General features: G+C 38.2%; 2 protein-coding genes across 5 annotated transcripts in view; one reads left to right on the top strand and one right to left on the bottom strand.

Moving 5' to 3' along the window:
* The first annotated feature begins 12523 nt into the window (after positions 1-12523).
* LOC114651818 (uncharacterized) lies at positions 12524-55055 on the top strand. 2 transcript variants are annotated; one of them, XM_028801809.2, is made up of 9 exons: positions 12524-12558; positions 34204-34445; positions 35663-35757; positions 41597-41716; positions 42809-42922; positions 47499-47543; positions 48272-48544; positions 49816-49867; positions 53807-55055. In XM_028801809.2, the coding sequence occupies exons 3-8, from the start codon at positions 35706-35708 to the stop codon at positions 49854-49856; spliced, it is 645 nt and encodes a 214-aa protein (XP_028657642.1). In that variant the 5' UTR covers positions 12524-12558; positions 34204-34445; positions 35663-35705; the 3' UTR covers positions 49857-49867; positions 53807-55055. The 2 variants fall into 2 exon arrangements, with proteins under 2 accessions (XP_028657642.1, XP_028657643.1); XM_028801810.2 differs by lacking the exon at positions 47499-47543.
* A 9472-nt stretch (positions 55056-64527) lies between these two features.
* The window catches only part of bod1l1 (biorientation of chromosomes in cell division 1-like 1), a 170440-nt gene continuing 162878 nt past the window's right edge, over positions 64528-72089 (bottom strand). For 2 of the 3 annotated variants that reach the window (XM_051928655.1, XM_051928654.1), the window contains exon 45: positions 64528-65072. In XM_051928655.1, coding sequence (XP_051784615.1) covers positions 64949-65072 — 124 coding nt within the window. In that variant the 3' untranslated portion in view covers positions 64528-64948. The remainder of the gene's footprint in view (positions 65073-72089) is intronic. The other variant, XM_051928653.1, reaches the window with a different exon arrangement.

The following is a 72089-nucleotide window of genomic DNA, read 5'->3' as shown; positions in this document are numbered from 1 at the left end:
CATAACTACGGATAATATGGCCAAGGGGAAGCATATAAATACAGAAAAGCAGAGGACCGAGGACAGAGCCCTGAGGGACTCCTTGTCTGACTGGCGCTGAGCTGGATCTGCTGTTGCTAAGACTAACAAACTCTTGCCTATCAGTCAGATAGGACTTGAACCACTGGAGGGCAGTGCCAGAGATACCCAGCATGTTTTCCATTCTGGACAGTAGGATGTCATGTCTAACAGTGTCAAATGCTGCACTGAGGTCTAACAGAATTAATATGCTAGTTTGTCCAGAGTCTGCTGCCATAAGCAAATCATTGGTTACCCGTAGCAGAGCAGTTTCACAGCTGTGCCGCGCCCTGAAACCAGACTGAAAGGGTTCCATCAAATTATTAGAGGTTAGGTAATTGGTGAGTTGGGAAGCTACAACACGCTCAAGAACTTTTGACAGGAAAGGTAAGTGGGAAATAGGCCGGAAATTGTTAAGATTGTCAGCATCAAGGCCAGACTTTTTTAACATTGGGGTTACAGAAGCAATTTTAAAAGTGAGCGGCACGGAGCCAGTGTCAAGGGATGAGTTTATTATTGTTGTAACAGTCGGGATTATGGCATGAAGGCAGGATTTAAGTAGTGTGGTGGGGATGGGGTCCAGTACACAAGTAGTCGGCCTCATCTTACAAAGCAGGTTATTAACAAACGCAGATGTGACTGGTGAGAACTTAGAGAAGGAGCTGGATGGAGTGGGAAAACAGAGAGAGATATAAACAGATGATGTATTTATGTTAGTTGAATTATTTAGATCTTTAATTTTGTTACGGAAAAAGTGGAGGAATTCCTCACAGACTTCAGTAGAAGAGGTAGTTGGACCAGATGCGGGTTCGAGTAGTTTATTAACTACAGAGAACAAAATCCTTGGGTTATCATGGCCACTTTCTATTATTCTGCCATAATGGGTGTTCTTGGCAGAAGTTAGTGCTTCTCTGTAAGCTCTTTGGTGGTCAGAGAAAGCCTGGATGTGCACGGTGAGGCCAGTCTTACGTGACATTCTCTCAAGACGTCGGCCAGCTGCTTTCATAGATCGCAATTCTGAGTTATACCAAGGAGCTGAGCGTTTAAAGGAAACCTCCTTATGTTTTAAAGGAGCTGTTTTATCTAATGCTGAGTGAAGGGCTGTGTTATAGTGGTGAACAAAACTATCTAGTGTTGGTGGAATAGGTGCAGACAGTAAAAGATCAGAAATGGATCCAGAAAGGATAGAGGGACAGATATTTTTAAGGTTTCTGTAAGAAATTTGTTGTTTACAGGTAAGAGGTGGGAGAGGTAATGAGACAGTGAAAAATATTGCTTTATGGTCAGAGAGTCCCAAATCAGTGCTGTAAATGTTGGCAACAGATAGTCCAGAAGTTCAGATCAGGTCCAATATATGACCGCCAGAATGGGTTGGAAAATCAACATGTTGTGTCAAGTCAAAACAGTCCAGTAAGGACAGGAATTCATTTCTCAGTTTAGATGTGGGGGTGTCAATATGGATGTTGAAATCACCAAGAAGGATAATTCTCTGAGAGTAAGAGCTTAGGTGGGTCAAAAGTTCAATCAGATCGGATAAGAAGGATGCATTGTATTTTGGGGGACGATAAAGAACAATGAGTGAGACAGGACCTGATTCCGTTATTAGTTTAAGAGCCAGGCACTCAAAAGACAATGGGCAGTCAATTGGGATTCTTTTAACGTTTAAGTCTTCTCTGATAATTACTGCAAGCCCGCCGCCTTGTCTTGAGCTGCGAGGCTCTGAGTGGGAAGTGAAACCAACTGGAGTCGCCTCTGTGAGACACGCAAATTCGTTTGGTTTTTGCCAAGTCTCCGTTAGACACAGACTATCAAGTTTGGTGTCAGTGATGAGTTCTGACAACACCAATGCTTTGCCATTAAGAGACCTCGAGTTAAACAGTGCAATATTACATAATGAGGCTTCTTTCTGCACAGAGCCGCAATCAGGGTTTATTTCCACATAATGCAAATTTGGCACACTGACAATTCTATTTCCAGGGTCATGAGAAGGACGGCGTATTCCTGAGCAAATGCTGCCGGTGGTCTTTTCATTCGCAGCCCAGCAGTGGCGGCAACCTGACCCGCGATGTATATATTTCAGGCGCTGCAAAATACCGGCGTCCTTTAGGATGTTGCAGTCAGACCAATTGCTCTGGACAAACTGTTTAATAAGAAGGAGTTTGTCATGAGAGTATTTTAGCATGATGCTGAGTAATACTTATCTGAATAGCAGTGGAGAAGCAGCACAGCACAGTGGAACCGGTAGGACAGGCGGGTGTGGTAGCGTAGGTGAGCAGCCATAGCAATCAGCAGAAAGCATAGCAGGAGGAGGTAGCAGGAGTTGGAGGTTCCAATACACAGCCACAAACAGTAACTCTTGGTAATTTCAGGCGTGATCGCCCCGGAGCCAAAAGCCAGGTTAATATGAACATCAGATCAGTTCCCAGTCGTAGAGTACTGTAAGATGAAACGGGAGCAGATCAGCAAAGCGAATTTAATATAATCATGGAGACAGATCATCCCGAGGTCCTAGATTGCCAGGCACAAAGAAATGCTTGAAGGTTCTCGTCCCGTGATCCGCAGACTCAGCTGTTCCCAGTCAAAGTAGAGTCCATAAAATTTGTAAATATAAGCCAAATCCATACAATTCGAGTCAGCTGTATCCATGAACTATACGTACAATAAAAGAAATAAAACAAATGTAAGAAAGTGTAGAATTAGGCGAATTTTGCGAAAAGTGTTGTTTACAGGGAGGAGCGGCAACAACATGCGTGCGCCAGCGTCCCCTCACCTGAGTGTGGTCCACTTTCTTGGCATGAAACCATACTGCTGCTCACTAATCATCACCTCACTTCTTAACCTAGCTTCCACTACTCATTCCCATAACTTCATGCTGTGGCTCATCAAATTTATTCCCCTATGGTTATTGCAGTCCTGCACATTCCCCTTATTCTTAAATATCAGCATCAGTACACTTCTTCTGCACTCCTCAGGCATACTCTCACTTTCCAAGATTCCATTAAACAATCTGGTTAAAAACTCAACTGCCATCTCTCCTAAACACCTCCATGCTTCCACAGATATGTCATTTGGATCAACAGCCTTCCCATTTTTCATCCTCTTCACAGCTGTCCTTACTTCCTCCTTGCTAATCCGTTGCACTTCCTGATTCACTATCTCCATATCATCCAACCTCTTCTCTCTCTCGTTCTCTTCATTCATCAGCCTCTCAAAGTACTCTTTCCATCTGCTCAACACACTCTCCTCACTTGTGAGTACATTTCCATCTTTATCCTTTATCACCCTAACCTGCTGCACATCTTTCCCAGCTCGGTCCCTCTGTCTAGCCACTCAGTACAGGTCCTTTTCTCCCTCCTTAGTGTCCAGCCTTTCATACAACTCGTCATACACCTTTTCCTTAGCCTTCGCCACCTCTCTCTTCACCTTGTGCCTTATCTCCTTGTACTCTTGTCTACTTTCTGCATCTCTCTGACTATCCCACTTCTTCTTTGCCATCCTCTTCCTCTGTATACTCTCCTGTATTTCATCATTCCACCACCAGGTTTCCATTTCCTCCTTCCTCTTTCCAGATGTCACGCCAAGCACTCTTCTTGCAATCACCCTTACTACATCTGCTGTAGTTTCCCAGCTGTCTGGCAACTCTTCACTGCCACCCAGTGCCTGTCTCACCTCCTCCCTAAACTCAACCTTGCAGTCTTCTTTTTTCATCTTCCACTATTTGATCCTTGGCTCTGTCCTCACTCTCTTCCTCTCCTTGATCTCCAACGTTATCCTACAGACCACCATCCTATGCTTAACTACACTTTCCCCTGCCACCACTTTGCAGTCTTCAATCTCCTTCAGATCAACTCTTCTGCATAGAATGTAATCTACTTGTGTGTATCTTCCTCCACTCTTGTATGTAACCCTATGTTCCTCCCTCATACGTATTCACCATAGCTATGTCCATCCTTTTGGAAAAATCCACTATCGTCTAACCTTCTTCATTCCTCTCCTTGACACCATACCTACCCATCACCTCCTCGTCTCCACTGTTCCCTTCACCAACATGCCCAATGAAATCCACTCCAATCAACACTTTCGGTCCCTTGGGTACACTGTTCATCACTTCATCCAATTCTTTCTCACCCATTGCACACCCAACTTGCGGTGCATATGCACTAACAATATTCATCATCTCACCTCCAATTTCCAGCTTCATAATCATTACTCTGCCTGACACTCTTTTCACCTCCAAAACACTCTTGACATACTGTTCCTTTAGAATAACTCCTACCCCATTTCTCCTCCCATCCACACCATGATAGAACAAAGGCCTTACTCCCCTTCCATTTAGTCTCTTGCACGCACAATATATCAACCTTCCTTCTCTCCATCATATCTGCTAAAACTCTCCCTTTACCAGTCATACTGCCAACATTCAAAGTTCCTACCCTCAGTTCCACTCTCTTTACTTTCCTCCTCTCCTCCTGCGTCCGGACACGTCTCCCCCCTCTTCTTTTCCTTCTTCTGCCAACAGTAGCCCAATTTCCGCCAGCACCCTGTTGGCTAACAGTACTGGTGGCAGTCATTGTTAACCCGGGGCTTGACTGATCCAGTATGGAAATTTGTATTGTTGTCCGCATATTGATTTGGCAAAGTTTTACACCAGATGCCCTTCCTGACGTAACCCTCCCCATTTATACGGGCTTGGGACTGGCACGAAGAAACACACTGGTTTGTGCATCCCCTGTGGCTGGGTTGTTGTGAGAGATGACATAGTACCATGTGAAAATAATTGTATTGCTGTAAATTAGACAGTTGCATCATCTTGCTTCATCCAGCCCCTTATACCTCATCCCAAAGATACTGGATAGGGTTAAAATCAGGGAAATGTGCAGGCCACTACAGCAAAGAAAACTTGATGTCACGTTCCTTTGTGATGATAAGTGTTTTATGACATGAGACCTTAATGCTGGAATGTTCACCTGAATCTTTAGCCAGAAATGGAAAAACGTGGTCAGCAATGATCTTCGGATATGCCACGCCACTCACATTTTCTTCAATGGGTATCAGGGTCCTAATGAATGCCAGAAAAACATTCCTCACACCATCACACGGCCATCACTGGCGTGTGCTGTTGACCAAACAGAATGGCTCATGCCCCTTACACCAAACTCTGATCCTTTCATCTGTATGATGTAAAAGGAACCTGGATTCCTCTAATCAAGCAAACTTATTTTCCATTTCACGGTGGTTCTTTTTTGATGCTCCTGTGTCCACTGGAGACATGCTTTCATGTGTTTCAGTGGCAACATTGACACTGGACATAGTCTTATGCTGCTGCAGTCCATTCAAGATAATGTCAGATAAGTGGTGTGTTCTAAGATGACATTCTATACACTAAAGCTGAACTGCATTTGATTTACCTGATTGTAGTCAGTCAGTCTGCCTTTATAATTTTCACCATTCCCTTTTGAACCCTCTGAAACACAGGCTGTTTTCATCTACAGAATCACTATTGTTGGTACACTCTTAAAAATGAAGGTGCCAAAATGTTTTTTTTTCAGAGAGATGCCACTGGGGAACAATTTTTAGTTTTCAAAAGAACTATCCACATTAAAGAGCCAGAAAGAAACTATTTATTTAGATCTATATATAACCATTGCGGTGGATGACCGGTGCCCTTACCTGGCTGGGTTGCCTCCATAGTGAAAGGACTGAAGGAGAGGATATATACAGAGCAATATCTCCCCTGGAGCACTAGATGGCGGCTCCCTTGGGTTGCAGCGGTGCCTCAGATTCCCACAGGCAGAGTTTGGCATAACCTTGTTGGGTGGATGCTGCAGGGACTGTGAAGCCCTACTTTATGGGGTTTCTGACTCACCCAGAAGTTCTTCTGGACCACGCTAACGGTCACCGGAAGTACTTCCAAGTGTTGGATAAAAGAAGCCCACTGTCACTTCTATGGGAAACAAAGTTGGGAGGAAGATGACAAGACTTGCTGGAGGAGGAGTGGAGGTAGAAGGACACAGAAATGGAGACAAAGGCAAAGAAGAAGAAAGAAGAAACGGGTTGCTTTATTATTGTGTATGGTTGTAACTGCACTGTGCAGGTGGCAAATGATTTAAGAAGCGTTTCCCACAGAAAAATAAAAACTTATGTTGCTGAACTTGTGGCTGTCTATACGTGTCAGGTTTCGGGAGATGGTGCATCCCCTGCAGGCCACATGATGAACAGATGATAACAGTTTTGTGAAATAGTAATAGTTTCATGATTTTAAAAGGACTCGATGCACACAATCACCGAGGCTAAGATCAGGTTTTCTTCATATGTTAGTATCCTGCCTACTATAAATTAAATATTTCTGTTTTAGCCACATATTAGGGACATTTTAATGTCTATAGTCGTATCCTGCCTAGTATAAATTAAATATTCTCTTTTGTCCATATATTTAAGAACATTTTTAAAGCCCGAACCAATTTTATATTCAAAGAACCCTTCCCGGAATGAAACAATTCTTTGCCAAGCGATAGGTCCATGATGAATCACACAGCCCAGTAAAGTGCCATTATAGAACCATTAAGTGTAGTTTTCTTTTTACACTATTCTCGGTAAACCCTTGACATGGGTAAATGTGAAAAGCCCACGAAGAAAGCCATTGCCAGATGCTAGGACTGGCATGCCTAGCGCCAACTACCATGTTGAAAGTCACAAAGGCCACTCATTTGCACATCCTAATGACAGCTGAACACTAACTGATCCTAGAAATGCTAGCCTGCCCGGTTTATACCACACACTGTTATCATGTGATGTATGACTTGTTCGAATGTTGAATTTGTGTGAAGTTGGGGAGTGAACCTAATAAGTTAGCAACTTGGTGTATAATTGCTGCCTCTATTATTATCTATCACTCATTTCAGCCCACGAAATGTATGTTTTTATGAACAAGAAATATGTCAGTTTAGCAAAATGAGGAATAACAGCATATTTCTAAAACAACACACTTTTGCTTCTTTACTTTTGATTGCATTGTTTCATAGAGTTCAAAACTTGATTTTTTTAAAATAACTCTATAGATATTCAGAAAGGTGAATATAAGACTAATGTTAATAGGATGTTTGTAAATAATAGACAAATTTTAAGGAAGTGTATTGGTTTCTTTTGCCACCTCCAAAAGTATTCAGAGTGTACAGTGCATTTGATTATTAACTTTAATGCAACATCCAGATTCGCCAGCAAAGTCTTTACAGTCTAATGAGAAATACAATGATTTGACTGTAATTAAAAAGAAAAGTAGATTTTATTTATGTTATTTAAAGGTGACTCAACAGAAAAATAAGCTAGGGTGAAAATCAAGAGGAACTTTATATCACTATCTGTGGTGGGGTTCCTAAAGTGTGACGTGCCTACCTGAGCACATAAATTATAGTCCTTTGATTTTTATCCCGCATGCTTGCTCCCATCATGGCCCCATAGTGGTGTCCAGCCTACAATCCACTAAGGATGTCTATAGTAAACTTGCTAACCTCCAACACACCTCTGAGTCAGAAAGATCATTTGTCCAGTCACCAGAAAGGGTACATATAAAAACAAAGAAATCACTGTACGCTGAGTTCAGCGCTAGTGTGTGCAGTTGACTTCTGAGTGTTGGGTTTTCATACTTTACAGTAGACATTTTAACTTGAGATCAAGTGTCATTTTAAGGTTTTAATTAAATGTACAACTTTCAAAAACTAGTCCCATATTTTGGTTGTTTATTAAAATGGCAGCTAATCTCCTGTGATAGCTGAGGTTTTGTGTTTTTCATGCATTGATTTCTGTTGGGATACTTGAGTTATTATTACCATACTTATTTAACTTCACCTGTTTGTTGTCTGGTACATACAGTGCATCCAGAAAGTATTCACAGCACATCACTTTTTCCACCTTTTGTTATGTTACAGCCTTATTCCAAAATGGATTAAATTCATTTTTTTTTCCTCAGAATTCTGCACACAACACTCCATAATGACAACGTGAAAAAAGTTTACTTGAGGTTTTTGCAAATTTATTAAAAATAAAAAAACTGAGAAATCACATGTACATAAGTATTCACAGCCTTTGCTCAATACTTTGTCGATGCACCTTTGGCAGCAATTACAGCCTCAAGTCTTTTTGAATATGATGCCACAAGCTTGGCACACCTATCCTTGGCCAGTTTCGCCCATTCCTCTTTGCAGCACCTCTCAAGCTCCATCAGGTTGGATGGGAAGCGTCGGTGCACAGCCCTTTTAAGATCTTACCAGAGATGTTCAATCGGATTCAAGTCTGGGCTCTGGCTGAGCCACTCAAGGACATTCACAGAGTTGTCCTGAAGCCACTCCTTTGATATCTTGGCTGTGTGCTTAGGGTCGTTGTCCTGCTGAAAGATGAACTGTCGCCCCAGTCTGAGGTCAAGAGCGCTCTGGAGCAGGTTTTCATCCAGGATGTCTCTGTACATTGCTGCAGTCATCTTTCCCTTTATCCTGACTAGTCTCCCAGTTCCTGCCACTGAAAAACATCCCCACAGCATGATGCTGCCACCACCATGCTTGACTGTAGGGATGGTGCCAGGTTTCCTCCAAACGTGACGCCTGGCATTCACACCAAAGAGTTCAATCTTTGTCTCATCAGACCAGAGAATTTTCTTTCTCATGGTCTGAGAGTCCTTCAGGTGCCTTTTGGCAAACTCCAGGCGGGCTGCCATGTGCCTTTTACTAAGGAGTGGCTTCCGTCTGGCCACTCTACCATACAGGCCTGATTGGTGGGTTGCTGCAGAGATGGTTGTCCTTCAGGAAGGTTCTCCTCTCTCCACAGAGGACCTCTGGAGCTCTGACAGAGTGACCAACGGGTTCTTGGTCACCTCCCTGACTAAGGCCCTTCTCCCCCTATCACTCAGTTTAGATGGCCGGCCAGCTCTAGGAAGAGTCCTGGTGGTTTCGAACTTCTTCCACTTACGGATGATGGAGGCCACTGTGCTCACTGGGACCTTCAAAGCAGCAGAAATTTTTCTGTAACCTTCCCCAGATATGTGCCTCGAGACAATCCTGTCTTGGAGGTCTACAGACAATTCCTTTGACTTCATGCTTGGTTTGTGCTCTGACATGAACTGTCAACTGTGGGACCTTATATAGACAGGTGTGTGCCTTTCCAAATCATGTCCAGTCAACTGAATTTACCACAGGTGGACTCCAATTAAGCTACAGAAACATCTCAAGGATGATCAGGGGAAACAGGATGCACCTGACCTCAATTTCGAGCTTCATAGCAAAGGCTGTGAATACTTATGTACATGTGCTTTCTCAATTTTTTTATTTTTAATAAATTTGCAAAAACCTCAAGTAAACTTTTTTCACATTGTCATTATGGGGTGTTGTGTGTAGAATTCTGAGGAAAAAAATGAATTTAATCCATTTTGGAATAAGGCTGTAACATAACAAAATGTGGAAAAAGTGATGCGCTGTGAATACTTTCCGGATGCACTGTATCTTGTAATCAATATTTAACCCACTTCCTATTATCCAAATTACTTGAAATTTTGCACACTTACTCACTTCCGATGACAATACATGAATCAATAATCAGTTTCAGTAATTGATCAATTAATCCATGTTAAGAAATGAAATTTTCATATGAAAAATAGTTAAAGATTTCACCAATAGATCGCGCTAGTAACAGATAGAAATATTAAAGGAAGTGTTAAAATATTGATTACAAAATTATACTAAAACAAACCCAAGACTAAAAAGTAATGAAATTCTTACTTGTATGTCATTTCTGTTATTAGAAAACACGATGAGCTCTCCTGATGTACTCTGTTCTCCTGTTTCCATACCACATGCTCAGTTATGCTTTCAGTTCCTGAAACCTGTGGGGAAAAAAAAACGCTGACACCAGCACAGTATTATATGCCTCCTCTGAAAGTGCAACGCAATATCATTTGTTTAATTTTAGGACCACTGTCAAATACAAAAATAATTCGAACTTGTACATCTCCAAAGGACAGTTGACATAAATAAAATAAAGTCAATATCTAAAAAGTATACATAAGATGCAACATATACTGTTTATGTGCAGTACATACATTTTATAGTGTAGTATACAGTATACAAGTATTATATAAACACTGTTTGTTATATTACAATATTTGTTCTTATGATTGACAATTCAGCAGCCTTACATCTTGTGGGAAGAAACTGTCCCTGAATCTACTGGTGCGAGTGTCAGTGGTCCTGTATCATCTGCCGGGAGGGAGGAATAAGAAAAGACAATGGTACAGGATGGCTAAGGTGTTTAATTATACTATTAGCAGTCAACTTAAAAGAAATTTAAAGGGACATTAGGGAACGGATTTGCAAAATTATTTATTGTATCAAAAACATATATATTTATATTTAATCAATCACATTTTAATTTATTGAACTCCTTTCCCAGTGCACCTCAAAAATGACTGAAGAACACAGTTCAGAGCAACACTGAGATTATGTTGCACAATATTTGAAAGTCATATTAAAAAGTCATTGTTCCCAGAAAGTAAACTGCATTAAGGTTATGTGTAACATGATCCATTATCGTCTTGGCATATCAACTTTTGGAATACACATAACCCTTATCAACAGTAGATTAGATTTGTGATGCAAATTAGTTTCGTTCAAAAGCAGACTCATCCACACAGATACACAGAAGCAGAACTAAAGATTAAACCACGAAAAAATCTACAGTGAGCCGGGGAAAAAACGCAGTCTTAGAAAGTGGAAATTTCTGAAACTGAAAGTATTATAGAAGCTTACTATTGATTAGTAGAACTCCGTTCTTCAGATAAAAGTATATAGGTTATAATCTGCTCCTAATGGTTTTATACATACATATACTGTATATACTGTATATGTGTGTGCCAATGGCAGTTGTCAATGCATATACAGTACTATATATATGCAGTATATGTACTGTATATACAGTATACAGAAATATTTAAAAACGAAAATGGGAGGCAAAGAGTCCATCTGAAAAATTGAAGGCAGTCAGAAAAGTGTGGGGCGACTCTTTACAGAAGCGCACGTGACGTTTATCATCTTAGAAAGTACATACTTTTTTAAATGTATTACAGTCATGGATTTTCCGATAAGCTTTTTTTTTTTTTTAAACAATATCACGTTGAAACTTCCACTTACGGTTTTGGACATAACGAGTTAATAGCCTCGCATTCATTTTTGTGGGTTCACTTGCCGTCAATAACATGGGTGAAAACAGCAATATGATTTAGGCTGATTGGCAGCAGCAGATTGGCGCGACATAACTAAGTGTATCCAGTACCTGTCGGTTATTTAGCGATGTGCGGCTTAAATTGACTCCGCTGTCGGACTGTAATGGAAACAGGTGTTCGGAATGCGGTTCAGTTAGTAAGGCAATGGCCTCCAATCATGAAGTAACGGGACTCGATTCTTTTCAGACGGACGGCTCTCAGTTCATTGCAGGGCTTCCAGATCACGAAGTCTTGCCACATTATGCAGCTTTTTGCCAGTGGAGCGAAATGAGAATTCCGTCGGCTGAACAGACTCCTTGGCCTTCTGACTGCTCTGATGGCTCTTGTTTATTGCGGGCTTCTCTCCTTCGAGCCTACATGGTTACTGTAGCTGCTCACTGATTATGAGGATTTTCTGCGCGTTCCTCTCGTGTTTAAATGAGGTTCTTTCCAATTCTCAAATATTCCTTCTCAAGTGCTTGAAAAAGTCAAGTTCCACCGCACGTCGCAAGTGGACCGGTGTGAACGACACCGCTATGCTCAGTATTGGTTCCTGCTTTGAATGGCATGTTTCTTGGATACAATCCGGGCATGATTGCGACATTGAATTCGGTTAAGTGGAATACATATGAAGCAGATTGGGATTCCAGCTTACATTCACAGTACTGTCCATCCCTTAAACTCAGACCCGATCTATCTAAGTCGGCTGTTCCTGTACCCTTCGGACTGCAGCTTCGATCAGGGTACACGCGGTGAGCTCGTAATGTGCTAGTCCGCTTCAACAAATGGAGGTGCGGGATCAGAAAATGTTTGAATGGATGTGCTGCTGTTGAATTCATGTTTTAACTTTATGCTCTTCTGACCATCAACACTTTACATTCACAAACAGAATATCGTTATGTGCAAGTCACCTCTTTACTGTAGCTAGCAATTCATTTATAATGAATACAGGTTTCAGAGTGCTTTGCAGCACCTTCTCCATTTTTGTTTCATCTAGTATTTATTTGCAATTACCTTTTCTTTTATTATCATATTTTACTTTGCTGTCGTGTTTGGCTGCGTTATTTCATGGTGGATTTAGGTGAATTTTTCCAGCAAAACGTCTTATGAAAAATGACTCATTAATCTCAAAAACATCCTGCCTACCGATTGTGTCAACTTCCCTCTTCTGCTGTAGGTCGCTAAAATGGGAAGCTGGGATCGCCGATTGCTCTTCATTCAAGTTCAGCACTGATTCATTCGAGCACGAGCTACGCGAGGTAAGAGAACTGTTTAAACCTTCTTTTGTTAAAAACTGTCATTAAAAATACGGGGTTAAATCGAACTGCCAGAAGAGGAGATGATCAACTATGCAAGGTTGTTTTGTGTTGACGCAGAGATGTTTGATAGTTCAGCGCTCGTATTTGAAGTTTTATCCATCCATCCATCCATTTTCCAGCCTGCTGAATCCGAACACAGGGTCACGGGGGTCACAGCAGACGGCTGATTTTAGAAGTCCCTGGTTCAGGCTGAATGTTCGCTCATGTTTCAAATATTTTATGTTAATGCGCAGTTTGTACAAGACACAGATGTTGTGAGTGAATTAGCCTTACTAAAACGAGCCATTTAACTCGACCAACAAAAACGGCAGGTAAGATATAAAAGATATACGAAAAGACTTACCAAAATAAAAATGCGAGGAACGGAGAACCTTATTCTGGTTATACTTTACAAGAGGTCGATATTCTGCCATAGATTTGTCATCTGCCCAGGGTGCTACCCTGTATTTGTAAGCTTTCACTTTTTGAGCAGCCTGTGGCTCCTTCCACCACCTACATGAGACATGAAAGAATTGAGAAAACACCTAGCAATATATACATTTGTCCATTCATTAAGAAACAACAATAGAAATTCATCTGCCTATTTAAGAGCCAGCGTAATTCGAGTCATTGCCTGGGTTCTGGAGCCTACTGAATACAATTTAAGGCAGAAGACTTGCCCAGGATATTGTCACGCTTGCTTGCACACTCACACTTGTTTTCACTCCTACAAGTCCAATTTAAAGCTGGATCTTGGCTTACAGTGTATGTCAGCACACAGATGGTCAGTTGGTTAGGATTTTAAAATGCAATCTCCTGGAGTTGTGAGTTAGCACTACTAACCACTACACCACCAAGCTGCCTATAATAATAATAATAGTAGTAGTAGTAGAAGGGTGGCACAGTGGTAAGCACTGCTGCCTTGCAATAAGAAGAGCAGGCTTCATGTACTGTGGGCGCCCTGCGTGGAGTTTGCATGTTCTCTGTGTGTCAGCAGGTGTACTGGTTTCTTCCAAAGAATCCTAAGAAATACTGACTTGGTGAATTGGCATTGTTAAGTTGGTCAACAGTGTGTGTGTGTGTGTGTCTGTGTGCTCACCCTACAATGGGATGATGCCCAGAACCCTGTTCTGGCTGGATGGATAGGCTGCAGCTGCCCTGTGACCCGGCTCTGGGTAAGTAAGTTAGGAAAATGGATGGATAATAATATTATAACTAGTAGTAGTATGTTAAGGCCTATGAATTAGCAGTGCTCGTTCCAATTCCTATTGCAATGCCCATTTTGCAATATTTATTCATCTGCCTTCTTTTAATCATCCATACAACTTATCAATCCATTCATTTATTTTATACTTTTCTGAACCTGCTTACTGCGGTGGGTTGGCACCCTGCCCGGGATTGGTTCCTGCCTTGTGCCCTGTGTTGGCTGGGATTGGCTCCAGCAGACCCCCGTGACCCTGTGTTCGGATTCAGCGGGTTGGAAAATGGATGGATGGTTAAACCTGCTTAATAAAAAAATCTGTCAAAACAAAATGACTGTGAAGTACAAAATAAGGTAGAAAAATTAAACATGTGTTATTATATTGATTGTGGAGAAAAGCCAAGCAAAATGACACCTTTTATTGGCTAACTAAAAAGATTACAATATGTATTTTTAGTTAGCCAATAAACGGTGTCATTTTGCTTGGCTTTTCTCTACATTCATAATGGCTAACACGGTACAACACCCTAGTATATTGATTGTGTTAACAGTTCTGTGCTTTTTGGAAGTCCATAGAGGCTTATATGCCACTGGTTACCAATCCCAGTCCTGGGGGACCTCTGTGGCTACTGGTTTGTTTTCCAACCAGTTTCACAAGGGTCAGTCTACCTCTGGTTGAACTTGTTGTTTAATTAGCTGGTAGTTTTTTTTTTTTTGTGTTATGAGATCATTTAACACAAAAGTTACCAACAAACCACGTTGGTTCTTTTATTAATGGGAGGTATGAAGAAATGTCCAAACCAACCATATACCTGTTACCATTAACCTCTTATCTATCACACTGTTTGTATTGTACTCTGCATATTCAATCCTAAGGACCTCTAATGGCAGGATCTTTTCTGACTAGGACTGTGTTTATTTCCAAACCTTTACTTCAAACCAGTTCTACCAGTGATAGAAGACTTCTCAAAAACAGTCCTCTTGAGTCCTTAAGGGACAACAGTTCGACAACAAATAGACCATCCTGCTCTTGGCTTGCTAGCCGTAATTTGACAAAGGCATTGACTTCTACAGTATTATTGAAACATATTTATTTGCATCACAACCATTAACAGCAACTATATTGAGATATAAAGCATCATATACCCTGGGTGCTTTAACTCTTCATTCAGAACTAGCAGAAGTAGTAAGATACTCATGCTCATTCCATTCCCAGGAGTCTTGCTTCTTGGAGGTTGTGTTTTTTTAAGCAAAACAAAACTATAGTGAGTGAGAGAGATAGAGGACTGTTTGTCAGTTTTTAAAAGCAGAAGGAGGGTGCTCCTGAAGCATCAGCTCCACACTTTGTACCTAAAAATGAGCAAACATCAGTACCAGAAAATGGTCAGACATAGTTATCAGAAAGCTCATGGTTAATTTTCTGAGATTCCCAGTTAAGTAAGGAAAAGTACAAAAAAAAAACCCTAAAGTCCTGCTTTGTTATCCGATATCCCCAGCATGCACAGCACTTCTGCTCAGCCTGACAAGACTTCAGATTGGAAGACAAAGGTCTCTTACTTGAACAGATTGAAACTTCTCCTCTGCTTTTGTTTCTTTTCATATTCTGCATTCTGAAAAGTATAGAAATGTGAAATATACTTTATAAGACTTTAGAAATATTTTGCTTCTTCCATAGTTCCTAACGCTCTTCAATAACCTGGCTATTAATTCATCTTTTCTGCTCACTTATATGAATCCTAATAATGACAATTAATGGTAGGCAGAGTAGATTCCATTGAATGGCGAAAGGCTGGAGCTATTAAAGTGTCAGATCCACTAGTGTAGCCATTAATAAATACCAGCTTAAGTAAGTGGAACACCAGGAAAATAATAAAGAAAAACTCCTGACAGTGATGACGATGCCAAAAATCTTAAAAACCAAGATAAAACATGTTATTCCCATGTAATATACATAAATGCTTCTAACCTGCCAGTATCCATTTAGCAAATGCAGTTGTGTAATTTGTGGATTGACCCCACAACATAGAAACTGGCAAATAACAGCTTGCTCAGAGTACAATTAAAAGCAGAAGTTGATTGGAAAAGAAAAGATGTAGCCAAGGGTTTCCTTAGGACTAAATTTCAGAACCACTGTTATATGTCATTTCTTACTAGACACTAGTTCACTATTCCTCATTATATGCTGCTTTGTTTAACTTTGCTCTTACTTTGTTTATGTTGTCATGATGGTATATATATATTTTTTTACCTAAATAGAAGATTGCTGAATGTTGTGAAACCTTGAGAGCTTCTAGCATAGTAACAATACTGAGCGAGTCATTATACAGTTTGCAAAAGAAGTCTGTAAGACCATGAGGCATTTAAAGACCAGATTCCTCTTCTCAATATCATTTCTTGTACTTATTCTCTAGACATCCAACATTAGAGCACTTACATATTCAAATTCTCATATAATATATTGCATTTTCTTTGATTTTTTCATTCGTCTTCCAACATTTTGTTTTAACAGTTACTGGATTAAGCAGTTATAGAAAATGGATGGATGGATGGGTGGATTTAAAGATGGTAGAAGAAGAAAAATAGCTGCCAGAGCATAACATATGAATTTAGTTTAGCTCCTCTGGTACAGTGTACATAACCCTTGTAATTATAGTAATAGTAGCTGTTATCATCAGTGTTGGCAGCACGGTGATGCAGTGGGTTGCACTGCTGCCTCGCAGTTAGGAGACCCGGGTTCACTTCCCGGGTCCTCCCTGCATGGAGTTTGCATGTTCTCCCTGTGTCTGCGTGGGTTTCCTTCGGGTGCTCCGGTTTCCTCTCACAGTCCAAAGACATTTAGGTTAGGTGCATTGGCGATTCTAAATTGTCCCTAGTGTGTGCTTGGTGTGTGTGTGTGCGCCCTGTGGTGGGCTGGCCCGGGGTTTGTTTCCTGCCTTGCTCCCTGTGTTGGCTGGTATTGGCTCCAGCAGACCCCCCGTGACCCAGTAGTTACTCAAATCCTTGCCCTGAGCGTTGTCAGTATTGCATTCTCTATGACTACTTTGATTTTTGTCATATTTGCCATCTCTAAATTAGCAAGAGGTGAGTCAGTGTAGGCAAGTGCATTGGTGTGTCTGGGTGGTTTCCTGGCCTGCACCCATTGCTGATGGAGTAAGCTATCGCCCTATTACTCCAAACCACAGTAAGCAGGTTTGATAATGGATAGACGTTATTATTATTATTATTATTATTACTAGGGGGCTCCGCCCCCTGCTTGTTTCGCTCACCCACCCCCGGGTTTGGTTTACCGGATATACAATTTAAAGAGATTGTTATTTTCATGGGAATTGTTACATATGCATTATTTTCACTTTTACTTTAAAACATTTGTAAAAACAATACTTGTCCTTTATTTCCAGACCTGGGCGTGGTGAAATCTCTTTCTCGCAGGACGTATAACACTGCTTGTGTTGTGAAGGGGGGTGGCTAAATGCACACTAAGGAGATGCTGTCGGATCAGCTGCTGTCTTGCTGCTGGAGCGCTACGTGTTGTTTGTTGCGCGTCGATCATTTAAAAGCCAGTACAGCAGCTGTTCTTTTGCAACTTGGCGTCTCTGCCGCTCGCACACTAAGGAGAAGCGGTCGGATCATCTGCTGGATTGCAGCTGCTGCTGCTGGCGAGCTGCATGTTCTGCTTGTCGCTTGTCATTGTTTTAAAAGCTAGGAACACATGAATTGTGTCTGCCAAAAGCATTCCAACAACTGCTAGGTTAGATGTCTGTGAACTTGTTTTAAATGTTGTCTCACTGCCTTGTCTCGTGGGACATCAAATTGTCTTCCAAGAAGATCACGTCTCATCTCCCTAGTCTCCCTCTCAAGACTTTTTTTTATAACAGAGAGATTATTTTGGCAGTATGGTGGTGCAGCTGTGTGAAGGTTGACAGGTCTCTGAGTTTGGGTGCAGATTTTCTCTGAGAACGCCATTGTTTCTCCCACAGGCCAAAAACTTGTATGTTATGTCAACTGGTATCCTAATATTGGCAAATAATATGGTAAACAGGGAAATTTTGGTGAGTAAAGATGAATTAATTATATTTAGTTTGGGCTGTCAATGTTATTAACAGGTCTAAGTGACGGATGGATGATTTAATTTTAGTAATCAACTATAGTTTTCTTTTCCTGTCATTAACTTAAATTGACTAAAGTGGTGTATGCAAATTTTTAAGTGATACTTGTTTGGGTTTGTACATTTGGGAATTGTACATAGCTAATATTTTGTTTAGAACTTATTACTTGAGGAAATCGATTATGTACCTTTGTTCTATAACTCTTGTTCCCAAACCATCCCAAGACTGATGTTACTTGATTATGTTGACCTCTCTTGTAAGTCACTTCAGATAAAAGCATCTGCTAAGGAAAATAAATAAATGTAAACGTATCTGATCTTGTGATTAAGTAGTATTTTCATAGGTTCATTCAGTGTAGTTAGTAGGCAAGGGAATACCTTTAAGAACAATCTCTTACATTATTTAATATTATCAGTGCTTGTTCTATATACTGTCCACGTGTTTTTTTTCTGTATTTACATTCTAATTTTGCCATTCTGAATCAGAATAGAGGAGGTGTTTTCATGATTTGCATGTTCAGTTTTAGGTTAGACCAGCAGTCTTACATTGTTATCTTCAAGAAGAAGAATGATATTTTTTTAAATCTGCACAAAAGCAAAAAGGCTAATTAATTTGGTCTCTAAAACTCAATATATACGGTGTGGTGATTCACTAACTGAAGCATCTTTTCTTGTCAGTCAGGAGAAGAAGAATGCCAGCTCTGAAGCCTATGAAAATTCATACACCTAATCTACTCCAGTATTATAAAAAGTACAGATTGACACATGCCAGGGTACAGCCTTGTTCTCTAGCTCTGATCAGACCTATCCTTGATGTTCTGCCACTTTGTTCATGTCACAAGCGAAATTCCCTGGTAGTCAGTTTTGTTTGAAAGATTAAATCCTTTTGTTAAAAGAATGATGGGACACAAAATTATTTTTAGATATACAGTACATGATGATGTAATGCTTTGAAACAGGAGAGGCAAAGAACTCTGAAAGATGTTCCTGTCTGCTTGCTCCGTTCTAGTTTTTATCTTCTTGGCTTTATGTTAAAGAAGTGATGTGTGGTACTTTAATTTGACATACAGTATGTTATAGTTCTTATATGTAAATTGTTTTCATGGTGCTACAGATATTATAAGAACATTAAATAATCTGACAAAAGAGAGGAGACCATTCAGTCCATTAGGCTTGCTTGTTTAGCTAATAGCTAAGCTGTCGCAATATCTCATCAGATTCATCTTAAAGGACGTTGAGGTTTCTACTTCAACTTCATGTTTGGGTAGTTTGATCCAAATACCCGCAAGTGCCATTTTGAGTAAAGTGCTTCCTGGCTTCAGTTTAAATGCACTTCCCCTTAATTTCCACTGGTTCTGCTCGATCTACTTTATCATTGACACTGAGGATTAGGTCCCCTCGCAGTCTCCTGTTTGCAAAACTAAACAGGCTTGATTCCCTTAGCCTGTCAGAGTAGGACATGTCCTTAAGTCCTGAGATGCACTTGGTTACTCTGCACAGCTTCAACAGGTTCTTCAGCTTTTTGTAGTGTCCTGATCAGAATTGCACACAATACTCCAGATATGGTCTTGCTAATGTATCTTAAACTCTGAGCATAACGTTCCTCGATTTATATTCAACAGTTTTTACAATATAACACTTAATTTGCTCTGTTAAATGCTTTTGTGCATTGCTTAGAAGATGAAAACACTGTGCCAATATAAACCCTTAAATCCTTTTTCAGAGGTTACTTCCTGTAGACAGTGTCTTCTGCCTTGTATTTGTAATTGATATTCACTTTGCCCACATGTAGCATTTTGCACTTTTCTGCATCAAACTGCATTTTCCAAGTGCTCACCCAGTTACAAGGCTTGTCCAAGTCTTTTTAAATTGTTTTTGTCCAGTGTCTGTCATTCTTTCAAATTTAGTATCATTTGTGAAGTTCACAAGTCTACTAAAGAATCAATTCCCTTCCCAGCATACTTTACAGATATATAGAAATGCCTAAACTATGAGTTTAGACATATACATTTTTAGGAGCTTAAAGGTTATGGAAGAGAACAATCCAAAGCAATGCAAGATAACATAGCAGTTAAAGAAAACATCTTAGTGATGAGTAACAGGCTAGACTGTTGTGTGGTTTAGGCAAATATGCGTAAGTATTTGGCTGACTGGGCTTCTTTTGTATTTCAGTACTTTACAAAGTGGGAAGTTGAAGTCAGTAAACATATTTCTTAATATTTTTTGCAATACATACGATTTGCTGAGTGTGTTGTTCTGTATTAATACATTGTTTCACTTGCTGTGGTTGATAAAGTAAGAATAGTGTTAGTATTTTGAATTCTTGACTGCCACATTAGAGTACTTTTTGCATTTGAGCCCAAAACCTTGAAGATGGGTGACTACATTTGTATTTGTTACTGCATTAGAGATTTCAGAATTGATTAAGCTTTCTTGGGGTACAACAAAATTAAATAGTAAAATAGTAATAATTATTGACAATGGAGCAGATACAGTCACTGCCCTGTAGTGATTCACAAGAAATGCAACAACAATGGCCACATAATAAACGTGATCCTCTACTGCCTTCTCTTCGGCAGTAATGGAAAGGGAACCCACGGACGTCCACCTATGGACTGACATGTAAAAAGTGGTCACTTATTTCAAAGACTACTGGAAAGAATGTTGAAAAAAATGCCTTAAGCAATCTAGTGAAACGTATTACTCTTATGAATATGTGGGACAAAAACTTATACACCCCTGTAAATGTTTTACTGTCAGAGAGAGTCATATTGACTTTTTAGATCTAAATAACTTTCTTATTGTGTTTGTATATTAATACGTATATGCGTTAAGTGTTTCAATGTAGATGCAGAAGATTTTAAAAGGAGGTCATGGAAATATGTACTGATAAATAAATGTAATGTGTGGATTATGGGTTTAAGTTACCAATGATTTTCACTTCAGATTCTAAATATTAAAATAAAAAATATCAGCTGCATATAGTTTCTTCCGACGTGTGTTCAGCAAGTACCTTTCCACCACCACACTGCATTTCCCAGCAAAATTTTGAAATGGAAAGCTTAAATGATTAGCCATATTATAATTCCACAACAGAACTGATGCTTGATTTATTGATTTCCTGCCTATGGATGACATCAACTTAATGATTTATGAAAACTTGAATTGAATCCATAGGTTAGGGTGGCTACTCAAAATGGTGTTTTTCAGAATCGAAGTATAGATTTTGAAAACTTTGAATTATGCAAGAGTCAATTTAGCCGATCTTTGAAACACTTCATGAATTGATAAATCTGTCAATAAAAGAATTGTCTTGACATTGAAATCAGAGGCAGGGCAAAGCAGAGCGTAAAATGGAAACACAGTCAGTGCCAGCTACTGTATATATCTTTTGCCATTTTTAAAGAGCAAAACAAACTGAAAGTTGAAACATAAGTTATAAGTGGAATTCTTGTTTTCCTTAATTTTATTTAGTCACGTCATTACAAGATTTAGTCTACTTTTTTTTTTTTTGCAAGGTTTATACAATAAAGCTATGCGGCTCTCATCCTTATATAATGGGGACAGTATTGGCCTCATGATTTAATGAGAACAACCAAAAACACAAAATAAATAATCAAAAAACTGATTTCTTAGAATCTAGTTATAGTAAGGTAATGACAGAAAAATCAAGCTACAAACATAAGGATCCTGACACAAATAGTATTTATTTTCAGTGTATAAATCTGTCAATCACCACATCAAATTCTCCAGTCTACACATATTTTCAGATGTAGTTAATTTTTCAATACACAAAAGAGTGGAAAGTGCTGTCACAGAATAGAATGCCTTCCTGAGAGCTTCACTTACTGTGGATTAAACCACATCAGCCTGAGGAAATAACCACAACACTGTAGATGCTCAGTGGTGTAGAGTGTATCCGTCCATTCATCCATTTTCCAAAACTGATCTTTCTTAAGCATGGACACTTGATTTTTGATGGCTTATGCTGCTTTACTGGTATGTTGCTGTCTCTAGGTGTTCCCTACATACCTTAGTTAGGAAATAATGGTGGTTTAGAGCTGCTATAGTAATGTCCAGTGAGCTTCCACCTTCATTTTGCACTTCAGGATTGTAGAAAGAAAACTAAATGTCAGGAGAGTCTTGGCTTTGAAGCATTCATACACCTGGATGTGTTAGGGGGGAAAGCTAGGGAAGTCTGCCACTTATCACCGGTGTACTGAGAAATCAGTACATGTAAATGAAAACCATTATGTCATTTTTGTTTATTTATCCATTCACATTGTAAAAGGATCAGACTCAACACACTTAAAAAGGTTTGGGGCAGCCACCCATATATTATCCCTGGCTGCAATGGGTTTGGTTTTATAGACAGAAGCGTCTCTGTTGGAGTCCAGACATGAACTGTTTGAAGTTTGGAAAGATGGTGGTTTAACTGATAGAAACCGGAAGTGACGTATGGGAACAGGAAGTGACTTTCTTCTGGCGTCATACGCACCAGAGCCGGAAGTGACGTTAGCCTGGGTGTTGGAACCGGAAGTGAGTGATATCTTCAGCAATGAGTCAGACAGGTTTTCCCGTGGCCGGTCTTCAGAGATAAGAGGAGAAGGTTTAGTGCACCCTGTCGCCTCCTGGCCTGGCATGGAGATACCTTCGCTTGGTCCATGCAATGTCCTCCTACTCGCACATGTGTGACAACATCCCATTTCTCACAATATCATCCTGGTGATATCATCTTCCAAGTTCACTATGCATGTCACACATTGTCAAGCAGACATGTTTGTGTTTATCAGAAATGTAATGGGAAACTCCCTGACCTCTTGTTTAGAGCAATGGAAAAAAGTTGTATAAAAACAAGTAAAAAATTAGATTCTTACTTATTTATTTTTTTTGTTTTCTGTTGTTAGAAACCTGGTACGCCCAGAAAAATGTTTTCTTACAAATACGCAATTATGTATCACAAACCGTATATGTAACCTGCAGCATACAAGTAAAGAGTGCATATCAAGAGAATAATCCCAAGTTGAAAATGAATAACCAGTCTTAACAATATTTAATAACAATATAAAATGATATAAAGATAAAGTGAGTAAAGGTCACACAGCAATTGTAGTCTAGCCCCCTTTTGTGATCTTTTTCTGGTTTGGATTTGTCAGTTTCTTGTTGCTGCATTGTCTAGAAGAATAAACAAGAAAAACAACACAAACAGAAACTGACCATGAGCCCTAACTTTTCTGAAATATATCAAAGTAAATGTCACAGAGGCACAGTCAGAACGATTTCAACCTTACCCTGCCAATATAAAATCAATTTCTTTAATCATATTTTCTTTTCTGGCTATCTAAGATTTCTTTAAGATTATAGTTGATTTTAATTAAAAAAAATGTTTTTTAAAAATGCTAATAAATAGCTGTTCCCTGAGAGGAAAATATTAAATATAATTAGCCAGTTTTTTTTTTAATTTATGTGATGGGTCTGGTAGCTTTAATGATTTCCAGAAATTTTTTGCATGCACACTGCACAAATCCTTAAAGCCACTTAATCCAAATTAGGGATGTGCCAGATCCTATCCTGCAGAAATCAGTCAAGGAATAAAACAAGAGTGGAGAGGAGTCCAGTCCACGGCAGGACCTACACATGCGCATACACACACCCACCCACTCATTCCATTTAGAACCTCCAGTTAACCTAACCTGCATAAATTTGGGAATGTAGGGATAAAACCAAAGCCACCAGAGAAATCCACAAGCATACCAAAAGAGAACAAACCAACTCCACAAAGGCAGTGCCAGGGCATAATATTTGAACCCAGGATGCTCAATCAGTAAGGTAATAGATTATCTTTACTTCTAAGGCATGCCTACTCAAATGAGCCTATTTATCTTAAGCCTTGTGGTTTGTCATTGTGGGGTCCGATCCTTCATTTCAAACTCTTTATCATGTAGACCTGAACAGAATGCTCCAAATCCCACCTATAGCCCTTGTATGTTTATTCTTACTAACCTGGTCATTGTCAGGATTGACTGCTATTGTAGTTAAATGCTTCACTCTGCCTTTTATGTCTATAACCCCAGGCAATTAGATTGAGTACCAGAACAGACAGAAGAGAAAGTTACACAATTTAATCATATATACTGTAAATTAACTTAAGATTTCCTATTATGCCCAAAATAAAAACAGAGTAAAAATAGAGTGTTGCCAAAATAATACAACCTGATAAATAAGCAGTTTATCTTGCGTGCTTATCTATAAGGTGACACTCTGTCCTATTATGTTGATTGGTCTTTGGTCCAACATGGTCTGGCATGACAGACCTTATGGTCGTCTGTATAAATGAAGCAGCAGAAAGACACAGCATGCTTTTGTAAGCACCAATTTATCCAGTCCTCACCGCCACATGTCTTGGACAACTGGGGGTCTGTTCATGTACTTTCATGTAAGCCACTAGCCTTCACTCCACCCCTGGCCTTTCGCCTTGGCCACCTGCACTCCCAAAGGCTCTTTTTCTGAAAGGGGAAGGGGTAATCATGTTTCTAAAACTTGTGTTCCTTCTTAAGGTTCATACATTCTATAACCTGATTGATGCAAATTACAGTACATACAGTAGCTCAGATCAGCATTTAACATGCTTTTATGTGATCTAGCAGAGTCATAAATATGCCCAAACAACAAGTGGCTTATCTAGCTTCCCTGCCAGATTAAACTTTTTAAAATCAGATGCTGTATTGTTAAACATTAATAAAAAATGATCATCCTGTATGTTAGATAGCACTCTTCATTACAGCTTGTAAACAGCATACAACCCTCCACATGTCTCTCACATTTCCTCCTCTCATTTTCAATGAGTGAGTTTATATGCATACGCAAAACCAAAATAAGGTGTATAACCCAGCTAAGGCAGAAACCTGGTTTCTTAAAACCCTCTGTTTACATGTGTGCTTCTGGAGTTCTCCTTTGGCCAAACACTCCATTGTCATTAAGCGTCATCATCAGCCACTGTGATCCAAAAACAACAATGAAGCCTGTGATAATTTTATTGTGCTTAATAAAATGATTAGTTCTTCATGTACTGTGAAGTAAATAATATCCATCCTTTTTTATGTCTTGACCGGAGCCACTGATGATTAGCAGTCTGAACACTGACTACAGGGTTACCTGATCACACGGTTTTAAAGCGCCTATAGCAACTAGCTGGATTAAAACTAAACTGACACTTTTATTAATATATTTCTGTTACTTTACTACATGCAGCACACCCGTGTCTGCTTGGTTGTGCAATTGAGCCCTGCAAAGGAGCGGCATATCGATATGTGGGCTTCTTGCCTTACACCCGGTGCTGCTGGGATACAGTAATAATAACTCAGGTATTAAAGTAAAATAAGTATTGTGTTAGGTTACTCACTACTCTAAAATGTAATCACACCACCTAATTCAAGTTATGTTTAAGATGTTATCCTAAACACAGCTCATCAACATAAATTTAGCTATTTCTGAAATAGTGAAGCAGATTATTTCAGCAGAAGAAGGCATAATGCGATCACCCAAGTATTTGCCTTATGAAATTTATCTTTGTGGGTGCTTCTGCCATGGGTGGGTGAGTGTTGCTATATGTAGTGGACTGGTTTCTGTTTTGTGCTTGATGCAGTGGTCCTGTAATGGAAGTTGGATTTAGAAAGGGGATGAATGGATGGAAAGACTATTTTCTTTCTCTGACATTACACTGTGATTGGCTAAACATTTCCATTTCGGTGTGTCTATTAATATGGAATTTTAAATATTTAATAAGGATTAAAAAATGCAAGATTACTTAATGTTTATAAACCTGTTGTAGGAAAAGCATTGTTCTCAGAAGTGACAACTGTGTTTGCTTTTCATTACAAAAAGTTTCACCAAAGCACAGAAATTAAATTACCACATCTGACCAGTAACCATAGGACCACTTCTCTAGGGAGTTCCCAGAATATAAACAGTACTTCCTCATTATGTGAACTCTTTTCAAGATTGCAGCTGGTATGAGTCTTCAGTGTATGGCTTTTTTTTTGCACTTATTATTTTCATCTTATTCTGATTAGTGAACTTATGTTATTGTATAATGTCAGATTATTTTTAGTTCTAGGTGTCTTTGAAAGTGTTCAGAACTTTAAATGTTTTGGCTATGTTTGCAGTCTTGATCTGTCTATGGAGAGGATATCATGTCCAAAGCTTCACCACATTGTACATGGTGTATTATGGTATAGAGGACAAGGTATAGACTTTTAAAATGCAAGGTAATCAGGTTCAATTTGTGAGGCATGATTGAGCAAGGCTGTTAAATTTCTCTTCTTGTACTGATTCATCAATTTATTTACTAAGCCCACTGTTTTCACAGCAGAGTCACGGAAAGTTGGCAACCATCTGGAATTTCAGTGGAAGAAGGGCAAGAAGTAACTTAGATGTGAGGCTGGTGGACCACAAAGGACACTCAGAGACACACACACATACACACACACCCAAGTCATGACTCTGTTGTGTTTTACGTATGAAGCTGCAGGCTTGGGTCATTTTCTGCTTGTTCCTTTCTTGTTTTCATCACTTTAGCATAGGTTTCTCTTTGTCTCCTCTTTATTCGTCAGTTCATTCTTTTCTAAAGATTCTAAAATATTTTTGGTGATGATGGGACGTATGCATCGGGGGAGGGGGGAGGAAGTTTTTATAATTTATAAATATTTTGTGTCTTGATCAAAAATTACAATTAAGACTTCATTCCCTTTATTAATATTATTGTATGGTACGGTAATGATGTAGCTGGAATATTTGCTGTGCTATATTTGCTGAGTAAATAATTGTATGAAAAAAATATCTGCTAATAATAAAAAAAATAATAATGTTTATGGAATTTTTACTTTTATTTTTATTTCTCTTCTTTAATAATCATTTACATTAAATTTCAAAAGATCAGTATAGAATGTTACTATAAATAATAAGTAACAAGACATTATCAAACTTATTCTATCCAATTCATGATGGTAATCAGCCAAAGCCTTACCTGGCAATGCTACGCGTCAGTCAATTGTAGGGAACACTCGTGCTTCACCCAATTCAGATATACATGGACTGGAGTGAATTCGAGCAGTAGTGTGGGTAAGGCATGAACCAACCCTACACAGGGTGACTAGTTCATCACAAGGCACTCACACGCACAGAGGGCGTGAATTGGCAATAGAAATAACCTGCACATCTTTGGGGTTATGAGAGGAAAAGCCACCATAAGAACATGCAGACTCATCACAGAAAATGAGCAGATGCAGAATTCCAACCCAAGACACTGAAAGAGTGAGATACCAGTGCTAAACACTATGCCAATATGCCACCTCATGCTAATTAAAAATACAATTACAGTGGAACCTCAGTTTGCAAGCATAATTCATTCCGGAAACATGCTCGCAGTCCAAAGCACTCGTATATCAAAGTGAATTTCCCCATAAGAAATAATGGAAACTCAGATGATTCGTTCCACAACCCAAAACTATTCATATAAAAATGATTAATACAAAATATAAAGCAAAAATACATAAAACAAATTAACCTGCACTTTACCTTTGAAAAGAATCATGGCTGGTGTGAGTGAGTTTCTAAACTTTTGTGGGATTCCACCTAACAGGACGACACGCGGAAGAGCGTCCCAAAGCAATCGCAGTCTCCCAGCGCTGTAGCAGTTCGCCGTAAAAGTGAATCCGAAAAGATCGCGGACATGCTATAAGCGCCTGCTGTCAATGGGTGATACAAGGAACAAGGAACACTATAAATGCGCAGGGCACAGTACTTCTTGGCCACGACCCTGCCTGACTGCTGTGTCTGTGTATAGGAGAGTGGCAGATCCCACTACAATAAATAACCGTGCTATTGCTGTTTCAAGCTGGTGTTGCTAAAGTACTGAGACTCAGCTTTGTGTTTTGGGGTGCAAGATGGGGACTCGCACGTCACAGCACACACGCACACACACACACACGCAGTCACAATGCTGTAGTAAACAGTATACGCTTGTACGGATGTTGACTATATGAGTGAGGCACGCCGACTCAGACGGAGAATAGGAGACGATTGCCCACAATCCCACAGAGAGAGAGAGACAGAAGAACTATTAGCTCAGTTGTGATCACATGACGCTCAACAGACAAAGCGTATACATACTACTTGTATTGCAAGACCTCCCTCGTTTATCAAGTCAAAATTTTAGCTCGTCTTGCAAAACATTCATAAACCAGGTTACTCGCTAACCAAGGTTCCACTGTACTATTTAACTGTGCCTGTTGCAAGTCATGTGGTAGTTAGCACTGCCATTTCACGGCTGAAGAGTGCTGTGTTAGTCACATTCCAATCTCTTTACCCCATCAAAATAAACAAATAAATAAATTAATTAATTAATTAAATAAATGAAAAAAAGATGTGTATATTTGCATATTTTTGGACTTTGTTATATACAGTAAATATACAGTAGATGGAACTGAATGGCTGTGATTTTCTTAAAACATATTCTGTATTACACAATTGCTGATCAAAAACAGCAATTTGCAGAATTATTGTTCGTAAATATGTTGTAAGGTATGTTTATTCCCTGCTTATGCCAATGATATGCTAAATTTGATTTTTGGTACACTATATTACTCCCCAAGAGGAAAATGTCTTTTTGTTTAAAAACTGCATTTTTAAATGAAAACAATCTCTGTCCACACTAGCGTTTTATCATAATTCATGAAATTATCTCCTCCATGACCAGATGTAATATACACATTGCCTAAACCGTTAACACTGAAACTGTGGTTACCAGTTTGCTTTATATGCACATATGCATCAAATTGTACAAAACGCAATTTAGATGCGTACAAGTAAACAGCACAACACACATTATAAAAATAAAACTTCTTAGTGTTTGCCATGTTGCAATACAGTAATCCCTCGCTATATCGCGCTTCGACTTTCACGGCTTCACTCTATCGCGGATTTTATATGTAAGCATATTTAAATATATATCGTAGATTTTTCGCTGGTTCGTGGGTTTCAGTGAACAATGGGTCTTTTAATTTCTGGTACTTGCTTCCTCAGTTGGTTTGCCCAGTTGATTTCATACAAGGGACGCTATTGGCAGATGGCTGAGAAGCTACCCAATCAGAGCCTGTATTACGTATTAAATAAAACTCCTCAAATATATTGTGAGCAGGGGGGCTGTTCGCACCCCTAGAGGATGCGGACGCTCCTCAAAAAACACTGAAAGACTACCTTCACATTGCTCCCTTCCTTGCTGGGCTTACTTGTGGGCTGCTTTGTTGTGCAATATGCTTCCCGCACAGTGCTTCACATACTTAAAAGACCAAACAGCACCTATTGATTTTTGATTGTTTGCTTTTCTCTCTCTCGCTCTGACATTCTCTGCTCCTGACGGAGGGGGTGTGAACAGGGGGGCTGTTCGCACCCCTAGAGGATACAGACGCTCGTCTAAAAAATGCTGAAAGACTACCTTCACATTACCCCCTTCCTTGCGGCTGCTTTGTCAAGCGATATGCTTCCTGCACGGTGCTTCGCATACTTAAAAGTTCGAACAGCACCTATTGATTTTTGATTGTTTGCTTTTTTCTCTCTCTCTCTCTGACATTCTCTGCTCCTGACGCGCACTCCTTTGAAGAGGAAGATATGTTTGCATTCTTTTAATTGTGAAACGGAACTGTTATCTCTATCTTGTTATGGAGCACATTTAAACATTTGAAAAAGAGACAAATGTTTGTTTGCACTGTTTGAATAAAGTTCCTGTCTCTCTACAACTTCCTGTGTTTCTGTGCAAATCTGTGACCCAAGCATGACAATATAAAAATAACCATATAAACATGGTTTTTACTTTACGGATTTTCACCTATCGTGGGGGGCTCTGGAACGTAACCCCCGCGATAGGTGAGGGATGACTGTATACCTGTATATTTCTGCTGTGAAGTGTGACCAATCAAGGAATTAGATATAATTGGGAGGATCCAATCAGGGAAGAAAGAGGAGGAGAAGGATGAGGAGATTGCACGTTGCCACACCCACCTCAGACGGGATCTGGCTACATAATAATCACAAACAAATCAGAGTGAGATTAGAGTCTGTGTATTAAAAACTCTACATTTTCACCTGTCCACACTACAACAGCAACCTGGCATTTTGAGATGTATAGAGAATGTCTTTAGAAGACTCCATTTTAGGGAACAAAAAAAGAGTTACTGTGGACAAAAGACGAAAAAGTAAGGTAATGTTTGCATTTTCAAAGAAAAATATAGTAGTGTGGACGTATCATCAGATGTAATTTCATAGCTTGTGTTAGAGATATGCATAATGTGGACAGAGATGGTTCACTCCTTTTCAAAAGTGATTATGGGAGAACCTGTACTACGACGTTATAAATGAACATAGGAAAATGCAAACTCAATCCTGCAGTCAGAAAATATGTGTAAGAGTTCCACTCTGCTGTATGTGATCAGAGGGGGACAGCTTATCACGGAACAAACAAACAAACTCTTACACAACTATACAAAAAAAATACCGGCGACCAGTAAGACATGAATAATTGTAACATATGTTCTTTGAAGAATAAACTTACAAAATTCATTCTGTCAGTAACGGTTGTTATTTTACAAAGTGCTATTCATACTCTCAATCCAGATATTTCTTCTTACATCATTTTTGTTGTTACACTGCTTACAAACTCTTTTTGTTAATTATTAACTACTGTAACTGACTTTTTAGTGATTCACCTCTGTGTATATTCATTTGAAATCTGGTATCACATCTGATTAATCTACGTATATAAATAAAACAGGATGTCTGTCTGTTTGTTCACCTATCACACAAAAACAAATGAATTTTTTTTTGCACAAAATTTTGCATGTGCATTGTAGACAATATACTATATTGAGAAAAGGGGGGCAATGCAGAAACCAGTGCTGATATGGAGAGTACAAATCCCATTAGGCAGCGGGAGTGTATTGGGGCTTATGGTGGGATGCTTTTAACATGCACAATGTTCTGTAGTGTAGTCTTATCAAAGACCACTGGTAGTGTTTTCCTCTTAACTAAATGAAATAACAGTTTCATTTACTCGCTGGATTACAGCTTTTGTCTAAGACTTTTCCTTTTTGTCTCATCATAGGATGGTTTTAGCCATGTTGAACTTCCAAAACACAGTTGTCCCCCATTTTTTTGTACTGGAGTAATGCTGGGTTCTTCGGTTACTACTTTTTATAAATTAATGTTTAATTTATTTAGTGTAGGCTAAAACATAAAATCACAATGAGTCCATCTCTTTTTGTGACTTCTTTCTCTGTAGATGAATATGAAAATCAGTTATGCCAGGTACATTTCTTATTAATTAATGTTCAATTTATTTACTACCCATTCATAAATCCATTTTCTAACCTGCTTGTCCAGTTCAGCATCTAAGGGAGCCAGTGCCCATCCTGGAAGCATAAGGTGCAAGGCAAGAAGCAACCCTGAGTAGGGCACCAGACAGACTGGGAAAATGCAAGCACACCCCTACAGAACAATCACTCATGCTGGAACTGCCTCACCTGCATGCAGATATCTCACTGGCTGGGATTTCAGCCCACTGCCCCAGTATGACACCCTAATTCCTACAATAACATTAATAATAAATATACCTTTCTTTTCAATGTATTTGGATTTTTCCATTGATGCATGAGATACTTTAAGGGAAAATGTACTTTTAGTTGTTGCTTTCCATTGTTTCTAGCAATCCAGACACCGTCCTTTACAGAGAATTCCAAAATACGTCTTTTACACTTTAACATTTTACAGTGTATGGATGCTAACTAATTTACCATATTCTTAACATTTGTACAATAATACAATTTGCCCTGCTCCTATTACTGCTAGTAATAATTCCCATTTAAGCCAGAAATCTAACACAGCAAGTTGTAGATCTGAAAATTGGACACCTTCTGAAATGTACCTGTTCTCCCATTGTTGGCATAGTTCATTGCAGACTGTTTTGCACTGGCAGACCAAATTCATGAAGACCCATCTCTTTAAAAACAAAGTGCAGGTGTGGATCAGCAGGACTGAGGTAACTTCAAGGGTGCCTTCCTTGCCTTGCACACTTATTCATGCATTTCCGCTTGACCTTACCTGTAGTTTAGTGCATGTAGGAAATAGATTAATTAGCATTGTATGCAAAGTTGTGCCAAGGGAAATAAAAAACTCCGTTTTGGAGTCATATACCAATAAGGAAGTCATTCATACAGATGTATAAGGAAACTGGGAAACTTCACTTTTTGGCCACAGAATACGTTAAGTATGTAAAATGGTTTGGTGAAGTACTGTTTTTACAGGATGGACTAGTGTTCATGTTTATTATTACAGTTTGCTTTACATCTTGGCAATGTATAGTGATATCTGATGGGTGTCTACATTGCTACTCTTTTTGTATGTAGAGGACTATTCTTCCAAGCTGTTCAAACTGTCGTACTGTACCAACAAAACTAAAAGTTTAGTCTCTTTTCTCCCTCCGTCCATCTTTTTGACCATTTATTGTGTATTGTTAACTCGGTTACCACAATAAAATGTCACAGGAAGGTGGATCATATCCTGACAGCTATAAGTTGGAGGGCTCAGACAAACTCCATTGCCCCAAGCTAGAGTCTGCATTCAACCTAACCTAAACATTTTTGGGATGTGAGAGCTGGAACACCAAGAGATAAGTGAGGCAGAAAGAGGAGAACATGAACTCCACATTGACAGTCTCTAAACCAGGCTCTGATTCTTTGAATGTATGACAAACTACAGGTAATATATTTAAAGCAGCAACAGGAAGCAAGATGGACATCAAATATGTTGGTTTATTCTAATAATAATGAACATTACCTTTAGTAATGTTAGAGTCTTGGTTAGGTGTGTTTCCAAATAATTACTTAAAAGTCAGCATTCATAACATCATTGCCATTGTTTTTTCCACTCTAGCTGATGTCACTTGCAGTGTTTGCAGTGTTCTCTTCTGTACCATCCACAGCTTTTTTCATATAAAGAAAAATTGACAAATGATGTTAGTAAAAATTGAGTTCAGACATCTTTCAGTTATATATTTTAGAAAAACATGTTCCTTGTACCTTCATCAATAACTTTAAATGTATTCTTCTATTTCTTTACTGAACTTTCTTATCCTGTGTAAGGTCACAGCCCAATTGCACTGGGCAGAAGGCAGGAACAAACAATGACAGATACTATTCTGTTCAATATAATTTATGGCAGATAAAAATAATAATAATAATATACTCTACCTGTGACATATAAAAGAATGTTCTATGTCATTTCTCGGCATAGTCTCCACAACATGCCTTTTTCCAATCAGTGCTCTAGAGCTTATGTTCCTACGATGAAAAAAATCTTTGGACTGTTCCTCAGACTATGACTCCACAGCATCCATCACCTCAGAATCTCTGCTGGAACTCTTCCTATGCAGATGGGTCTTTAGACTTGGAAGTAAAAGATTGGTATGGGGGAGCCCAGTCAGGATAAATAGGTGGGCATCTAACAAGTTGACATTTCCCATTCTGCTTCTGGATAGCAGCCACTGCAGTGTGGAAAGTGTAAGCAGGAGCACAGTCACCGTGAAAGAGGAGCCCACAGGTCAGTTTTTCACACCCTTTAGTTTTTAGAATATCCTGTACAAAATCAAAATACAGTACATGCTGCAACTTTATGGATATTCGTGATAGGGTTTGACAACGCTACATACTGCATAAGATGTTAAGTTACACTATGTAGGCAGAATGTTGATAAACCCTTGTACAATACAGTGATAAATTAATACATCTAAGCAAAATTTTACATTAATATATACAGTACATAACAACTGACATGAAAAACAGAACAAACATGTCTTTTTAACTTATTTAAAGAACCTTCAGAATTCATATCTTTGCGGCTGTTGTTTGTTGTTACTGTACTCTTGTTATTACATTCAACAGTTTCCATTGCATGATCCAATTTGGAAGCTCTGTTTATGATTCCTATTAGTAGGTTAAAGTAAAGCAATATAACCACACATATGCTGGTTTTCTAAAAGTGCACATGTCACAGAACTGAATATAATTACTAAATACCGTGAAACTAATCCATTGTTAGCCCAAAGTGGTTTCAATTGAATTTCAAATTTTACTTTGTCCAAACAAGAAAAAAAAAATTATATTTCATGACAGGTGCAATATGTGATGATAAATATTAGTTGCATAGTGATGAGTAAATTGTCTTATTGTTTGAAAACTATTTTGTTTTACAGAGACAAAGATTTTGGCTTCATTCTGCAAGCTGATTTTTCCTATTTGATGACACCTGAGGTTTTTTATTCAGAAAATTTCAGCCCCACCCAGAGGGCATCTTTAGAATTTCAGGTTTCTTCACTGCCCAGCCTTATTATCAGCAGCATTCAACACATTGCCATTCAAACAACTCAACATATGGCTGTGTGGCTCCATCTCTGAGCACCTGACAACACTTTGTAGTGTTGAATATATGAGTGAAGTATCCTTTTTTTGGTCAATCACTATAATGTACATCAATGTGAAGGTATAGAAAAAACATTTAATTTCCATTTTAAGGCAAATACTGTATAATGGTTTTCCTTGAAAACAAGTAACCGTGTGCTATTTTATTATATTCTCATATTCTATTAATGGTTGTATGTATTTAAAAAGTTAAGTGGCTTTTCCGCTTATCTGGGGATCAAATCTAGTTTTGCTTTTTTTTTAACCTAGTATTACTTTAGTATTTGTTTTTTCTTTGCTTTTTTCTGTATTGATTTTAAAATAAATGGCTGTATCTATTACAGCACCATTATTTGGTTGCCATTGCAATGTTCTGCTTTTAAAAAAAAAAAAAAAAAAACAAATAAATAAATAAATATATATATATATATATATATATATAAAAATAAATAAATAAATACATACATACATACATACATACATACATACATACATACATACATACATACATAAATAAATCTATGCCCACTTGTGCTCAGTTAGGCCTTGACTCTCAGCGAACCGATATTAGGTAAAGGGAATTTAGAAAATGTATAGAGGGAACTGATTTCATGCCATTTCAGACTGAAATATTATGAAGCAAAAAGTCCATTACACTAAAATTACTCATTACACAGAACATATGAAGTTATTCAAAGAATATTTTCTTATGCATTACAAGATTTTTTTTTTTTTTTATAGGTAAATAATATTTTTTGGTCGACACTTTCTAACCTACAGATGACAATGGCATACCTGGAAGTACAATGTGTCATGAAATTTCTGCCTAAAAATAAAAAAATAAAAAATCTAGTAAAAAGGTAAACCCTTACAAGGCATTATGTATTCTTCCAATTATTAAACTTTTAAAAAGAACAATTTTTAGAAATTTATATGCAACTTATAAATATACAACCAAAATGCTCTTTTTGCAAAAATATTTATTTTCTTTGATAAACATTTTGCTAGGATTTAAAAAGTTGATTGAATGGAAAAAAAAGTAGCGATAAATCGTGTACCTGACATTTTGAAAAGCAATAGGCTACAGAGTTTTTCAAATGCTTGCTTAGACTACTTTAGTTTTCTTTCTAAAGGGGGTACCACTGAGACTTATAAAAGAAGATATGAAGAGGACTACTGTTTCATTAAGCAATATTAATTAAATTACTACTTTAAAAGTTATCACCAAAAATTTCCTTAAAAGTGCTATCAAAGAGTGGAAAGGCGGCATATAACGCTCAGTGGCTGTCTAGTAAAAATGGCAAATGAGGAACAGCATTCTTTTCCTGATTCATCACTTAATTCAACAGGTAAATACTTACTTTCTTGGTATATACTGTACTTGAATAGTAAAATTATTCTGAAACAACAAATTACAAATAGGTTGAATATAGTTTATTATTGTTATTGGGTTAGTACAATTGAATTTAATTCTTAAGAATTCCCCATTTTCCATGATGAAAAACCCTATGACTTTTTTTATTTAAAAAGACTTTTGTTTGAAAGGTGGGAAATTTTAGATTAAAAAATTTATATTGTTGTTAGATTAGGGACCTGTTTGGAAATGTTTATTTCCAGTCTCTGCATAGCTTACTATGGTTACAAGACATTATGACAGAAAATGTTGTGTTCTTGCTAGTATGGAAGATCATTTGTGCCAAAATTAACTGAAATCCAATGAGTTAATTACGCTGAAATGCAATACATTTGCAAGCTGGAAATTTGATTTGGGTGTGGTTTTATCGTGTCATAATTAAAAATATCAACCAAATGACTGATTGCTTCTCACTATGGTATGCAATTTCATTGTCAGTTTAAAATGCAACACAAAAGTGTATTGCATTTTAATTCATGTTCATAGATAGCCATGTCATAACTAAAAGCAAAGAAGACATCTTGTATTTCACTTAGCAGCAGCTCCATGTGTATTGCATTACGATCCAAAAACCACGCTTTAAGTGTACCAAAACTAAAAGTAATCAAATGACCAACTGGCAAAAAAAAGTTGGGACAAGGGGCTTCAACAGTTGGGGAAAGAGACATGAACAAATTGAAAGTGTTTTTTTATTTTTAATTGTTGTTAGGAAATCAAAAACATTTTCAAGAGGTTGTTACTGCTGTTTCATGAATCAACAGTCTTCTTCTCAAATTCATCACGTTTCTCTTTGTGTCTGTGGGTTTTTCATCAGGCACTCGGTTCTCCACTCCACAGACAATTTGGTTAGTTTGAATTGTGCTTCTAATTAGCCCTGTGCAAGCATACATGAATGGGCCTTGCAATGGACTTGCACTATGCAAATGGCTGGTTGTAGCCTTATACCTGATGCTGCAGGACAAGACTCCAATTAACCCTGCAATGCTGAATTTAGTTAAGTAGGCATAACAATGTTGCATTACGCCACGTAAGCCATTCATAATAACATGGCTTATCAATTATTAGTCATCTGCTGAACCATGTTTAAATGTAAGGGGATATTTGAAGCTATTGCACTACTTGCTAACTAGATGAATATACAGTGCATCTGGAAAGTATTCACAGCGCATCACTTTTCCCACTTTTTGTTATGTTACAGCCTTATTCCAAAATGGATTAAATTCATTTTTTTCCTCAGAATTCTACACACAACACCCTATAATGACAACGTGAAAAAAGTTTACTTGAGACTTTTGCAAATTTATTAAAAAAAGAAAAATTGAGAAAGCACATGTACATAAGTATTCACAGCCTTTGCCATGAAGCTCAAAATTGAGCTCAGGTGCATCCTGTTTCCCCTGATCATCCTTGAGATGTTTCTGCAGCTTAATTGGAGTCCACCTGTGGTAAATTCAGTTGATTGGACATGATTTGGAAAGGCACACACCTGTCTATATAATGTCCCACAGTTGACAGTTCATGTCAGAGCACAAACCAAGTATGAAGTCAAAGGAATTGTCTGTAGACCTCCAAGACAGGATTGTCTCAAGGCACAAATCTGGGGAAGGTTACAGAAAAATTTCTGCTGCTTTGAAGGTCCCAATGAGCACAGTGGCCTCTATCATCCATAAGTGGAAGAAGTTTGAAACCACCAGGACTCTTCCTAGAGCTGGCCGGCAATCTAAACTGAGCGATCGGGGGAGAAGGGCCTTAGTCAGGGAGGTGACCAAGAACCCGATGGTCACTATGTCAGAGCTCCAGAGGTCCTCTGTGGAGAGAGGAGAACCTTCCAGAAGGACAACCATCTGTGCAGCAATCCACCAATCAGGCCTGTATGGTAGAGTGGCCAGACGGAAGCCACTCCTTAGTAAAAGGCACATGGCAGCCCGCCTGGAGTTTGCCAAAAGGCACCTGAAGGACTCTCAGACCATGAGAAAAGAAAATCTGGTCTGATGAGACAAAGATTGAACTCTTTGGTGTGAATGCCAGGCGTCACGGTTGGAGGAAACCAGGCACCGCTCATCACCAGGCCAATACCATCCCTACAGTGAAGCATGGTGGTGGCAGTATCATGCTGTGGGGATGTTTTTCAGCGGCAGGGACTGGGAGACTAGTCGGGATAAAGGGAAAGATGACTGCAGCAATGTACAGAGACATCCTGGATGAAAACCTGCTCCAGAGCGCTCTTGACCTCAGACTGGGGCGAAGGTTCATCTTTCAGCAGGACAACGACCCTAAGCACACAGCCAAGATATCAAAGGAGTGGCTTCAGGACAATTCTGTGAATGTCCTTGAGTGGCCCAGCCAGAGCCCAGACTTGAATCCGATTGAACATCTCTGGAGAGATCTTAAAATGGCTGTGCACCGAAGCTTCCCATTCAACCTGATGGAGCTTGAGAGGTGCTGCAAAGAGGAATGGGTGAAACTGGACAAGGATAGGAGTGCCAAGCTTGTGCCATCATATTCAAAAAGACTTGAGGCTTGCGCTGTGAATACTTTCCGGAAGCACTGTATCTACAATGACACGAGTATAGTTTTTCCAAGATGGGAGAGAAATTTATTCTTCACCCACTTTCATCTCTGTGCCATCATCCATATTAAAGAAGATAGTCTAAAGATACAGCAGACACTTATTTTCTGATTCATGTAAAAATGATTGCACTTATATCAATCATGTCCATTTCTCTTATTCTGCAAACACTTAACTCAAAATTATCTGTATCTACATATATAAAATGCCAAGGGTTGCCTGTCTGTCACACAAAAGCTCGCAACCCCCTGGGCCTTCAGCCTTGATCTCGGTGTCATTTGGCAGCTTATGCCACGATAATCATAACACAACCCTTGAATTGCACATTTGGGCTACTTCACCCATTAAATTGAGCTTTGTGATCTTCTCACGGTAGGCAGCAATGCGACCATGCACTTCACGGCATGCAGCAACACGCATGAGTGCCATGGCTGACGCCCTTCTCATGGCATGCAGCCTTTTGGATGCATGCTTCATCACAGGAAGTGACACAGACACACACGGTTTCTGACAGGAAAAAGCACGATGGCAAGCTCTGGTGACAGTGAAACACATTGCACAGGCCAAGTGATCATTTCAGTGCAAGCACCAGTCATAAACTCCAAGCGCAACAGAAAAACTTACATGACCAAAGAACTGAAGGCCCTGCAGTATTGGATGGCAGTGAAGGTCACTGTAGCAGCCTCAGCGGAGTGACCTGGGGTGCTGTGTTTCATGAGACACGCATGCACCACCTTTCTTTGAGGACCACAGGTCCAAGAGTTAATAGGTTCAATAGTAAAATATTCAAAATCACAGGTTGATATCCATGGTATTGTGCTGTTACCTGATGCTTTTGCGCACATTTTTTGTGTGTGTCTCTTTTTATTTGTGTTATGCTCTACTGTCATTTCTGACTTTTTGTCTTCTTTGTATTTTTGTTTTTCCTGTCTTCCTTGTAATGTTCTGTTTTGGGTTCATTTTGGTTACTTGGTTTACTTTAGTGTTTTGCTTCATGTTTATAGATAATGTAATTAAGCCATGGAATAATTTCTCTAATTAAGCAACTGCCATTAGGTAATGAAGTCAGGCTACTGTACATGAAGGCCATAAATATTGGGTCTGTCATTTTTCCAACACAGTGGTGTTATTTAACTTTCAGTTGTAACAGTTGAGGCCTTTATCGACCTCTCGAACCCTCAGGTACCATGCCAAACACCAGGTAAAAGTCCAAGAATGATTTATTTGGACACTACTAAAGTGCACAAAGCACCTACACTCCACAATACTCATATAAACAATAAACAACACAGTAATCAATCCTCCACACTCCCAGACACTTCGCCACCCTTCCTCCCAGCTCAGCTCAGCGTACTGGTTTCCCAGAGTCCTTTATATAGTCCCTGACCCGGAAGTGTTTCTCCCTTCTGTCCATGTGATCATGAACACTTCCGGGTCGGATAAAAAGCTCCTTTCTTCAACCCGGAAGCACGTCGTTTCCTCTTGTCATGTGATCATGACGCACCTCCGGGTTATAGGGCAAATAAGAGTCCGGCAGCCTCCCCACAGTGACTCCTAGTGGTCCCCATGGTATCCAGCAGGGCTGTGCATATAAACTACAAAGTCCATGAGGCCCTGCTGGAATTCGGGGAACATCCACGCTGTTGGGAGAGCTCCACCTGGCGGCCTGGGGTTGATGGCAGGAATATTTAGCCGGCCACACACCATACAGTTCATAATGTTTTTGTTCACCTCCTTGAAAATGTATTTATTAATTGTGCTTTGGTTATGTTGTTCTGAAGGTCTTTTAATAATTTTGAGTCTCCTTCTGTTATTGTTATTTAGTTTTCCACATTAGATTCTGGACTTGCTTGGTTGTTTTTTGATTTTTGTTTGTATTTTATGATCTTTTTTAGTTTTCTTTGTAATTGGTGTACCCATTTGTATTGGTTCTTTGTAGAAATTATTAGTTTACTGTATTTCCATTTTCCTTTTAGTTTATTTTTAAATAATATAATTTCTCATATAGAAATTTAGGATTTAGTTGAGTATTTTGTTCTTAATTCCTTTTCCTTCTGTATCGTTTTTGCTTTGATATAACAATTCTTAATCCTTTTTTAACCTCCTTTTCCATTTTAAATTTCCATTTCCATATTTAGCATTCGTCCTGAATTTAACTTTGTGTCTTTTAACACTTTCCCTTTTTTTGATTTTTTTGTTAAAATTAATGGCATCTTTCTTTTTTTTTTTAGTAGTTTTATTTAATTAAATACATTTCAACAATTATATTACTTGAGTGACCTGGGTATTATTCCACAGTTTTGTTATCTTTTTGTATTTTTGGTTTCAGATCACAATAGTTTGTGAGTTTACTTTAGGCATCCATTTTTTGTACTAAGAGAAAGCTACAGTAAATTAGGCATGCATCTTCGCTAACTTTGCAGAGTTGCTGAGTAAAACATGTGCTTCCTAGGCCAAAGGAATACTACCAGACACATCACATTTGATTTTTAGGTTCTGGGTGTATTTCATTGCATTCTCACCTTAGACTTCATATAACCATTTCATATTTTAAGAGGATTCTAGATGTGACAATTACATCAGTCAAGATTACCTATTGACTCTGTAAACAGAAAATCTGCATCTCTTTTAAAACTTGGCATTCAAGGTGTGCATATTTCTAACAAAATAAAACTGTTTCTAAAATCCAACCATCCATCCTCTTCCACTTATCCGAGGTCTGGTCGCGGGGGCAGCTGCTTGAGCAGAGATGCCCAGACTTCCCTCTCCCTAGCCACTTCTTCTAGCTCATCCGGGGAATTCCGAGGCGTTCCCAGGCCAGCCGGGAGACATAGTCCCTCCAGCGTGTCCTGGGTCTTCCCCGGGGCCTCCTCCCGGTTAGATGTGCCTGGAACACCTTACCAGGGAGACGTCCAGGAGGCATCTTGATCAAATGCCCAAGCTACCTCATCTGGCTCATCTCGATGTGGAAGAGCACTGGCTCTACTCTGAGCTCATCCTATCTTTAAGGGAAAGCCCAGACACCCTGCGGAGAAAACTCATTTCAGCCGCTTGTCTTCGCGATCTCGTTCTTTCGGTCACTACTGTTTCTAAAATATATTCTTTTATTATCTATTATTACACTGCCGTGAAAGAAGTGAGATACATTTGGTCATGTGTGCTAAATGAAATCAATGTAAGTTATTTCTGTTTTTATTTTATACAGAAGGTTGCAGTAGCAATATAGATGAAAACAAAATTACACAGGAGCTGCTAATCATACTCAAGATGGTGGAATGCATCCTAAAGAACTTATGTCAGCAGAAAGAGTTTCCCCTTCAGGAAGGTAAAATGTTTTGTCTTGTTCGTGTCTCCAAAGCATATAGTCAACATATATGTTAAACCTAGGAAGAAGTCATCAGGGCCACGTTGATTGATACAAATTCAACTAGTTTCTAAGTAAATTACAGGTACTAAATAAAACATAGATTTTACAATCTTATTTGTTTCTTATTATGCTTAGGCAGCTTAATGTGCTGGTTGCATTCCACGATGACAAGACCATGAATAGATCATTTAAAAAGGGACTATAACAAATCAAAACTGGTGCTAAGCTTTTCAAATGTGTTTCTTATGTCAGAAGTATAAACAATTTCTATTATATGTTTAATCAAACAAACTACAGTTTTAAATTAAAAAATAACTTCCATGCATCCATTTATTTTTATAACATGATTAGTTAATTATAGAGCCTATGCCTGCAGCACTGGACTCATAGCAGAAGGAAACCCTCAACAGAGGTGGCACATTCTTTGGCACCCAACCATTTAGCAGTTAACCAAACCTGCCTGTCTTTGGGATGAAGTTGAAGAACAAATATCTGTAGAAAAACAACATTTCGGATATTATAGGTTTTTGGAGCCTAAACAGTTTATTCCTAATGCTGCAAAGCTGCCCAGATATCAGAACTAAAAACCTTGAATAATACGATTTGGTGGATTCACTGCATTATGCTCTATTTTCTGCAATGACAACAATTGAAATTTTTTTCTGTTAGTGTCATCAAGTTTCAAAAACACTTTTATCCATAAATGACCTGCTTGTCCATTTTGAATATGACAATTAAAAAGACACACCACTGCATACACTGAGTCACAGTTTGTGATGATGTGATGAAATCGAGCACCATCTTAAACACTCCAAAAACCATTAATATGGATTTTTTTATATTCTACCATAGGTATTAAAGGTATATTTAATTCATAATCTGTTTATTAGAAAATTGCAATATTTGTCTTTCAATAAGTGACTGACCATTTTTATATATTTGTTTAAAACAACAAAATCCTTCTGTTAAAACATCCATTATATGGTATTGGGCTACTTTTGCTCGATTATAAGAGGACTAAGTGCTAACTTTTTTCCCTTTATTTTACAGATGGTAGACTTTCTTTTTGTGCAGAAAATGGAACTCCATCAGTTCATAACATTTTACATCTTATTGCGATGATTAAAAATATAATAAGTAGCATCAATGTGTGTCTATCAAAAGGTATGATTTAAAGTATGATCACATTCAGTGGATTATTCTTAGTATATGCTTGACTTTACTTTCACAGTGTGTTTTAGTCAAAGATGAATATAGGTCTTAAGTGCAAATGATATAAAATTAAATATTTATTGTAATCTACAACATAGTTGATTTGAAACCATTTGTCATATTATTCAGTTTCAGTGACAATTTTTCACTTTCATTCTGATCGAACACGCTGTAAAATGTATAAAAATTGTAAAGGGGCTGAATCGGATTAGTTAAAAACAATCACTCTAGAACTGATCACAAACCAACATTTTCAGTTTGCAACTGGAGTTTTTTTTAATATTAGGCTACAAAGCTCTACATGCACCATATCCTTTGGCACATAGTTTGCTATGCCTATTCTGTTTGTATGCTAGCAGTCAGACTGTATAAATGGTATAGTAAAATGGTACAGTCTTACTTGTATTTTTAATGTTTTGTAATAAATGCCACCATTTGGATGGGCAGTAAAGTTTATTCATTTTATCTTAAGCTCTGCATTATACCGATGGGGCTTAAGATGTAAATGTTTGTATATTTTTTTCACATAATACATCTGTCTGGACCAGGCCAGGGGCTTAGAATCACTTAAGGTGGCTGAAGGTTTGTGTTTGGGCCAGTTTCTAAATTAGAGGCAGATAATTGCTGCAAAAATAAAATACTTCCAAAATACAATTATAAAAGATGTATTAGTATCAATATGAATATATTTTGAAAAAGTTATAAAATCCTTGAAACCTAAACATATTACAATGTCTTGACTGGTGCCCTTGTCCAGGGTTTGTTCCTGCTTTGTGTCCTGTGCTAGCTGGGATAGGCTCCAGCACCTCCTGTGACCCTGTTCAAGATTAAGGGGGTTAGAAAATGTCAAAGTGAAATGTTTTTTAAAAAGAAGATTACTGTCATTTTTGTATATTGTAAATTTTCCAAAATATAAAATTATATTAATATTTTTAAATACTAGGAATAATATACTGCACAATATATCCTAGAGTTCATATTTCAAGGTACTTGACTTTTTTATACATTGCAGTAAAATTTTAAACCAAGCATTCCAAATATCATCAAATACATATACATTGTTTTAACATCATATATTATAAACTTATTATCAACTGAGTACAAGTAACTAATAAAGCTGTACATTGATGCCTATGTATGATACTGACTCAAGAGTTCAGTTTGGTATTTTTCAAGTTATTCCTTCACAATTATGGTATATATTGGTTTCCCAAGTGAAACTGAATTTTGAAGTGAAGCATATTTTATAAATTAAAAAAAAGGAAGTCTGCACTTGCATTTTATAATGTAGTTTATTAATACTAAGGTCGCATTATAAAGAAAAGCCTTAAAATTTACCAAATACATCCATTTTTCAAAGTATAAAAACTACTGTGCTGTGAGATTCCGTCATTTTAAAAGGAGACTTGCTGTGCACTCCATTTTGCCCCCTACAATGTCCGTCATCCTATGGAACACAAAGGAGGCACTTGGCCCTAAAGACATGGATTCACCTTGAAAAGCCATCAGCCAGCTCCGTTATTGATGTTATTGAATGTTGATGCCCAGTTGTGAATTACTGCTTCTGTTCTGTAGACAACAAGTCAATAATAACTGAAAAGGCACACTTAGGATTGCTTATATTCTTTCAATATGTGGAAGCTTATTTCTTGCGTAAATGCTGTCTGCTGCCTTTGGATTGACAGTGCACGTGTGAACTTCAGTGAGAAAGTACATGCACATAGCATGCAATCAATTGACAAGAACTAAACAGACGTTACAGGCATACATCCATCCATCCATCCATCTTCCTAACCCACCTATCCAGGGCTGGGTTGCGAGGCAGCTGGAGCCTATGCCAACAAACATTGGGCGCAAGGCAGGAACAATACCTGGACAGGGTGCCAGTCCATCGCAGGGCCAACACACACAGACTAGGGCCAATTTAGCAATGCCAATTCACTCAAGTTTAACCAGGATGAAGTTTAGTATGTTTAGTAGAGATGGTTTAGCATAGGCAAAGGGGTTTTTCAGAACTGTCATTCCCACCTCACAGCACCAGGGTCTGCATGAGATTTACATGTTCTCTCTGTGTATTTGCAGACGGACTCATATCAGTGAGTGTCAGTGAATTTTCTTAAATCAAACATGTGCTAAGCTCTTTTATTACTATATCTCATCATGCATTAAAAATTTGATAATGAGTTTGTGGTGCTTCAGTCTGCACTATCATACACTTTACCTTTTTCCTTTTTTTATCATTCATCCACACAACACACCATGGAAAATGTGACATAGCTTTATTAAAAATACACTGCATTGTAATCAGTTCACTGCAGATTTATTATCATTTGTGCAAAGTCCAATGAAGCTCTTAAGTGTTCTTTTCACTATGCTGCCAGCCGGTATGAATCTTGTTGTTTATGCTATGTTTAATGACAATACAGTCTGTAACATTAAAAATATATATTTGAACTATATATACGCTAAATTATACTGAAAGATATAGCCACATTATTTTTGGATATATAGCAATATGTTTAATTTTTCTAAGGGTGAAGCCATATAATTATATTTTTCATTAATAGTGAAAATTGACTTTAAATTACCAAAACAGAGCATTGTGAGACCTCAGGACCTGAATTTGAGACCCCAGGCCTAAATAACTCCACAAAAAAAAGATTTTGGGTTAATAAATTATTGCACGAGAAACCTGGTATTTCATAATTACTAATTTATCCAGACACTCTAGATAATTTGTAAATGACAATGTGAAGCCATTTTATTAAACTAGTAATAGTTTTTAGATTTGATTATGTTTAAAACATTTTTGTGACCATTTATTAATAACAACCAGCTAACAAGAAATTAAACAAAGGTAACAATCAACATTTTCAAAAAATAAAATAAAAACAAATACTGAATAAAATTATGTCTCTTTCCAATTCCATTCCTCTAAATGTTGTTAGCAAAGGAAGGCAAATTAAATTTGCCTGAGTTTCACATTAACAACTACCCCCGTCCTTCCCATGTAATTGTTGGCACTGCTGACAACTGTATCTTGTGGGAGACAAGGATGTTTAAAGCAAGTAGGCAGGCAGGCAACAATGGATTAGATGTATGTACAGTTCTAAAGCAGAAGGGACAAAATTGAAGACTCCACTGCTTTTGCCATTGTAAGAGGCACAGGATCTGTCCGGACTAATCTCTGTGTATATTATATTATATATAAAATAGAATGTCCGTCTGTCTGTCTGTCTGTCCACTTTCACGAGAGAACTACTTAACGGATTTAGATGGGTTTTTTTTTCGATAATTTGCTTGAACATTCCAGTTGATTTTGCGACCCCTCTCATCAAGCTAAGTATCATAGTTCGCTTGTGGTACCGATTTATTTGCACGAATCAGAGAGAGACGCTGCGGGCTAAGGCGAGGGTGTTGGGCCAGCTGCTTAGCTAGTGAACGAGAGAGCTACTTAATGGATTTAGATTGGGTTTTTTCTAGAATTTGCTTGAACATTCCAGTTGATTTTGCAACTTCTCTCATCGCGCTAAGAATCACAGTTCACTTGCAGGAGCGATATAGTCGCACTAATCTGAGACAGAGGCTGCAGGCCAAGGGGAGGGGGAAGTGTGACGTCAGGGGTGGGGAGTCGGTCTACCTCTGCGTTTTGGAGCGTAACTTGCCTCCACATAGCTAGCGATACCTTTTTGTTTATTGATTTTTAAATTTTGTCCCATTTCACTACTACGCAGGTGAAGCCGCAGGGGATGAATAGTGTATTATAAGTGGAACCTCCACTGATGTTTTGACAAAATAAGGTGCGAGTGTAGTAAGCTAAAGACCACCAAACCAAACATGTAAAGGGAATGGATACAAACCATCAAGTCTATTAATTCCATTTGCTGATTACATTAGAAGGGCCAGGATATGGTGAACCTGCCAGGAATCAGTGCATCCATCCTATTGGGCATCAACAGTGCAGATGTGTGGTGATGGTGTAATGGTGTGGGATGTGCTTTCATGACACATACTGTGTCCCTTGACATAAGTAAAGCAACTTGTTAATGTCCTTTGATATTTAAACACTGTGCCAATGAGGTGAAACTATTCATAGCAGAAGGATACCAGTCAGCATTTGAACTTTTCAGGAGAATAATGGTCCATTCCTCAATGGAATACAAAGGTTTCAGGAACAAGACAGAGAAGTCACCCTACTGCTGTGGCCCTGTAGCAAATCACCAGATCCCAAACAAATGCACACTTGTGGAGTGAGCTATTCCAGGTCGAGAGCCATCAACACCTTGTTTGCATTACCTAAAGTACTCATTGGTGTCAACATGGACAAACATTTCCTGTTCTGCACTTTCAGCACATGTTGATCGTATGTCTCAAAAAATTCAGTCTGTTTCGAGTGTAAATGGCATGAACTTGCTCCTATGTGGTGCACCTAATAAAGTGGCACTTGTACAGTAGTTTTATATTAGTGCACCAAGAATTTATATATTCATTAATGAAGAGTATAAACTAATGTTTTTTTTCTTTCTAGATATAAATGCATGTATACCCAATACCTCAACACTACAAAATCAGGGTAAGATGAGAAACAGGTCCTACTCGGGCCGTTCTTATTTTGTCTTTTTTTCTCTTTCTACATCATGTAAAGCACTTTGAGCTACATTATTTGTATGAAAATGTGCTATATAAATAAATGTTGTTGTTCATTTTTAACCTCACTTTATCCAGTTTAATGTGAAGATATGCTAAGCCTCTCCTAGAAACATTAGGTGCAAGACACAATCTAGCCGTGGACAGGGCTCCAGTATACACTGTAGAATGTCTCTTTTCTCTTTAACCCACAATGGAACAAGTGCCATCACAGCTTATATATTACAACTCACTGGCAAACCAGATGTCTACATGAGACGACTGATCTTTAAATAGTGTGTGAGGTCAAACATGGCCAGTCAGCCTTGTGCATTCTCTCTCAACTGTGGACAAGACAAGTCTTAAATGAATTTAGAAACTCTTTCAGCCTGCAGGTTTATATACTCAGTCTAAACACAAAATGATTGAAAGGTGTAATAAATGACAGCTAACTTTTGATACTTTCTACCTACAGATGTATTTATACCTGAGATCTCTGTCTGATGGCACAATCTGAGCGTGAAATTTGTTCAATGACCTACCATTCTTTATATTGTACATATACCCCGGGTTGTGACATTTATATTCATATAGTTAACTGATGCCTAAAAATTGTACAAAATGCTTACCATATTTCAGTTGATAATTCAGTTTTTTTCCATCTCCTTCTAAAAGATGCCAGCAACAAATTTCTGTATTCAGTGATTGGAAATCTTACTGATGTAGACTGGAAGCACTTCATCAGAATTCTTGGTCTAAGTGATTTAGAGATAGAAAACATCAAGCAAAAATACATGCTGGATGTGAAAGAACAGAAATATCAAATGCTACAGGCAATTAAACAAAAGAATGGACAAAACATTTCAGAGTCCAAAATCAAGGAGGCATTGAACATTCTCAAGCTTACGGATGTGCTGTCCTGTACGGAGACTGGAAGTCATGTATCAGGTAATACCCACCTCATCTCACAGTGTGTGCATTGGCGTGATTGTTCTGTAGAAAGCTACTGCACAAACAGAGATGTGTGATAAACAAAAAATAGTAATATCAAATCATTCATCCAATCATTTTCAGACCTGAACTTTTCTTTGTCTAGCTTATTGTGAGCTGGGGCCCACATCTGCCATAACAGATTCCCAACAGTCTATTACATCAGTTCAATGTAAATATCACATTACATTCTGTACGCTCACCTTGGAAAATCCAGATGAGCAGTCAGGCAAAAAGCGAGGAAATCAGGGTGACAAGTGGTTAGCATTACTGCTGAAAAGCTCCAGGGAGCTGACAATAGATTCCAGCTAGTTACTACCTGTGAAAACCTTAAACTATGATAAATGGAATTATACAAAATGGGAGGGCTTGGAAAATCTCAATCACTATAAATATAGGAACTTCCTGCATAATAGAGTAAACATACACAAATTGGGAATGTCATGTACTAGTTAGTACTGGGCTCAAATTTAGGATATTGCACTTCACATATAAAGGTTGTATATCCTGCCCCAATAGTCAGGCTTCTTCTTGCAATCTGAAGATGCCTGGTTACTTGGCGACTCTCAGCTGGCCCTGTAAATCTACAGTACAAGTGTGTGTGCAATAGTGTAACTGCATAGACTCATGCTCCTCACAACCAAGATATACAGAAATTTCTTTCACATTGCAACACAAACTCGTCATGGAGAAGGCGGCAATCCAGTCCTCTGGCCACAGGGGTGAACGATTCAGTAGTTTGTGAATCATAACTAGGGCACTTTAGAGAACTAATATTGGTTTATGTTATCATCTTTCAATGATGACATTTTACACCCGTCCAAGCCATAGCGACAAGGAAGTTTCTCTTACTTTAATGAATCTGAATCTTTATAACTGTGGGGAATATCCCTAAGTAGACGCTTTAGGCAGTTTTCTAGAAAGTCTTGGTTTCCAAAAACATCAAAAGAAATGAAGATCAAAATCAGATGGGCCTCTTAGAATCAATTATGAGAAGTCCAAGAAACTAAGATATTAAAATTTGGAACACATCTATTTATTATTAATTTGATTAGATAAACCCAAGGGAAAATTTAGATGCATGTAGCAGTAGAAAAATAAAAAAAACAAAGGTACAGACTCAGATGAATAATATTATCAGTTAATCAATCAATAATGTACATCTCAATCTTAATTATGTAATCTCAATCATATAATGTATGTTTAAACATATATTTTTCTTCATTCAGCTCCAGCTGCTTTAGGATCATCAAGAGGAAAAACCTCTTAACAGTGGCAAAGGTAAGGTTAACAAGATTATTTCCAAAAACACTTTTCAGCATCTTGATTACAATATGCCTAAACTGTGACTGATGGTGTTTATTTTTCTCTGTTATGAAGTTACGTTTCAGTTGAATCAATCATACACTTCATATGGACAGCTTTCATAAATGGCTGTACTCAGAACATACAATACAATACAATTTATTTTTGAATAGCCCAAAATCACACAATAAGTGCTGCAATGGGCTTTAACAGGTCTTGTCTTTTGAGAGCACCCTAGCCTTGACTCTCTAAGAAGACAAGGAAGAACTCCCAAAACAAAACCCTAGTAGGGGAAAAAAATGGAAGAAACATTGGGAAAGGCAGTTCAAAGACAGGCCCCTTTCCAGGTAGGTTGGGTGTGCAGTGTGCGTCAAAAAGAGGGGATAAATACAATACAATACACAGAACAGAACAGAACACAAGTAATCCTCAATACAATACAATCATACAATAGTAATATTACAAGTACAGAGGAAAATTCAACAGTAAATAATATAACATAATACGATTTGGATTTGTTCAGAGTCCTGGAGACCTCGGCCATCAAGTTGCCTACTCCTATTGGCCATTCCACAGCTGAGTCAGTGCTGAGCTGGCCAATCTGATGAAAGGACCCTTCTACCCGACGATTCCAGTGCTCCCCCCATCAGAGATGACTTTTCCTTAGGCAGGCAAAACAACTTGGCAGTAGGGCAGTGGCACCAAGTGCCACATTTGAGTACCGAGAAGAGCAACGGAATAGGTGAGGATTAGTAACAAACTATAAATATCATATTACTTATGTTTTAGTGCTAATGACTAACAACAGAGATGCAGTCTTTATAGTTAATCAGCAGCTCTAGTCAGGATATGCTAAACTGAAGTAGTGAGTTTTCAGCCGGAATTTAAAAGCTGAGACCGAAGGGGCATCTATTATAGTAGCAGGCAGACAATTCCACAGTTTAGGGGCCCTGTAACTAAAAGCTCGACCTCCCACTGTTTTATTATTCCTTGAAATCATAAACAGATCGAGAATTTTAATGTGCATTCTGGTTTGTAAGTCATGATAAGTTCAGATAAGTAAGCTGGACCTTGGCCATTTAAGGCTTTATATGTTAAAAGGAGCAGTTATCAAACTAGAAAATGAAATTATGAAGTGAATACAAATAGCGCAACTGTATCAATAATCAGATATAGATATGCTGTCTTGAGCACTAGTCTGTCTGCTGTCATAGGTTAAATATGAATCTAAAATATAGCAGATTTTGAATTTGTTTATATCTGCATATGACACATGTTTGTGTTATTTAAATGTTTTTTTTCCCACTGTTATTCTAAAAATCAAAAAAATTGTATAAATAAACAAAAACTCATATTCAATGAGTAGGTGAAGTGAATGGTGGCTAGATGTATTCTGTGTGAGATCCTGCTAACTTAGTTAGTTCAGTCTACACTGCGTTAGGATCCAATTCTGGGCAGACCCCATAAATACTAGGAAAGTTACATTACAGTTGGCCCCAGGCACCATCTGGAAGTACTGGAATGCAGTATTGTTTAGTAACGAAGTAGAAATAATTTAATGTACTTGAGTACGTTTTGAGAGCATTTTAACATTGTCTGCTTTCACTTTTACTTCACTACATTTTAAAATGCAAATGGCTACTTATGCTCAGTTATATTTTGATAATATTAGTGCAACATTAAACCCAAAAACAAAAAGGCGATGCAAATATACATATTGCTTTACTTATTTAAAATACAGTCTTCCCTCACTTCACAAAAATTCACATATACAAGAAAAACAGGGACGGTTATCAAATGTGTGTTGCTGGCACTAACAAGCAGTCATGTATGTGATAATTACAAATCCACTTTGCTGTAGCCTGTGATACGGGGCATGGCTCAGTGTTGGTGGTTATTATATCAGTTATTTCCATAGCTGATGCTACCACCTTCATACACTGTCCTCACAGCAGCCTGCTAAATGTGGCAGGGCTGATCCACAGTTCTGCAGCAAGCTGTACTCAAGTGTCCATGTGCAGTAGTTCACTCAACTTGTCATGTCTGTTGCTCACATGTCGTCTTTAATTATCCTGCGACTCTTCGTGACTCTGATCGTGAGCTAGCTGGAAAAGGCAAAGAAAAACTGAAAGGCCGTTCCCTTTGAATGTGAAACATGAAGTGATAGTCTATGTAAGGCATTTATCAAACGTTACATAATGAAAGGCAATGCCTTATTAGGGTTTGTTTTGATAACTAGTGTTACTATTAAACTAATTCTGTTAAATTTCATGTAGTTCAGTCTTATTTGAATAAGAATGGAGGCAATTTTGTGTTCCAGGGAATGCTTGTTAGTCTATGTATCAATGGATTGATCAATCAATTAGTACAGGTATATACACAGTAGTTTCAGAAAGTTAATTTTGTTGTGTTGTAACCTTGTGCTGAAATCATTTATTTGTCCTCTCATCAAGCAACACTCAGTACCCAAGAATGACAAAGCAAAGCAGGGTTATAGACTTGGACAGAGGCAGTGGCGCTGTAAGAATTATGTTTCTAGACTTCTCTAGCGCCTTCAACACCATCCAACCTCTGCTCCTTAGGGACAAGCTGACAGAGATGGGAGTAGATTCATACCTGGTGGCATGGATCATGGACTATCTTACAAACAGACCTCAGTATGTGCGTCTCGGCAATTGCAGATCTGACATTGTGGTCAGCAACACAGGAGCGCCGCAGGGGACTGTACTTTCTCCGGTCCTGTTCAGCCTATATACATCGGACTTCCAATATAACTCAGAGTCCTGCCACGTGCAAAAGTTTGCTGACGACACTGCTATCGTGGGCTGCATCAGGAGTGGGCAGGAGGAGGAGTATAGAAACCTCATCAAGGACTTTGTTAAATGGTGCGACTTAAACCACCTACAACTGAACACCAGCAAAACCAAGGAACTGGTGGTGGATTTTAGGAGACCCAGGCCCCTCATGGACCCCGTGATCATCAGAGGTGACTGTGTGCAGAGGGTGCAGACCTATAAATACCTGGGAGTGCAGCTGGACGATAAATTGGACTGGACTGCCAATACTGATTCTCTGTGCAAGAAAGGACAGAGCCGCCTGTACTTCCTTAGAAGACTGGCATCCTTCAACATCTGCAGTAAGATGCTGCAGATGTTCTATCAGATGGTTGTGGCAAGTGCCCTCTTCTACGCACTGGTGTGCTGGGGAGGCAGGATTAAGAAGAAGGATGTCTCACGCCTGGACAAACTGGTGAGGAAGGCAGGCTCTATTGTTGGCATAGAGCTGGACGGTTTGACATCTGTAGCAGAGCAACGGGCACTCAGCAGGCTCCTATCAATTATGGAGAATCCACTACATCCATTAAACAGTGTCATCTCCAGACAGAGGAGCAGTTTCAGCGACAGACTGCTGTCACTGTCCTGCTCCACTGACAGACTGAGAAGATCATTCCTCCCCCAAACTATGCGACTCTTCAATTCCACCAAAGGGGGTAAACGTTGAACATTATTCAAGTTATTGTCTGTTTTTTACCTGCATTTTTTTTATTACTCTTTAATTTAATATTTTTTGCTGCTGGAGTATGTGAATTTCCCCCTGGGATTAATAAAGTATCTATCTATCTATCTATCTAGAGATGTTTGCAAATTTATTAAAAGTAACAAATGGAACATTTTCTGTTTTTGCTCCTACATTTTGTGAGCATCATGTAAATGCAGTAGATGTGCACCTGAGGCCGAGTATGGCATATGACTGTTAGTCCCAAACATGTCCCAAGTCCTGAAGTCACTTTTGTGATCAGATCACCCAACAAAGAAGAAACATTTCTTAAATTACATTAACCAGTTAACCATTAACCAATTTCTGACCTATTGATGTCTTCAGAAATTAAGTTTGCTTTTTTCTTTTTCTTAACAGACCCTGATCCTCACCATTCAAGTTCTCAAGAATATAAATGAGCAACAGTATGCCAATGAACTGCATAGTTTTGCTTATCTCATTCCTCTGTGAAATATAAGGAATAACACAACAGGAATCTCTATTTCAAACTATTATCTAAAGACCTTCAGAACATTTGTTTTTAGTTTTTCAGTGATAAGGTACCAAGTGGCTTTCTTATTTCAGATTATCTACTCAGTCTTTAACAACTACAAAATATGAATTTTGAACAAGCCCAAATCTTTCTCATTTCTTCTCAGATCTAACACTCCCTTTTATATTTGTGGCTCCATCTGGAAAATCTGTAAACTAAAAACATTTTATCAAAGAGACAGAAACATACCATTATTAATATATAGAGTATTAGCTATTTTTAATAAGTTTAATATTCACAGGCTGAGCAAAGTGACATAAGGGCATTATATTTCAATAGACCTGAAACTAAGCAATATTTATGTTAGACAGAGGAGCCAGTACTGAATGATTTGTTTAAAAATGCAGTATTCCTTACCAATTATAATTACATATTTGAGAATTTGCCAGTATAGTCAAGATTTTATTTTTTTCAATACTGTAACATTGATAGAATGCTAATGAAACCCTAAGAACCCTTTAACTGACCCCTAACTGAACAAGCTCAATGGACTCAGTGACCTACTACTCTTCTTATTTTCTTATGCTCAAAGACAATGAGGTCATTCTGAAAAAGGAGGTAAAACATCCTTCTTGCATATAATACATTAATGAGAGGTTAATATGCATCTATTTTCTCCTTTTTGTTATCATATGAATTTCAAATTGCAAGGAGGCAGTATTACTTGATTTCTTCAACACTTTACAGAAACAACTCATATTTACACTCTTCAGATGGAGCTGTCCAAATGTAAGCCTCCTAAACCATCTCTGTATTTGGGAAGAAGACCGAATATGTACGTTAAAAGGGGTATAACACAAAATCACAGGCATAATACTCCAGCTAAAATAGCTTGGTATGACAATAGTTATGTTTGGAGGAGTTTTTGTATATTTTTTATCAAGGCTCAAATGTAAGCACTGACAGCAATTTAACAGCTAATAAGACAATTCAGACACTTCATGTTACAAACTGTACCATAAACATATGTAATATATTTCTGTATTGTATAAATAATCTACTGTATTATTTGACATATTCATTTATTATATTTCTAACAAATTACTATTAATAAACTAACTTATGCTGAACAAATTAATCAGTTTACTTCATTGTAATGCTTATTTATCATAATACCACCAGTATAAGGTCAAATTAGCACATTCCCACAATGCATTTATGCCTCCCAAACCTTTCAACACTGATGGCTGCTGTGGATGATGTACTGTAAGCTTTCATTTGAGAAGCATGCTTATCCATCAATTGTCTTAACCTGCATTCTTCCCGCATGTAAACTGCAGACTCATTTTACTGACTACACCTGTACTTTCCATGTAATTGACTGCTCAATCTGATGGGTTAGAAAGGTGTTAGTGGATTGTGTGGTTGTGTAATGACTCAAAAAAGACCCTCTCACTGGTCAAAAAGAAAAACAAACAAGAAACAAGTTAGCAATACCACAATATACTAAACACTAACAATGGAATCTTAGCAAAAAAGTTGTCTACACTGATCAATTCCTGTTCCTGCTGATTCACACATCCAAAGATCTTCCCTATAAGCTGGAAGAGGTGTTGTAAGGGTGTGAATTCTCACTTTGTGGCATAACTAGAGTCTCTAGATGATAATATTAATAATACATTTTACTTAAGGCACCTTTATGACACTTAAGATCACCTCTCAGAGTAAAACTGACCATTAATAAAATCTGCAGTAATAAAACGACAGTAAACATTTAAAAAATTAGTAAAAAATTAGTAAACAATACAGCAGTAAGTAAACATGAATGCACAGTGAAATATCACATTACTTACTTCAGAACTACAATTATGCATGGTCTTTGGATTTTGTGGGATGATTTCACTGTAAAGCTCGCAATACGGAGATGAAAAGATTATAATCACGTGAATTAAACACAATCGAAGTGAGAAGTATTCTATCGATCAAAGTGGCTACAGCTATGAAGGACAGAGAATTGTGGGAAATCGAGGTGCAAAGCCCCACCCATTGACCCACACTATTTGCATCTTGAAAATGAAAATGCAAAGTGAAAAATGAAAATTCAATCAGCTGCAGGTGGCACCAGTGCTTTTTTTTTTTTTTTTGCAGCATTCTAATGAATTAATTAAATTAATGAATTAATTAATTAATTAAATTCAGAATGAAATTGCAAAAGGTAAAATTTCCATCCATCCAGTTTCCAACCCGGCGAATCCGAACACAGGGTCACGGGAGTCTGCTGGAGCCAATCCCAGCCAACACAGGGCGCAAGGCAGGGAACCAATCCTGGGCAGGGCGCCAACCCACCGCAAGACACACACACAAACATCCACACACCAAGCACACACTAGGGCCAATTTAGAATCGCCAATTGACCTAACCTGCATGTCTTTGGACTGTGGGAGGAAACCGGAGCACCCGGAGGAAACCCACGCAGACACGGGGAGAACATGCAAACTCTACGCAGGGAGGACCCGGGAAGCGAACCCGGGTCTCCTTACTGCAAGGCAGCAGCGCTACCACTGCGCCACCGTGCCGCCCTAAGATAAAATTTTTACTTTATAATTTTACTTTAAATTTCCTTTTTTGCAGGAAATAACTGCCAGTAGACTGTTAACTTCAGCCGTGTAAAGTCATCTGTTTGCTGCCAGTTTAACATTGTGGATGTTAACCAAAAGGGCTTTATTAGTGAAAGAACTAATGATAGCGAAGCCAAGTTTGAGACTGTTCAAATGCATCTAGGCAACTGATTTGGCAAAGTGGCTTAGCACATTGTTAATCGAGCAGCTGAATTTTCTCAAGTTGTGACCCTTACATACAAAAAAATAAAATAAATAGACTTACCATCATTCTCACCTTAGTGGAAATTATGGCGAGATCCTTGATGAATACAGTTTGGTGGTCGATGAATATCTTCATGAGGCAGGTCTACTAAAGTTCTTCTGGTGAGTACCTAAAAATGAGGAGTCATCCTGGACAGGTTAAAGTTTTCCATGATTTAAGGATGATTTGTCATCTGCTATACAAAAGCCAAAGAGGTTATGCCAGCTAACATGGAAAGCTATCACTGTAGCAAATAGTTCTTTACTCCATCAGAGCAGAATAAAATATTTTCAGCAATCTAAAAACAGATGTTATATCTCAGTGTAATGTTCATCTGTCCAACGCGGTGATTAAAAAAAATAAAAATAAACAGCATTCAGTGAGCAATGGTTACCGTAACACCCCAGTGTTCACTCTTGCTCATGCTAGACCAGTCAATTGATTGGCACAGGATATTGGAATACTGCTGCTGGTCATGTGAATCCATTTTTAGGAGAATAGTACCCATTTCCAAATTGGACTTTTTCAGCATAATAAAGTTTAATGTCAAAAGGCTATGGAAATCTTGAAATAGTATCATGGAAATACTAATAAATTCAAATTCACACAGTGCGCTTTCTAGATACCAGATCTCAATCAATGCCAGCATCTCGTATTCAGAACAGACATTAACCAATAGCTAATCTGCAAGAACTATGAGAAAACTAGAGACGAAAAGGGCCAACGGCTCTGTGCTTGATGGTCATTGAACTCTCAACATTTTGCTAAGTTTGCTGCCCCCCAAACATTCCAGCTGGACTAACAGTATATGAGGACCAACTCTCTATTAGGTAGGTGCACCTAATAAAGCTGTAACCATAGTTTCTAAGAGATGGCATTTGTTGAACATCATGAATATAATAAAATGATAATAACTACAAGTACAAAGAACAGTGAAAACGACTATGTAAACAATCATAAAATGAAACACTTAATGCATCAATAAATATCAAAAGCAGGCTATAGTAAAATAATGTGTCTATCAACCTTCCTTTTTTAAAATGTTAGGACTGACTGGATACCCATTTTATTTGCTGGTTGACCATTCTAAACCAGTGGTTCTCAAACTCAGCCCTGGAATCCCTTCATAGCTGCAGGTTTTTGTTTCAACTAGTGGAGCTCTGGTCATGATCTGAACCCTAGACTCAAGAGCTGCAAGGCAGTAGTACTAATTAAGAAAAGCCCTAGGCCTTCCAAAACAGTATACATTAATGCCTTGTGCATTAAGGGATTTTTAGCATTGCTGCACCTAAAATACATACCAAAAAGTAAATGGCTATTACTCTGCTTACATAATAAAGGAACTGCAAATGACTGAAAAGCAGCAAGTACAACACTTCAGATTTTTAAAAGAAAGTATTTACATCATTAAGAACTTTTGTTTACACCAATATCAACTAAATAAATCATCACACATTGGGGTTATAGAGATTTCTTTCCAAAAAAACTGCAAATAACCAAAACATTTTATGATATAAACCCTGGAAACAATTTTCTTTTGTGCCCCAATCTGCAGCGATAATTGCACAAGTACTCCATTTGAAAACATTTAGCCTCTGGCACCTAAACAATCTCTCAAAACAAGTACCTGCAGAAGCAGTTAAAATTTTTAATTATTTAAAAAAAAAACATATATATATATATATATATATATACACACACACACACACAGTAGTATATATATAGTACATAAACACTGTGGAAACTATGGGCGTTCCAGCTGCCCCTACCCCGACACAGACAGGCAGAGACATGAGTTCAGCACAACACACATTCATTTCACATGTGGAGCGCACCTCCCTCGCTTCCCACAACAGCATAGTTGCACTAAATACACAGTCCTTCTTCTCTTTGTCGTCCGCCTCCACTCCTCCTCTTGGCAAGCTTCGTCCCTCTTCCTCCCGACTCTGGCTCCCCAAAAGTAGTGAAGCGGCTCCTTTCAAGCAGACTCTGGGGGTGTTCCAGATGGCTCATTAATCAGAACTGGAATTACCCCCTAGGTGTGGTGAATGCCCCCTGTAGGGCTCTGCAGCTCCCTCTGGCAGCCCCCCCACAAAAACCCAATAGGGCTGTGCCACACTCCAACTTCCAGTGTACCCTACTGGAATCCATGCTGCCACGGCTGCCCAGGAGGGCTGCCATCTAGTTTCCTGGGGAGGTAGTGCCCTGCCGATACTCTCTCCCCCCGTGCTTCCATCCAGCTGGCATCCTGGCCAGGTGCTGGCCATGGCTGCCAGTCACAACACACATACACTATATATCACTCTGAAGCAACAAATGAATAATTTGTAACAATATACATATAACAATGTACTCATCTAAACCATTAAAATGGTTTTTGCACACTAGATTTTTTTTTTGTGCTGAAATTCATCCTTCCTCTGCACACTGTTGCAGTTGCCCCACAGAAGTTAAGTGTGATTTTTAATTTTTTCGTGCACCTCACATCTAGAATAAACTAACTACACACAGTACACACGTTTTCATACCTGCTTCTATTAGGGCTGCGACAGCTCTGGGCAAATGGCACAAAACAGGCAGAGGTAGTCATACAGATATATACACCTAAACCAGAGTTTCTCAGTCACTTTTGAGATCACAAGTTGCAGTCGCTGGGTCACAAGCACAGGAGACTTGTTCACAGAATAATCCCCCTACACACTCCACTGCCACCGAAGGAATCAACAGACCTGTCAAAGATTTTTTTTTATCCTGGTTCTATTAGTGCTCAGGTTTGACTTCCAAGGTTTCAGTGGTGAGAGCTTTTAAAAATAAACAGCACGGTTGATCCCTTTGGTGGGGGAGTGCATGTGTGGCTGAGCAATTATACTTTGAACAAGCAACACCTTTTTTGTGCTCATTTGCTCATGACACAGTAACATTGATCTAAGGGGAGTCCTCCCATGAAACTTCAAGAGGCACAAGTACAGTGTAACACTATTTACATGTATGCTAAGAAACAGTGCCTGTACTCTAAATTTAAACTGAAACAGAACTGCTCAGTAAATTAATATAAGGAGAATGTGTGGCAGACAGCGTTTGGGTATGGTAATTGAACAGATGACGAATGAACTGCAAAACTACATGTTGCAATGCTTTAAAGTTATACTAAAACCAGTACTTACAAATCAAGTGTAGCATCAAGTCCTTCAAACGAGTCTTTCTCAATAGTCAAAACTGTGCTCAGAATCCTGCTCAAGCTTTGTGTATAATAAAGCATAAAAATGAGCATTCACAGAATCTATTTATTTCCTGCTTTTTATGCACAGCTATGACATGCAATATGAATGACCAATCATAGACAACTATACATCATTATCATGGGCTGAAACTCAGCTATCCAATGGTAATGAGCCTTTTCACTGTATGTGCCTTGACATAGATGAGACCTTTGATAAAAGCAGATTCACTCAGTTGTGACGTGCTGCTCACCTCAGAATATGTGTGTACATCACGTATTTTAATAATGGAAGAGAGCAGACACATTGAAACTTACTATGATTTATTTGAAAGGTAACACCCATGGGTATGTAAAAATATCATTATTACTTTTAAAAGACTTGTGGATTTCCAGCAATGTTTGCAAACAACTGTGAAATACGGCTACACCCTGCTGGCGGAACACATAGTGCATAAATTGTTAACCCTGATTTTTTCTTCTTTAGTGGTTATACATTTTTATATTTACTTTCTTCCATGTCTTAAACATTTTTGCTATATTCGCAATGAGACAAAAACACATAATATATATTGTTTAATTACAGAAAGCAGACAAACTGGGTCTGAATGCTGGTTACTAGTTAACAGAGTAATCATAATGTTGTTGCCATTTGCTTTTCAAAAAAATAAAACTTAAAGATGAATCAACTCATGACAACAAGAACTCATCACACATCATCTGGCAGCAACAGAGCAGCCAGTGCTGGTACATTGTTTTCCCCACTTTTCCTCACCCACTAAACCATTTGTAATATTAAAAAAACTGATACATTTCCATTCAGGTAACTTCAAAAGATACATTTTAAGATGGATATTAATCCATCTTGTTAACAGATAGATATTAAAATTTATTCAAGAAATTTGCAAGGGACTTCATAAATGTTAATTACATCAAAAGTTTCAATTACAGAATATTAATCTGAAGGAAACTGGAGCTAACTGAAATATTAAGATAGCTGCAAGACAAATATTTTGAGCAAGGTGATGTAGCTTTAAAAAATATGAAAAATGTTTATCGTTCAAATACCGTAACAGTTTTAATAAAAAAGCAAATATTGTTCTTGACATACCCCCTTACATATTATTTGTGTCTCCCCTCTAATCTATTGTGGAAGCATAAAATGCTCCATGCTAGAATTTGCTATATATGACTTGAGTGCGTAATTATGCAAATATAAGCTGTCAAAGACTGCATGACACCAAAGCATCAACAACTTCATAATAAACATTTGCGACATACTATTTAGAATATAATAAGAGAAGTAAAAATGCATGGAGACGGACTAAAGATTCACTGACCAAGCAACACTTACTAGGTTACAATGCTAGCAAAAAGTTTACTCAACAGTGCCCATCACTAATACTGGCAAATAAATAAAAGCAAAATGGGCTGTAAAAAGACATTTTTGTTTATCCTTTTTTATTTAAAATATTAACAAAATCATTACCTTAAATTGAAGAGAAAACTGAAAGGAAAAACAAACTCTTACTATACACAAATAATGTTTCTCAGATATACAGTGCCCAAATACACAGTTTAAAATTACAAATTAAACAATTCAGATGTGATGACAGTGCACATTGCTCACTTAAACTTAAGGGTATTTGCATACATTTCGGTCACACCATGTAGAAATGACAACACTTCCTCTATATAGTCTCCCTATTTCAGGGCACCACACTATTTGGGAGATAACAAATTCAGGTAAAGGTATACTGTATTTAGTACTTCGTTGCATACCCTTGCATGCAATGACATAGACATCAACAGGTGCCAAGAATCTTATTTGGTGATGTTCTAGCAAGCCTCTGATGAAGCCATCATCAGCTCCTGCTTGTTTCAGGGGCTTGTCCACTTACGTTTTGTCTTCAGCATATGGAAGGCATGCTCAATTGGATTGAAATCGGGTAAATAGCTTAGCCATTCAAGAATTGTCAGGTTTTTAGCGTTGAAAAACATCTGTGTTTCCTTAGCTGTATGTTTGGGATCACTGTTAGGATGAAGTGACCCAGTGAATTTGGAGAGATTTACTGGAACTTGAACAGGTATTTCTATACACCTCAGAATTCATTTTGCAACTGGAATTAGCACTTATATCAACAATGAAGTTAATTGTGCCAGTACCTGTGGCAGCCATACACGTCCAAGCTATTATCACCCCCACCACTACCACATTTAACAGATGATGTGGTCATGCTTTGGATCTTGGGTAGTTCCTTTATGTTTCCACTTTGCTCTTGCCATCACTCTGATACAGGTTTATTTCATCTGACCACAAGTCCTTTTCCTAGAATTCTGCAATCTCTTTCAAGTCCCTTTTCACAAAATGAAATCTGGCCATTCTCTGTATTTCTGTTCAAAAACTCTTGTGTGGATAGCAGTCTCCGACACATACATGTCTGCCTCCTGAATACTGTTTTGGATCTGTCAGACAGGCATTTGTAGCTTTTTCTTTACCGTAGTGTGGGTTCCTCTGTCATCAGCTGCGGAGGCCTTCCTTGGCCTACCAGTTCTTTTGCGATAACTGAGTTTTCCAGTGCTTTCTTTCTTAATGATATTCCAGACAGTTGATTTAGGTAATACTAAGGTTTTACTGATGTCTCTAATGGTTTTATTTTTGTTTTTCAGCTTCACAATTGCTTCTTTGACTTTCACTGGCATAGCACTGGTCCTCACCTTGAACAATGTCAACTAGAGACTCCAAACGGTAGAAGGAAGTTGTCATTTCTACATGAAGTGACCAAAATGTATGCAAATACCCTTACATAAAAATCTTCAATGAGCACTTTGATCTCATTTGAACTGTTTTGATTTGTAACTTAAATGGTGAAGCAGTAGGTTAAAACTAGGAAAAATGTGTCTTCTCCCAAATATTATGGAGGGCACGGTATGTCTCATAATTACTAACACCCCTTTATTTAATACCCTGTACAGAACTCCTCTGTCCACATAATAGCCAAGTCTTCTCCTATAATGCTTATTGATTCTGGAGAGCACATGACAAGGGATCGGAGATTCAAGGGCTCTCACCTTTTTAGCTTAACTCATTTTTGAACATGCATAGGGAGCTAATGTCTTTCTTGTCCTTGGTCACAATCATTTTGCTGTTTTGTCACGTAGCTTCACATGGCCAAATTCATTACTGCAGACTAGTCATAAAGTGCCATATCATGTATCCGTTCTGTTTCATTTTATTATAAAACTGCCTGTACGCCATTTCATTTGCCATTATCTTTTTCATTAGTGGCTCCGTTTCACTCATGAATATTGATGAGCTACCTTAGAGTTACCATAAAGTGCCAGAAAGCATAGAAATATTAATCTTTTTTTGCAGCATGATGTTATTTCATCCACTAGATGGCAGTAGAATACTGTCCTGAGAGTTATTCAGGCTTGTAAAGCATATCACTGCATGTCAGCCCGAGTGTGACTTATAGTTAACCTTATTTGCACAGAATTCCCAGTTAACCTTAATTGCACAGTCATGCTCAGGATTAACATCAAGGAGGCTAATAAAGATATAAAAAATAATATCTTACATCATGGTCAGTGGAGAGGAGAAAAGCTACAAAAACATAAGCTGCACAAGCACAATTAATATCAAATGAACTTAAACTAAATATTATGGTCAGCAAGTTAGTAAACAGCTGCATTAAGAGTGGTGTATTGTCACTTACTAACAAGTGCTATACAAAGAAAGGAAAACTTTAATGGGTTTACAGCATTCAGGTGAACTATAATTCCTATAGTGCTACATTGCTTCCTGTTTTGATACTTAAAATAAACAGTTTCACCTTAAAGGAAAGCACTAAATGTAAAAGTTTAAAAAGTCCTCTTCTCTTCTTCAATCAGGCTATTCTTCATGGAGACTTTGGCTTTGGCTATAGCTCACTTCCTTGTTGTGAACAGCTGGGCTTAGTAAAAGTAATAACGTGTGCTTAGCTTAGGTCTGAACAGCAAAATAAGGGTAACTCAAAATGCTACTGATACTTCATAAATCACAATCTTATGTATGCAACTCATAAAACCTGATAATCTTGAAAATCCAATGAATTCATTAATTAGATGTAACATACAATTCATAAAACACTCCAGAGGAATACAAAACGCACTATAGAATTACTTTTCTTTAGTACATTAAGACAGAAAAAGACTGCTTTAATGATATATGCATGATAAACACTGAAAGAAAAAAAGACTAGTTCACAAGTTATTCTTTTTTTTACATGTAAAAACTAATCAAAAGCCAAAGAAAACACTGTGTACATAATTTTATAAAATTTTGTGGAACTAGTAAAGCATGGTAAAAATGTAAAATTATATGCACACATGCAAAACAAGTATTTTCTGCTAAAAAATGTCTGGCACAGTATCATTTAAAGTATGAACATGTCTGCCCTGTGTATAATACAATACTGAATGTGTAATTCATATACGTGTGTGTGTATATGTGTGTATATATATATATTATATATATATATATATATATATATATATATATATATATATATATATATATATATATGCAAACACAGACACGTACAGATTTAACATCACACATTTAAAAAGGTTTATAATAACAGCACCATTAAATGTGTATAGTCACAACAGCATATAATAAGTATATTTAAAAAAAAAAAATCATTGAAATAGGTAAATGTACAAGGGTTAACAACAATGATGCAAATTACAGTGGACAACACAAGTGCATGTTGATAGCTTAAATCAGAATTTAAACAATATTTACATTTACAGAAAAATGTATATAAAAATATCACATATGGTTTGTAAAATTGATAAAAGTATTACAACTTAAATATCATTCACATCAAACATATTTAAAAATGTCTCTCAAATCAAAATTTAATCGGGACAACAATTCAATCACTACCATTACTTTTAAACTTTATCGCTTTGATTTTTTGGCAGGTGTTTCTTCAAGTTTTAGAGCTCCTCTTCCTCTGGGCATAGTAGGACTGGTTTCACTTTTCCGCCACTGCTTATTTGATTGACTAGACTGTACTCTTGATCTGAGGGAAAATAAAAAAAAATAAAAATAAAAAGTATAACATAAATGATAAAGACTGTGCTCACCAAAATGGATAAAATGCAGACTTGAATTACAAAAAAATTAACAAATACAAAAATATACCGCTAAAAAAATTAAAGGAACACTTTTTAACCAGAGTATAGCAACAAGTCAATGAAACTTCTGGGATATTGATCTGGTCAGTTAAGTAGCAGAGGGGGTTATTAATCAGTTTCAGCTGCTTTGGTGTTAATGAAATTAACGACAGGTGCACTAGAGGGGCAACAATGAGACGACCCCCAAAACAGGAATGGTTTAACAGGTGGAGGCCACTGACATTTTTCCCTCCTTGTCTTTTCTGACTGTTTTTTCACTAGTTTTGCATTTGGCTATGGTCAGTGTCTCTACTGGTGACATGAGGCAATACCTGGACCCTACAGAGGTTGCACAGGTAGTCCAACTACTCCAGGATGGCACATCAATACATGCCATTGCCAGATTTGCTGTTTTTCCCGGCATAGACTCAAGGGCATGGAGGAGATTCCAGGAGAGAAGCAGTTACTCTAGGAGAGCTGGAGAGGGCCGTAGAAGGCCCTTAACACTAGAATTACCAGAGCCTACGAAAAAACTCGTATATCCGGCCCACCTTAAATTGCTTCTTAAAACCGTTCTCACCTCTCCGCCAGCGTCTTTTGTCATCTAAATGTACTGATAAAGACAAGCTCCAAACAGCCGGCTATTCCATCCCCCCACCGACTTAGAACGTAAACGAACTTTTTCCAGCTCATGTCTTGATTGATTATCTTGGAGTGAAGTGGAGTTTTAGAGTAGAAATAATAAATCGTTATTTGGAACACATGCATTTCATGTGTGTTGCGTTTCTACAGTAATCTGTGTAAACACATTGTTAAAACAGAAACTTTTTTTATATTCTAGTAACAAAATGTAGGCATAAACTATATAATGTATGAAGCCTGAAATATCAAAGAAACACTTTCACAAAAGGTACAAAAAAAAAGCAGCTGCCAAAAAAAGCCGCCTTAGTGTGCGACAATAGACACTCGTTTACTATAACTGCCGCCGTGGCGCATCAGTATCAGTTGCTGACTACCAATCAGAAGGTCACGAGTTTGATCCTGCATGACTCCTTTTTGTGAAGTGTTCTTATTTTTACTGTTTTAGAATAAAAAGATACATTTGATTTCAGTCTGTAACAGCCGGTGTAATTTATGATATTTGTAAAGGTTAGCTTTATTTATTTATTTTTTTAAATTCACTTTTCATTCTCTGTCGCGTTCAGGATCCTTCCCTAGCCCACCTGACACTGCTGTTATCACATAAAGACGCGCTATAGCTCTGCAGTTTATCACGATACATACGACCACGTGTTTTTTTTCCCACAATCTTGCCAGTCTCCACATGTTGCTGTATGCTGTTTCTTTTGTACTCCAGGACATACAGAGGAAAGCATAGTAAAGAGCAGTAACTTCAGCGCTATATGCAATCATCAGACACTCCCCATCTGACACTGCTGTTTTCACATAAAGACGCGCTAAAGCTCTGCAGTGTACTTGTGACTGCATTGTCATACCAATGCTTGCGAACTGAAGTGTCTGCATGCACTTTTCGTGGCATTACACGTGTATTTTTTGAGCATGACCATGTAGCTCAAACACAGGAACATATGTTGATGTAAAAGTAAAACAAAACAAGTGCACTTTTATTCAAGACTATAACCGAAGAAAAAAGAAAGCACGTTACAGTAGGCGGTTGATATGACAGCTTGCGTGGTGCAATGCTAAGAACTGCTGATTTCCATTCTGTGCTATATAACTGTTAACATTTGAATCTGATGATTGCATATAGCACTGTCTTATTCAGTGTGCGCAAGAACATGCAGGTGGCCAGTTGCTGCGTGCTACAATGCACATTTTAAAAAAAGAAAGAGACAAATATATGTGACGTTTTGAAGAAATCATTTTATGCCGCGAATAGTACCAATCAGTAAACACTGTCAAAGTAATGCAATATTATTTGAAAACGAACAGCGTCAGGTTGGGTGTGAAGTTATACTGGCGCTGTTTGAGTCAGATCAGAAGCTGAATAAGCTGAACAAGCTCCTGTTCTGACTCTAAGTAAAAAGCATGAATTAATCAACAGAAATAACCGGGATCAACATTTTAAACTTAACGATTTACAGTGCATACCAATTTATAAATTTTATGTCTGTTTGAGGAAAAAAAAAACACTTTCTCCAAAGCTGGGAATCGAACTCGCGTCTCTGTAGCATGGCAGGGTTGCAGTGCTCCAAGTCAGCAAATCTTAGCGTTAAGCCACGGAAAGAGTTGTAGTATCCTTGAACCTTTTGTGAAAGTGTTTATTTGATGTTTGGACTTCAGGCTTCACACATTCTATAGTTTATGCCTACATTTTGTAACATTTATTACTAAAATATGAAAATGTTTCTGTTTTAGCAATGTGTTTACACAGATTACTGTAGAAACGGAACACACATGAAATGCGTGTATTCCAAATAACGATCTATTATTTCCATTCTAAAACTCCAGCAGTTCTGTCACTCCCTTATAATCAAACAAGGCATGAGCTGGGAAAACTTTGTGAACGTTCTGCGACAGTGGGGGATGGAATAGCCGGCTACTTGCTGCTCGTCTTAATCAGCACATTTAGAAGACAAAAGAGAGGTGAGAACGGTTTTAAGGTGGGCCGGATTTACGAGTTTTTTCGTAGACTCTGGTAATTCTAGTGTTAACCCATCAGCAGGACTGGTATCTGCAATTTTGGGCAAGAAGGAACAGGATGAGCACTGCCAGAGCCCTACAAAATGACCTCCAGCAGGCCACTGGTGTGAAAGTCTCTGACCAAACAATCAGACTTCATGAGGGTGGCCTGAGGGCCTGACATCCTCTAGTGGGCCCTGTGCTCACTGCCCGACACCATAGAGCTCGTTTGGCATTTGCCACAGAATTCTAGAATTGGCAGGTTCACCACTGGCGCCCTGAGCTTTCACAGATGAAAGTAGGTTCACCCTGAGCGCATGTGACAGACGTGAAAGGGTCTGGAGAACACTGTTCACCATAATCGTAAGGCTGTGGGTTAGTGATGGTCTGGGGAGTCATATCTATGGAGGGACGCACAGAACTCTACAGGCTAGACAACGGGACCTTGACTGCCATTAGGTATCGGGATGAAATCCTTGGACCCATTGTCAGACCCTTTGCTGGTGCACTGGGTCCTGGGTTCCTCCTGGTGCACGACAATGCCCGGCCTCATGTGGCAAGAGTATGCAGGCAGTTCCTGGAGGATGAAGGAATTGATACCATTGACTGGCCCCCATGCTTGCCTAACATAAATCCAATAGAACACCTCTGGGGCATTATGTTTCGGTCCATCCGATGCCGCCAGGTTGCACCTCAGACTGTCCCAGAGCTCAGTGATGCCCTGGTCCAGATCTGGGAGGAGATCCCCCAGGACACCATCCGTCGTCTCATTAGGAGCATGCCCCAGACCTTGTCAGGCATGCATACAAGCATGTGGGGGCCATACAAACTACTGAGTACGATTTTGAGTTGCTGCAATGAAATTTTGGCAAAATGGACTAGCCTGCCGCATCATTTTTTCACTTTGATTTTCGGGGTGTCTTTGAATTCAGCCTTCTGTAATTTGATCATTTTCATTTCCATCATACAATGTGGCATCCTTTCGTTCCTAACACATTACCCAGTCCATATCAGTATAGATACACAGCATTATTTTTTTTCCCGTTGAGAACTGATGTGTTTTCAAAGTGTACCTTTAATTTTTGGAGTAGTTTATTTTAAAATGAGCAAAACAATTTTTTGTAAAAAATGCAAATTTTTAAATCAATGGATTTCCATTAGTTAGTGCAATCTAGAGTAGTTTGGAGGACTGAGGCATTCAGAAACAATAAAATGTTTTCTGTAACTGAATTCTTAGCTAAGGGTGGCCTTACTCATGATCAGGTCCTTGCTTTAACACATTTTTATGGTTTCTTTTATTTTGTCCAATCCCTATTAATACACATAGACATCAATACTAATAAGTATTTCAAGTAAATCAGGATCCTATTTTACTAAGATAAGAGGTAAGGTAAGAACATTTAAAACTGGCCTGTGACTTGGCCTTGTGCTAAATTTTTTCTCTCCTCTCTTGTGCAGGAAGGCTATCTGTTCATTTGATCTGATAACGGAGTAAATGCAGGAGGACATCATCATCACTGCTTGTATGGTAAGTGTGTTTAAAGTGACATCTTCTGTTTTAAATAAATGCTTTGAGAATGTTTGTCTTTCATATATTAGGGTAACCCACAAACTAATGCAAAATGTTAATGTTTGTAGAAACATTTCACCACACAGCTCTTTTTTTCCATTAGGGATAGCTAACTTAACTGTGAAATTTCAGCCTGATTGTGAAACAGTTAAAGGTTTGATTTGTCACAACTTATGTTTTCTTACATAGGATTCTTAACTGGCTTAGTGATTAGTAAACAATTTAAAAAAAACTGAAATATATGAAAATGTATTAGAGCTGCTGATTAATCGCCATTAACATGTGTGATTAAAGCATTAAAAATTTCTGCAATTTAATTTAATAATGCAACACCTAAATGTGTTGATTTAATCTGGTCAATCTGACAATGCTTCACGCTTAATGAAACTGTGTCTATTAATAGTGCTTGACCATTTTCTGTGTTGTTTCTTGATAATGGTCTTCATTCAAATCTCATATTGGAACTCAGAATACAGCATACCATAATGAATCAGTAAGGGACATGATTGGACCCATATTTTCATACACATCATTTCACACATCACATCGTTTCACATACAGTTGTGTTCAGAATAATAGCAGTTTGTTTAAAAAAGTGAATAAAGCTCCAAATCCTTGTAATAGCTTTTATTTCCATACACGCGATTGCATTGGGGACACTGCATATTATTCCAAAACATTACATGAAGAAAAGTTTGCCAAATTTGTGTTATTTCTTTACAGAAAGTGAAGAAAAGGGAATATTAGGCTGTTAAAAAAATAGCAGTGTCTGCATTCGTTTTTACAAACTCAAACATTCACTATATAAACTGAAAAATGTTTCAAGATTTTGCTTTCCTTTGAATTACTTAACTAATACTTAGTTGTATAACCACTGTTTCTGAGAACTGCTGCACATCTGTGTTGCATGGAGTCGACCAACTTCTGGCACCTGTGAACAGGTATTCCAGCCCAGGATGATCAAACTACATTCACAATTCTACTGCATTTCTTGGTTTTTCCTCAGAAACAGCATTTTTGATGTCACCACAGAGGTTTTCTACTGGATAAAAAGGGGATTGGACTGGGCACTCCAAAACATTAATCTTGTTGGTCTGGAACCTAAATGCTGCTTGTTTACTGGTGTGTTTGGGGTAGTTGTTTGGTTGAAACACCAACTTCAAGGGCATTTCTTTCTCTTTGGTATAAGGCAACATGACCTCTTCAAGTATTCTGATGCATTCAAACTGATCCATGATCCCTGGTATGCAATAAATAAGCCCAACATCACAGTATGAAAAACATCCCATACCATAATGCTTGCGCTACCATGCATCACAGTGTGCTGTGGATTGAATTTAGTGTTTGGGGGTTGTATGTCAAACTGCCTGTGGCCCCTAGACCCAAAAAGAACTATCTTGCTTTCATCAGTCCACAAAATGTGGCATCATTTCTCTTAAGGACAGTCAATGTGTTCTTTGGCAAATTGTAACCTCTTTAGCACGTCTTCTTTTCAACAATGGGACTTTGCGGGGGTTTCTTGCCGATAGCTTGGCTTCACATAGGCATCTTCTAATTGTAACAGTACTCACAGGTAACTTTAGACCTTGTTTGATCTTCCTGGAGCTGATTATTTGCTGAGTCTTTGCCATTTTGGCTATTCTTCGATCCATTCAAAAGGTAGATTTCAGTTTTCTTCCAGGTCCTTCAGGTTTTGGTTGCCATTTTAAACCATTTGTGATCATTTTAGCTGAGCAGCCTATCATTTTCTGTACTTCTTTATATGTTTTCCCCTCTCCAATCAACTTTTTAATCAAAGTACGCTGTTCTTCTGAACAGTGTCTGGAATGACCCATTTCACTCAAATTTTCAGAGAGAAATTCACCATAACCAGCATGTACAATATTTGCTGCCTTCCTTCCTTCCTTAAATAAGGGCTGTAATTGAAATCTGTTTTTTCACAGAATTAATGACCTCACTAATTGAACTCCACACTGCTATTATTTTGAACACGCCCCTTTCAGTTAATGACTCAATTACACAGAATCAACAGCATGCATGTCATGACTGTTGGGTTTATTGGTTTTCTATTACTCTACTACACCTACTAGTTAATTATTTGCCACGTAGAAAAATAATTTCTACCAAAAACAGTAATTAATCAGGTTAGTGATGTCGGACTGCTATTATTTTGAACGCTAACTCTTCAAATGCAAAGAATAACACGAGAACAATTAAAATTAAACTAGTTATGCAAGCGGAGTGAATGAATTTCATTTTGTGCTGCATTTACATATTGATGGCAAATTTTTTTTTTTTTTTTAAAGTCACTTCGCACAGTATAGTGGAATGTCCAGATCAAGACACTGCTTGAAGTCTGCTAATGCAAGTTCGCCCATGAAATGTATGAATCTGTTGAGATATAGGTCTGAGTGGTGCAAGACATAATGTCAGGGGGTCAACCCTATCCCTGGTGACGAAAATGTATGTCATGGAGATTTTTTTGGATACACATCGAGGGATATCTGACCAGAAGCAGCACAGTGCAGGTACTACACATGTCTCAGCAGCTAAAGAGTAGATGACACAGAGTGGAATTGCTCACACTCTCCCCAATGCCAACATAGAATGTTGCTGTTTAATTAATTGAATGTTACCTACTATACTAGCTCTACCTTGCTAGTAAACCCACCTCCTCTTTTCCACCACCCTCGCTTATTGACTGCATTGC

Source organism: Erpetoichthys calabaricus, chromosome 5 (assembly GCF_900747795.2).
Source record: "Erpetoichthys calabaricus chromosome 5, fErpCal1.3, whole genome shotgun sequence".
In the NCBI taxonomy this organism is placed as follows: domain Eukaryota; kingdom Metazoa; phylum Chordata; class Cladistia; order Polypteriformes; family Polypteridae; genus Erpetoichthys; species Erpetoichthys calabaricus.
The sequence above is the reverse complement of the archived record's forward strand: the minus strand, read 5'-3'. Positions and strand labels throughout refer to the sequence as shown.

Coding starts and splice junctions, on each gene's coding strand:
- LOC114651818 (XM_028801809.2), top strand. CDS start 35,706: ATGGCAAATGAGGAACAGCATTCTTTTCCTGATTCATCACTTAATTCA. Junction 41,717..42,808: donor AGAGTTTCCCCTTCAGGAAG/GTAAAATGTTTT, acceptor TTTATTTTACAG/ATGGTAGACTTTCTTTTTGT. Junction 47,544..48,271: donor CTCAACACTACAAAATCAGG/GTAAGATGAGAA, acceptor TCCTTCTAAAAG/ATGCCAGCAACAAATTTCTG.